Source organism: Pempheris klunzingeri, chromosome 7 (assembly GCF_042242105.1).
Source record: "Pempheris klunzingeri isolate RE-2024b chromosome 7, fPemKlu1.hap1, whole genome shotgun sequence".
Lineage (NCBI taxonomy): Eukaryota > Metazoa > Chordata > Actinopteri > Acropomatiformes > Pempheridae > Pempheris > Pempheris klunzingeri.
Window position 1 is genome coordinate 10,907,294 of NC_092018.1, and position 52,527 is coordinate 10,959,820.

Here is a 52,527-nt window from a genome sequence, read left to right on the forward strand (position 1 = left end):
TTTTTGTTTGTTTGTTTCTCTGTTAGGATAATCTAACACAATAGATTTCAATAACATTCTGTGATAAGTTAGGTCACAGGCTAACGTAGAAGTGAATAGGTTTGTTTTATATAGTGCCAACATGTGGCCATTTACAAAGATCTTTATATTCGCTCATAAAGCCTGAGTTGAAGATTTCTGCAGAGTTTTGGAGGGGGGGGAGAGGGTTTGGGCTTTTGAATACTTTTGATTTTGCCTGTATATAGGGTTAGGGTGAGGGTTAGCATTACATCACATGATTTGATCGGGCCGGTGTAAATGGCAACACCAGAGGGTTAAAACTGTGTTCAAACTGAATGCCAAGTTAAGAATCAATGCAATGATGCAAGTCAATCAATCAATCAATCTTTATTTATATAGCGCCAGCGTTATAACAGCGTTATCTCAAGACGCTTTACATAAAGAGCAGGTCTAGACCAAACTCTTTAATTAGAGAGAGACCCAACGATTCAGGAATTCAAAATTAAGGATTCAAGAATTCCCACATGAGCAGCATCAGATATTATATTGAGCAACAGTGGCAGGAAAAACTCCCCTTTAACGGGAAGAAACCTCGAACAGACCCAGGCTCAATGTGGTCGGCTTCTGTAGGGGTCCGCGTTGGGTGGAGGTTGGACAGAGAGAGAGAGAGAGAGACAGAGAGAGAGAGAGAGACAACACAAACAGCAACCAACGTACTAGCAGTGACTATAGCACTAGCAATAGGAGAGTGACTAAAAGATTAGCAGTATGATATTATTGAAAAACATGACGAGTGGCCGACGATCCGCAGCAGTGATTCATGAAGCAGAGAACCACATCAGCAGGACCAGGACCAGGATCCACAGGAGCCTGAGAGATGAGAAAGCACAGAAAGGCTCCGGGGAAGATAGCAAGTTAGAGGCAGACATTTGGCTGACATGAGACATAATGATGGAGAGGAAGAGGAGGATAGAGAATAGAGGAGCCCAGTGCACCATAGGAGTCCCCCGGCAGTCTGAGCCTATAGCAGCATAACTAGGGGCTGGTCTAAGGCCTGATCCAGCCCTTAACTATATGCCTTGTCAAAAAGGAAGGTTTTTAGTCTACTCTTAAATGTAGAGAGGGTGTCTGCCCCCCGAACCCAAACTGTAAGGGGGTTCCACAGGAGAGGAGCCTGATAGCTGAAGGCTCTGCCTCCTGCACTACAAGTGGACGCAAGTTCACCCTGACGAACTGAGGCAAAGGCAAATCTGACTGGAGTGTGGTGAGCTGTGAGAGCAGCAATTGTCAGAGCCGATTCATAAACACACAAAGTCACTTTACACATGCTTGGTAAAGAAACATTGGCTGCTGAAAATGTGTTTGAATAATGCAAGGTGAAAAGTTACAGTCTGAACACAAATTAAAAGCGGGTAAGAAGAGTTAACGAACTTTGAAATGTTCTTTTAATGCTTAGTGGATTCTTTTATGTAATTATGAAATCCTAAAGAAAAATATAGTGTCGTGTAGGATGTGTGAAATACTTGAAAAATGAGGGGACGTTATGGCTACCACGGTTAGCTATCGTATCTATTTGAGCCGGATGTAATGTGTTGCTAACACTAATGAGAGGAGCAGCTACAGGATAAAACACAATACTTTTATGTACAGACCTGTACTGCACAGTACAGTGAATGTGTGTGTGAGTGTGTGTGGAGCAGTGCCAAGTCAGATATCTTGTAGACCTGCTCTCAGTCGTGTGTGTATCCAATACCTGTTATGGTCATGATAATGACTGTTTGCCAAGGACATGCACACACACAATCCCTCGTTCTCTTTCTGCAGGGTGTCTTGGCTAGCAGCAATGATGTGTTTATGTACCATATCCACCATGCTGGTTCCCATTACGGACATGGGGCTCCCTTAACTCCCTCCTCCGCTCGCCACGATTAACAGCACTCTCCTGTCAGACTAATGAACATGTCAGAAAGCAGAGAAAGAGAAAAGAGCGGGAGGAACAAGAGAGAGGGTGATTATGAAAGAGTCGGAATGAGAGGGAGATTGCGAGGTGCGAGGAAGGATATTAATAAGGGGATGAAGTGAGAGGGGACAGCGAAAAGAGACAGGAGGCTGCAGAAAAAAGGGTGATCAGTGAGGATGTCGTTTTATACAGTCTGCCATTAGATCTTGTAGCAATCAGGCTTTATTATGACAGCTGGGAAAAGAGATCCTCACACTTTATGGAGAGGGCCTGACCTGCATATCAGGGGGTGAAAAAGGAAATCATTTAAACAAATAATGACCCCCCAAAAACTGTAAATCTGTATTATGGGAGTGGAGCAGTTGTTTCTGCAAGAACAGACCAGTTTGCAATCATGATTACACAGTAGAGGAGGAATTCAACAGATTCTAAACTGTTTCAGGTTTGACGGGTGAAAGCACATGTCTTTATTCTTGCCTACTTTCAAATCAATCATTTCTACAAGTCACATAAGAGAGCATCCATGATGAGGTGGTTTGTCAATAATGTATAGCCTGTTTCACTATTACAATATTATGAAATATCATATATATATATGAATTCATGCATTATAAAAACAGCCTGGAACATGCAAAAGTCTGCCTCTACATGCTGATGTGCTGGTTTGTGTTACTGTTTCTGTTTGTTCTGTGTTGGTGGACCACAGTGGAAATAAAGCATTAGGTTTTATTGTGTTTCTACCCGAAATAAATTTAACTACTGCAGAGCAGAGAATTGTGGGGTGTTTTTCAGCATCAAATAAAATAGATAAATTAATGATGAGCTATTCTGTCATTTCCTGCATACACACTTGCTATCTAGACCTGTAGATAACCGAAATCCCCTGAAATCCATTTTCCTCTAACAGATGAAGTGTATAGTCCTTTGTGCACTCCTGTGATTTCTGAGTTCTATTAAAAAGCTGCAGAAATGTCATAATTTGGTGGTAAATGTAGGATGTGAAAGGGTTCATTCCATCTTTAAGATAGCCTTGGACCACACAGACTGTACAATGCAGCTGCAGCCTTGAGTGAAACAGTGATGACAAGATTATTAAATCTGATGGTGCTGCAGATGCTGTGCTCCTGTATTCTGTGTTAAATGAAAGAGAACCAAGGTAGGATGATAATGATGACCCTGCTGAATGCCCAACCAATAAATGCCTATTTGTACAGCAAATTAATGCATGTACAATGTCACATTTAAGCACTTTCAGAATTAATGTCCATGAATGATGATCAGGAATGTTTCCATCAGCTTGTTAATAAATCACTTACTGCTGCTTCCCTGTATCTGGGCTAGATTAGTGGGGGAAATTCATAAAATGGGGAGGGGTTGCTGTAGCAACGCTAATGATACCCCCCCCCCCCCCCCCCCCCCCCCCCCTCTCTGTCTATGTGTGCAGGCCCTTTCTTCAAGGTACTGTGTAATTGCGGCTGCTGCAGAGGTTGGTTGTGCAAACCCTTATGGAAAGATCTTTGATTGAACATGCTGTATATGTGATCTCTTAAGAAGAAAATTCAACAGTTAGATGCTTTTTTTCTTCTGTAAGTTAAGATTGATGATCTTGAACGAGTCAGTGCCAAACACTTAAAATGAAAGTGCCAAGCTTGCAATATATTTGATTTAATCAAGCTGTAGTGAAACTACAACATCAACAAATGGAAAGCAAAACACCAAAGGCATTTTCGTGGGAACATGTTCTTATTATCTGATCGAAGACTGCGAGCAACTATAAAAGAAATTCATTTGGGTGCAAACATTAAAACAGACATTAGTCTGCAAATCAGTGTGCAGATGCTTTCAATACTTTTTTGTGAAGAAATTACTTTTGTGCAAAGTGGATTATCAGTTGAAGAAATGTGGCATCAAGTGTCTAAGGACTCGTATAGAGTTTTGTAAGGTGAAATGAGTGTGAAAACCACCAGAGGAGGTTCAGTATTTACTCATGTTGTATTCTTTTTGCTGAATGTTTGTTTACATTTGCATAAATGCACAAATGTCTGGCTGTGTGTCTGTACATACCCGCCTTAGTGCCACTCTGCAAACACATTGCTATGAGCTTGTTTATCTGCAGGGTAAGAGTGCTAGACAACTTGACTCGCTATCATTCAAATTAGGTTTATCTTTCAACCGATGTGTTTCACCGCTTTACACATACAGATAATTCACAATCATTGTAGCCACAGTTGTTTCCGATTCATTCAAAAACATTAGTGTTTTCCTGTGTGAGCCAAAAGCAGGCACACATCCCTCTGACTGGGACGAGATGACTGAGGAGCCCAGGCTGTTGGTGAGGAGAGAGGCTTAGACCTATAGGCTGATTACTGATTACCTCAGTACTGCTGAGTATGCTAAAGCACATAGGCTCAAGGTGGGCTGGGTCACTATGATTAAGGTAAGGGGAGGGTGGGTGCTGTGGATTGGTGAGCCAAGGAGGTGAGAGGGCCACTGAGACCCCACCAAGAGAGAACTGCTGAGGTGGGCTGAGCAAAGCCACTCCAGGCTAAATCGTCTCCATCCTCTGTTCTCTGCATCCTGCCCGCCTGCATACCCATACAAGGAAACTCATTAAGTAACTGTCCACTTTTTTTAGAAGAAACACACCAGGAAATGTCATAAATTTTATTTAACTGCAATATTTGGAGCAGTGCTTGGGAGATTCAGCATGTTAACAGTTGCTGTTAAAAGCGTCAGTCACAGATATAGAGCTTGACCCCTTTTAAACAATGGAAGAAAAAGGCCACAGAGGAAGCCTGAAGCAAATCCTGTCAGTATGTTCTGGGTCGTGGAGTCTTGTCTTGAGGGGAAGAGATTCAACAAACTCATGAAGAAACACAAAAGGAAAATGTGCTTTGGTAGAGGAAACACCCAGAAAATGCTGAGTTAACCTTTAATCCAACGTGCATAGACCCAGAGTGAAAATTATTATATCCATTTGTGTGAATGTGCATTCATGTGTGCGTGTGTGTGTGTGTTCATGTGTCCCCTTGAGGTAGCTCATGATTTTATTGCCTGTCGACTTATTGCCACAGTGCAACTGTCCAATCGCTGGGGGTGAGACCATAATGAAGTTGCCTTTTATTGGTTTAACTGTGTAAGTCAAGAGGCCACTTCTCAGCAGCAGGACACAGCTTTTATGCATGTGTGTTTGCATGTGTCAGTGAGAGTAAGAGAGACACAAGGAGAGAGAGATACAGTGAGTATATACAGTATATTTGTGGGGAGAGAATAGGCTTGCAGACACACTTGTACTAACACATGCAATTAACCCTTTAGACTTTAAATCCTTAAAGGATGACAATGGTGTTTTTGCTTTTTTTAAACAACCTAACTATCATGTATACTCACAGCAGAGGATGCCTATCCCAGCAGTGGCATTGCCAGTTGGACAAGAGCATTTATTAGGGGAGACTGTGCACCACAGTTCAGACAGAGAACCTTTGGTCAATCTGCTTTCTCAGTTAAAGCAGTGGAGAAGTGAAATTCCATACCCACAAATAACAGGGAGTCTTTAGGGAGCTTTGCAGCGTTAAAACCAGCCTTGAGCTTTGGCTGAGATCAGCAGTGTGTGTCACCATCAAGAATTGCCTTGTATTTATTGCTTTTATCACACTAATTCTATTCATTATCTCACACTAATCCACATTTATATATTGTACTGTACTGTACTGCTTTGTGTAGTATATCTGCTGTGGTTGTTTTTTGTCTACATTCCCAGAGATATGAATTAACTGCTGGTTAACTGGTGCAGTTACTTTTAATTGTGCGGTGCCCCTGTAAAGATGAACAATGGTGTAATCATTCTACAGCCATTACACTGTGCAATAAACATTTACTTCATAATGATAAGTTCTAGGAAAAAAGTTGCCTTCTTCCAAATTAAAACAAAATTATCTGCTTGGCTAAATAGGACAAGAGGTAAGTAAAAATTTGAGCACAGATTTGACAAAAGTTGCACAGATGTTTCCTGTGATTGATTACACAGTTCAAGCAAATCTCAGTCTGCTCATTGATATTCATCTCACACAGGAATTAAAGAAAACCAGGAGCGGCTCAGAATATCAGAAATACATTCAATTTGTCATTCAAAAACACAGAAGCTCAGTTTACAAAGTAGATGTAATGAAAAGTATATATGATTTGTAGTAAATAGGCCAAACATGTAAAACAAGTGGTATGATTCTTTAAAAATCAATCAATCAATCTTTATAGATTTGTTCAGCAAAACTGCATTATCAGATCACAGAAACGTAATGAGCTGCAGAGAACGATGACAATAAGGCAGGGGTTTTGGAATGAGAGCCATAGAGGCTGTTCAAAGAGAACTGACGCATGACACGACATGAATAAATGCCACAGCAGCGGGTCTTATGACCAACAGCCTCACTGCCATACAAAATCAATAATCATTAACGCTGTAGCTCTGTAATGTTGATTACATACATAGCAGTTTCAAAGTATCACATAGAGCAACACAACAGAGAAGCTTAAATGTTTTCTCTAATTGATTGCACGGACCTTTGTTATGTCTCATTGTACGAATGCTCTAGTAGATGTACATCATTGACACACCGTTTGTGCTCATCTGGGGAAAATTGATATCGCTGCGGAAGCACATATTATCACTAAATAGATAAGCTCCTCGTCTTTCACTCATGTGAAATCTGGAATCCACTTGCAGGTTGCAAGCCACAGCATATTTACCCTCCTGCCTGCCTGTCTGCCTGTCATGCACACACACAAACACACAGAAAACACACAAGGAATATCGCTGCCAGGCAGGGTGGAATTACCAGAGATGTGCTTCAACTTGCCCAACGACATTCCCCAGAAACCATGGCAACCTAGAGTGAGAGTGTGTGTGGTGTATTTACTTGCCTTTAAGGATCTCCAGTGCCCATCAGCCTCACACAGTCTGACTGACTGCACTGGCCCTCTCTGGAGCCACTCCACATCTTTCAGGAGCTGAATAGGGTCAAGCCTGCATGGCAACAATCTCTACTTCCTTTGTGGCTCTCTGGGATCCTTAAAAGAAACCAGGAGGGCATAAAACTCATTCACTGAGTCACCCACTCACTCACACACACACACACACACACACACACACACGGACTTGTACAGCTGCAGAATGTGGTGGTCTCATGGGAGTGGAGGGGTAAGTGCAACGCAACCTCAAACTGACCCTTGGTTGAATGAAGGTGCTTGCATTTGTGCACACCGACACACAACACAACACACAAACACATACAAACACACACACATACACAGACATACTATACTAATAAATTCAATCATGTTTCCAAGGAGAATACACTATCACCATCCTACTCTCTATATCTTTAACCCGTTCCTGTAAGTTGCTGGTATATTTTGATACCTGGGTTGTGTGTAGCTGAATGTGGGTCCTGTGCAGGGCTAGCTATGGGTGAGGATAGCTAAGGGTCAGTTTACACATCTCTCTTTCTCTCCCTCTCCTCAATTATTCATACACTATAACATCCTCTCCTGCTCCCAGCCAATCACCATAAGCCGAGAATGAGGAGAGGAGGTTTGGGGGAGGGCATGGAGAAACTTGGGAGCAGAGAAAGAACTGATGAATCTGTGGGCTCCACAAGAAGCTGCCACTCACTCATTCACTGTAGGCTCCATTATCTCCTGGAAGATATCAGACACGGAAGTATCTGATTCCATGCACAGGCACAAACTGTAGCTGGTGCACACGCGCAAGTATACATGTACGCTCATTATATATAGTGCCGTTACCCCTCCCTCCCCTCTAATGCACACACATGGGCATGCTCAAGGAAGCCTTCACTGAACAATGCTGCCACAATTGCTGTGTAAGCATTAGCATAGTAATGGTGTCTTGAATACAGGGTCAAGCACTGCTCATAGGTTAGTTAGACCCACTCCAGGTACCCTAAATCTAAAAATGACCCTATTCAATCATGACTGCGGGCTCATTTTATGTGTCAATGCAACATTTTTCTAGGGGGTCACTGATATTCATTGAATATATGCAACTGTACTTAAAGCAGGCTAACACTGGCCGACCATGTTTGAAAGTGCAAAGGTTTTAGAGCAGGAACAGATTAGGACTCTTGCCTAGATGATAAAGTAAAGTGAGAGAAGGATCCAGAGCACTAAAGCGCTGCACTTGGCTAATGGCTTAATATACGTTGGAGGATGGGAAAATGGTGGCTGGGTTTGTCAGTCAGTTTCCATCAGTGTATTAGGTTAGCATTAAGTGAACTAAATGAATTTCTATGTTGAAGGAAGCAGAGAAGTCTGCAATTGTCAAAAGAAAAGTTATTACGATCTCTAGTTCATGATTTGCAGTTTAGTATCACACTTAAAAAATGGTCCGAACTGATGCAGTAAAGGCCAAGAAGTCCAGATTTGTAGTCCCCAGTATTGATCAAGCACCAAAAACACTGGATCCTGTCTGTGACTTTCAAACCCCACACCTCCAGTTTGTTAAGCAAGCTTTCTGTTCACGGCAAGGCATGATAACCATAATGATATCACAATGATATTATTGGGGTTCGTCAGAACAACATTATACAACTGTTTTTACAGTCTGAGAAGTATCCCGCAGTTGAGTAAACTGAACGAATGAGACTTACTCTATCCAAGAAAAGGGGCTACATATTCATAGGTTTAATCAGTAATACAGTGCGCAATTAATTGAATTTAGCTAACATTTTGTGTCATTTTCCCCCAGTTACCAGCTGATTATTGTTACTCACAAAACAACTAAAGGCACTTTATGCATGACTGTGTACATTGCATGAATATTACATATTGTTGTGAGGAACTGAACAAACAGCCTTATCACTGTTCCTCCCTGGGGTGAGGCTGTCACTGACCTTTTTCCCACAATGCATGCTGGTGGCTTCAGGGCAAAGGGTGTAGCTCTGTGCCACAAGGGAGCATTCCCCTTGCACTGTAACACGCAGCCCTTACCTTTATTCTATTCCTCTCTTCTTCTATGTCCCTGCTCGTTCTCTGTCTTTGAACACAAAGTAAAGACACAAAAGAGAGTGGAGGAGCGAGAGAGATCATTGAAGAAAGATTGAAATCTACAGCATTCAGAAAAAATATAAAGATATACTGCGTTACAGAGCGAGACAGGGAAGTAACCAAAAACAGGAAAATAGGCAAAAGGACGACAGAAGATAGAAAAAGAAGGGGAAGCAGATCAAATTCTGTCCAATTACAGCAGGAGCTGAGGCGTGAAGTGAAATGGTTAGGAGAGGGAGGAGGTATTCTCACTAACCTAATGTCACCGAGGAGAGGAGAGGAAAGGAGAGGAGAGGAAAGGAAAGGGGACTGATGTTAAGCAGGAGGGTGAATACAGGATTGCATAATCAACAGTTAAAATGTTTAGTCATTGTTACAGTCTGTGACAGCAAACAAATGAAAACCTACAAAGATAAAAAAAAAACATGTCTTAGATGCCAAAAGAAAAGCAGGTTAATTCATGAAAGACAAGAGAAAGGAGATGAAAAAAGGCAAATGTTATTATTTGCTTATCTGCTCCGTTGAACTTGTGAGAAAAAGAATAAAAGGTAAATATAAAAAATGTATTCACATCCATAATGCATATGTGAATACCTTTGTGAACAGATGTAGATGTGTTATGCAATGTCAAGATAATATTTCATTTACTATTTCTACAAATGGGAAGTATAAAATCCAAAACGGTAGAAAGGCAAACCACTTGGTCACAATAAATAAATAAATAAATATCAAAAGAGGCAAAAATGAAGAAAAAATAAGTTTACGAATTCTGTAACGCACAGGAAGTGTGCCATTTATTCAATATGCATGCATATTATTTTAACATGCAAAGCCCATATAACAGCTTTGTATAGAGGATCCCTTTGCTCCACGTCCTGTGAGCCTTTAATGAGGAAGGAAAAGGAAAGAAGAGGAATTTCTCTGTGAAACAGTGTCTCTTCACAGAGTCACTGCTTGATCTTCTAACAGTGCCAGATCTTCCAAGGCTCTTTCATGCCGTCATCGTTACTCCTTTAAAAATATCCAACCATGAAATTAGATGTTTTTTATCCGTCTTTCACATGTACTGCTTTGATTTTTATGTAGGGTCAAAAACAAGTGGTAATTGGAGCATAAGGGAGAAATTTGGATATAGACATAGCGTTTCCATGCGAAATCTTATTTCAAATGCACATATCTGTTTTTCAGCTGTCCTGTGAAATGATTTTGCGACGCTGTAAAAGATGGAGGCATGTAATAAATGTGTCAGACTCCTGCTATTAAATGAACATTTATTAAAACTGTATGGAAGCAGCGGCCAGTAATTTAATTGCAATGTTTTCCACACAAGATTGTCTGTGGGATTGTGCTCGTGCATGTGTGAGATGAGTGTTTCACTGTGTTAATCTGCACACTCTGATTAACACTCAAAGTCAGCCAATGAATGATAAATTAGGTGCAGGTTTTAATTCACTCACCAGCAAAGGGATGAAATCAAAATATATCCACACACACACACACACACACACACAGAGGGAGAGACATAAACAAATTAGTACAAAGGGGAGGAGATTAGAGAGCAAATGAGTTTACCCATTCGCCATGACGCTGATTACTCTGAGACAAATACCTTTCCCCTCATGATATCCTTCCACTGTTTATGACTTGATTGTGCTGCACGTCTCCTTGTAGAGGGCGAGTGAATGAGAAACAGTAGCAAACAGTGGATGATCTTGTATTTAGAGGACACTTTGTACTTCAAGGGGGTTTGACGTTTGCCCCAAACGTAGTTTTAATATAAGACTCAGGTTAACTGAATGAAATACTGCTGCAATTAACAGTTGTTTTTATTATCAATTAATCTGTTGATTTTTTTTTTTACTCTTTATGAATAGCCTAGTTGATTAAATGTCATAAAAATGCCCCTCACTATATCCCTGAACCCAGGACGATGCCTTCAGTTTAATGGTTTTGCCTGACCAACAGTCTAAAACCTAGACATAGTCTATGTATTCATATTACACCATATAAAACAGAGCAAATCCTCATATTTGACAAGCAACATACATGATAAATGACTTAAATGAATATTCGATGAACAAAATTGATTCATTTCCCTGTTGATTCACCAATTAACTGAGTTTCAAAATCCATTCTCGTCTTTAGGAATGACAAAACAATTTCACCTCAAGGTCTATTTAAGCTCTGCTGGAGCTTTTGATCATATTTACATGATCTTCAGCAGCAGATAATGACGATTGAGCCCATTATTCTTTTTTTCCTTGGGACTTTAAAATTGTTTTGTCAATAAGCCAATGTGAATGAGAAAAATTAATCAATAAAATTTGAACATCTGTTCAGGCCAACTGAGCAAAATCAGCTGCTGAGGAAGACTGTACCCAAAATCACTCATTTACAGTTTAGTACACTATATTTACTGTCCGCCATTTTATGTGAGTGTCTGAATTTTGAGTGTGTGTATCTATGCTCTATAAAGTGCCCTCAATGACTGAAAAAGTAGTGTCTATGGCATGTTCACTTCTTTCTGCTAACAATCCCACACAGCAAGTGTCTAAAATCTCAATGTTTACTGCTCACTACAGAGTACACAATTTAGCGTCTATTCTACAAGGTAGCCTTTCAGTGAATGATTCAACAGGGACGTGATTAGGACACCACATGTTTGACACAGCTACTAAATGAAGCTTGATTGTCGTTTAACCAGCTCCATTTTCAGACGAAAACTCTTTCGATGTATGTAGGAGAACTGTTGCTAGTATTCAAAATGGTCAAAAGACTACATAGACAGAAGTTAGTAGTCAAGAATAGACCGTAGACATATTTCAAACTTGGTGTTGAGAGTATCTAGCCCCCGCACATGTCCTTGAAGCATGTCATACGGACTACAAAACTTTTTACAGATGACAGGAAAAGTTTACTGAAAGCCACTCTGATTTCTCTTCAAGGAAAAAAAAATCCACCGCCATTCTGGCTGAACAAAAACCAAAAACAGAGACTGTGCCACGAAGCAGGTCAGCCAGTCTCTAATTCTTATTTAGCTCTGAAAATGGGATAATGATGATAATGAGTGTGATTACCGAAATGGACGTCTTGGAGCACAATAATCTAAACTGTCCATCACAAAGAGGAAAAAAGAATCTTTGCATTTTTGTGTGTGCCTGTGTGTTACAGCTTACAGTACTACTTTGTAAATGAACTGGCATTAGCATGCTCTGAAAGGAGTAGAGCCGGGGTTGAAGGGAGCAGGTGAAAATCTCACTTTGAATCATTTCCCCTCCCGGTCCCTGCCATTGTTCCTGTCCTCACACATGGCAGAGGCAGAAAGAAAGGATCCTATTATTCCAGCCCAAGCCTGTTCTCCTCGTTTATCGTTTAAAGAGGGGGAAGAGAGGGGGAATATTCTGATGGAAAGCAGGGCCTCTGTGGCAGACTAGCAGTTGTGTGCCAGCTGAAAAGACTCCGCGAGCTGAAGCTGCGGCGGTGCCCACCACCTGCCGAGTTCTTTCTCCTTCATCTCTCCCTTCTCTCTCTGCTCTCTTTCTCTGCTTTTCACCGTCAAGCGCTCGGTGACTCAGCAGTCCAGGTTCAATTCAGGCTGAGGCCTCATGAAATAAAGAAAAAAAAAAAGGGTACAAAAAGAGAGAGAAAAGATTAATTTCTTGAGTGCGAGAGTAAAAAGGGGTGAAAGAAGCGGGCAGATACATAGGTACTGTATTTTGCTTTGCATGAAAGAGAGGTCTAAGCTGCACCTGGCTCTGGATATTGGAGTGATTTTCATGGGTGTTGAAGAAGTACAGGGTTTATCTAACTCCCTTCCGGAAATCCACACAATTTCTGGAGTTTAAGAATCACAAACATACCACTTGTAGTTTGTATATTAACTCGTTTATTCTTTGCCTATTTTGGCTTTATCTTACTGCCGTACTTGGAAACAGGCCTTGGACATCCTCCCCATGCTCCATGAACAGAGCCACTGAATTTAAGATCAGGTATTGATGCTCTGACTGTACTCAGTCCCCATCAATACTGATGGGTTATTGATGGAGTGAGTGAATCCTTGTACTGCACCACCATGAGACCAGTACTGTCAGGGAAACATCTGTGTGTATGTGTGTGTGTGAGTGTGATGAAATAATGAGGTAGGGCGAAAGCAAGGTGTTATATATACGTCTGCACACTCACACGGCAAAAATCAATGAAATCCTACACAAATGGAGATATATACATTGCCTGCAGCATTGCACTTTTGTGCAGGGGCACGTGTCTTCCCAGTGGAATGGGATCCAGAGTCGTTGTTAGGATTTTGAAACTCTAGGGGCCCAGACCATTTCAGAAATCTTTAGATTTTCACAAGATCAAGTTATTTCAGAGTAAAATGAATATAAGATATGAGACACTGTGCTCCCGTCAGGTGTGCAGGCTGTCTTTCACAACGTGAAATCAAAATAAACAATTTGAGTGCAGTCTGAGTCCTCATTCGACTATACCATTATTTTTATTTTCAGCAGGAAGAGTAAAACCGTGCATGTTGCCAATGCTTTGTTGAATTTTGAAAACTGACCAACCCTGGTCTCATAGGTTCTGCTTCTATTGTGTGACAAGGGCTCCTTGTGTACTGTGACAAATTTAAACTGTGACAAACAGTGTTAGCTCTGCGTCTTATCTGTCTGTCTGATACTATCCTCTTCTTCAGCTCTCCAGGAGCTCTTTTGGTGTCATCTGTCTGTCGCGCTCCACATCCCCACTGCTCTTGCCTGCCCTGGCCATAAAAAAAGATGGTATCGGCATATGCCAAACAAAATCTAACCACATCTCTTGCATTTTGATGTGGTGCTTAGATCTATTACACAGGTTGTTTATCAATATATCTGATACATAGACTTAACAAATTATTTGAACACACCAACCAATATCAGATAATACAAAAGCAAAGCATTAATGCACCACTCCATCCAGTAGGATGGTCAGCAGTGCCGATTAATCCATATGGGCTGACAGTCACACAACACAGCGACCCTACTGGATGCCAGTGACAGGATAATATTCAGTGCAGCAACAGATGTACATCAATCAGCATTCTTCTGCTATCTATTACTTACTGCGGTGTAATTAGTGGATTGTGTGTTCTCTCCTGCTGATAACATCTATCCTCATGGCCTCATCCCTTCCTCTGTTGTGCTTTTTTGCTCTTTCAAGTTGTTTCTCTCTGGCATTGTATTAGTTATCATCTGCACTGCAGGAGAAGGAAGAGGGCATATGATGGATAGAAGGAATGGCCCCACAGGAAGAGGCAAGGAGATGAAAAGATGCAACTATGAAGAAGAGACATTGGAACCAGCGATGAACAAGACAGAGCTTTGTACCAGAAAGGAAAGCAGTTAATTTCCCCAGATCTCTCCCCATGCTCTGCCAGGAGCAGCATCTTCGAACGGCTGTACAGACAACCTGGGGCTCAGAGGCATTAATTCAACACATGATTAATAATTGATGTGCATCAAAACATTGAACACATATGCACACATGATCTGAATGCAAAAATTCTACTTGTGGATAACTCACTCTCTCTCTAGGGTTTTTTTTTTTATCAATCTAGTCTGTGGGCAGCTGGTATATCTTTCCTCATTCTTTGCAACAACTTTGGACCAATAAAACACTGTGTTCCGCTCTGCAGAGTCCTCGCTGCCAGTAATGTTTATTTTTTCTTTAAAGCATATTGATAACACTACAGGCCAAGAATTGCATTATATAGCAGTGACATTTTAGATGTTAAGCATAATAATGTCAATACGAGTAGAAAATTAGATTTTTGACCAATTTAGAGAAATTTAAGAAAAACAATGAGTTTGTCCTTTTTGGAAGACTTATTCACTTTGTTGGAAACAGTTAGATGAAAAGATTGATACCATTTTTACATCTGTGTGGTAAATATGAAGCTGAAGCCAGTAGCCAGTTAGCTAAGTTTATCATAAAGAATAGAAATATGGGGAAACAGCTTGCCTGGCTCAGTCAAAAGTTAACAGAACCCACCTATGAGCACCTCTAATGCTCACCAATTAAAATAGTTCATCTCTTTTGTTGAATCCACATAAAAACATGCATAATTCAGCAGTGTAAAAATGACATGTTGTGCTAACAGGCTGCTATTTGTAGTCTTGCATTCACTGTCCAGAAATGAGAATGATTTCAGTCTTCTCATATAACTTTACGCAAGAAAGCAAAATAAGTGTGTTTGTAAATGAGGTTGAAACCGAGCCAGTGATCAAAACAAGACTAGAGTCCCTCTGCTTAATATCAGCATAGAGACAAGAAGGTCATCTGGCAGTGGAGATAAAGGTGGGTGTGGGTCATGTGTGTGTGTGTGTGTACCACTTATAACGCTGTCCATCTCCCTCGCCCACCATGGGCAGGCCAGGCATCTCTCATCCACATTCCTCAGATTATAGAGGGCCATCCCAGACGAGCAGAGGCAAGCCTGGACCCACCTGGGCAGACCCTGGTAAATTCCACTCATGCTCGCAGACCCAGTGGGATAAGAAAAGCTGGGAAGAAGTGGAGGCATTTTCAGGATTTTCCCACCAGATCAAAATTGAAAGCAACATTTGAATCTGCTGAGCTTCGTGCTCATTTTCAAGGGGCCAAAACAGCACTCAACAAGAGTGACCCCTTGCTAGCAAGCAGGCACTCCAGGTCTTTGCTGTGGGTAATGTCCACTCTGTACTGAGCCACCCACCCCCCTATGGTCTCACTATTGTGTTTGCTTGGCGCTGATGTTAGGGGGGAGAGAGGGGCTCGGGTGGGGGAGGGCAGGGTAGGGCTATCGTCACCAGGGCCATTGTTTCGCAGCGACCCCCATTCAGGGTCATTTAGCATGTGACACCTCTAGGGGCACAGTGCATTACTAATGGCACAGAAGAGCAATAAACGTGCCAGCTCCCCACACTTTGACCTGAACCAACGTGATGAGAAATAAGGGATAATGGGGGTGGCAAAGGGAGAGTTCAATTTTAGACTCAAAATTAGGGACAAGAAAGCAACAGAGCTAACATAATGGAAGGGTGGCGGTGGAAAACGCCAACATAAACCAGACGAGAGGGTTGAGGGAGCTCATCTACATACCTGAGGAGGGTGTGTGCACAACTATGTGTGATCTATGCAAGTGTGTGTTTACTGTAAGTGATGGGCATTCCTGCCTGGGCATCAAAAGGAGACAGAGAGGGAGAGAGAGACACTGGGGGAGGGGGCTGTAGACTGTAAGAGGCCCAGTGTTTACCACAGCTGGGTCTGACCTAACTACAGGAGGTGGAGACAACAGTAGAAACCCCCAACAATACAGTTAGGTGAAGCCCATCATGTTCAGTGTTATTGACAGTTATTGTTGACATTTTATTGAATGAAGCTACAGCCGGAAGATGATTAGCTTGTCTAAGCATAAGAACTGGAAGCTGGGTGAGTGCTGGGGTGACAAGCGCAATGACTTAGAGCAGTCACTCAAGCAGTCTAGCATTGTTTAGTGAAGTATTATTTTGTCTACTCCATAAAAAGTCTGTATTTCCCCATTGAGTGTATTTCAGTCAGAGACATGAAAGATTTCAGCATTTATCGCAAATGGTTACACGGTTAAGAGTTGTCGGAAAAAGACTGCTTTTAAGGGAACGAGTCCACCTAGAGAGCTAATCCCCAGACACTTAAGATACAGCATCAGATACAGAAATATTCATCAACATGAGCCTAACGAGGTAACACTAAAACTTAAATGACACGAAGAAGAAGTTGGGATGGTGGAGGGAGGCACTGGCATAAAATAATCAACAGAACAATAGAGACTGATCATAAAGGTTGCTTAAAATACTTGTATGACTATGACTGGACACTACTGGTCCCCTGGTAGCAAACGTATGATGCATCAATAATCCAATGATAACTGACAGTTGATGCAAGCAGGACTGCCAAAACTAAGGCTCCCTTTAGTGCATCTTTTTTAGTTTGTGCTGTCATATATTACTTTATGTGCATCTGACGAAATGTCACTGAGGGTTTTCTTGTGACAGTGCAATACATTAATTTTAAGACGGTTCCCTCTGAAAATCTGCAGCCTATAAAAAAGGTCCAAAGAGGCAGTAAGCAGTAAAATTGCGCAATGCAGCAAAAAGATACGCCAACATGTCAACAACAGGAAAATGACATTTGCAAGTAGGACTATTGGCCACAAGTTGACCCATATCAACTGCTACTAAAAGACTGTTGGCAGAACTTGTTTACAATACTACAAGCTATGAATCAAAAAATAACCTAACACTTAAGTTAATACCCCAGTCAAATACCAAGTGTCATGAACTGATAATTACTGCAGGGCTCTTGTCAAGTGTTATTTCGTCCCCACCCTGCACCTCACGTCACAGATCCCTTTGCACGTCAGCCTTACACTACTCACAAAAAGTTAGGGATATTCGGCTTTCAGGTGAAATTTCAGGATGAACCTAAAATGCATTCTAACCTTTCCAGGTGAACTTAATGTGACCTTCTCTAAACTTTTGAATGCACATGTCCAACTGTTCAGTGTTTCAGTACTTTTTGCACAAGTTGCTGTTCTCTAACAAGAATTCACAACAGGTTTGATCCATGAACCGACCAATACATTTCCTGCTTCAGTTAGAATTGGTATTTAAACAGTCCTCCTCATCATGCTGTTCACATTCTGACATCATGAGTCCAAGACGACACCTAACAATTGATCAGCAGCACCTCGCCATTGCGAGGCTTCAAACAGGAAGTCCTCAGACGGAGGTGTTCACTGAGCTTAGAGGGTCACAGAGTGTCATCAGGAGGTTGTAACAGTGATACAGAGACTGGAAGAGTCACCGAGAGAAGAGGAGTGGACGTCCTTTGGCCACATCCCAATTTATTGAGACCCACCACTGTTGTTAGATTTTCTTTCAATAAATTGTTTAAGATGAATAAAATTACCATTGCATGCTTCTACTTAAATGCCCTACTTTCATGATATAATATCACTGTAGCATTTTCCATATATTTCACCTGAAAGTCGAATAGCCCTAACTTTTTGTGAGTTGTGTATTTCTACGGTCTGTGCCAACAGGTTTTCAGATCACAGGAATGAAATACACAGGTACACCATCGCATAGAACGTCACTTTGGCATGTTCATAGAATGAACATAAATTAACCCTGAGGCAAACTGCACAGGGTAGCGATACCTGAAAAGAGACAAGAAACGTGACCTGTGACTTGGGAGACATTACCCATTAGATATCATCTATGAACAGGATCACATACACAAAGGCAACAGCAGAATCAGGCTTGTTCTCAGAACAGGAACATAGAACTAAGAAAAGTCAAACACAGTCTTGGTTTTCGATCAAGCTTTTAATGAAAAGATCATAAAATAACAGTTTATTTTTCCTCACTGCTGTACATTAAGACTGCAAGGTTGTGAGTGCTGAGGTCAGCTGTATTACACTTTTGACACTTTGAGTTTGCGAGCCCCACCGCTATGCACGGCGGTGGCTCTGACCTGAATACGAGCTCTCTGAGGAGTGGAGATAAAGAGAGAGCCCAGCCTGGGTGCTGCCAGAAGCCACAAAAAGGGTCACAGAATTTTTAAGGTGAGAACCTTAAATACTGGTGAGTGCGTGTTAGGTCTAGACTGTGGCATTTGTGTTTGCATGAGTGTATATGCGCACATGCCAGCAAAAGTGCACCTGGGTGTGTACACCTTTACATATGAAGTGTGTTTGCCAAGGGAGCGGGGTTCTCTGCCTTAAATTATTCATCATCAGCAAAGACCCTACATGTCCATTCCAGAGCCTCTCAGCCCACAGATCCAGATACATTATTGAGAGGCTCTTCCTGAAGAAAACAGACCAGAGAGAAAGCTAGATACACCCACTTCATGGGCAACTCCACTAATTCTCTACTCTTCAAGTACTATTTTTTTTAGCAGCTAACCATGTCTTTCCATTAATGCAGTGCACATGAAGGTGACACCGTGCCTTTGTAAATTCATAAAGAAATGAAGAGTATGATAATATGTTGCTACAAACTATTCCAAAAAACATATTTTGGTTGCAGATGGACGGCAAAAAAAAAAAAAAAAAAAAAAAGTAGAAATGCTCACATGCAATGGCAAGGTAGCACATTTCTGTAAACACTGAAAGTTTTGAGGTAATTTGGTGTTTTCTGTATTTTAGTCACTACTGAACAACTTCATTGGATATACAGTAACTACTAATTTGAGGTGTAAAATGCAGCAGATCGGAGGGTACCGTTGCCTGCACAGTAACAGAGATTGCAGAGGGTCAAAGGGCTAAAGCAGGGTGTCAGGTGTATGAGATAAAGCAAGGGACAATAAAGCTTTGACATGCTTTAATGGCACTGGACGCCATTTTGAAACTGGCTTTGGTTTAGTCTGCCGAGGTAAGAAGGAGCATCTCCATGATAACTGGACAGACCAGCCCCTCTACTATACAAAATGCCTGAAGAGGATGGTAACAGTAACTACTGTACAAGGTGTAACAACAATAATACCAAGAAATGAGATGGAAACTCGAATGCTTAACGCCAAGTACAGTCTCTCAGTTGCATTTCCTGCTTTGTATATTCATTTTTAAAGCTTTTGTAACACTGCATAATGATATGACATTTCAACAAACGCACAGGAACAATGATGAGGTAAGAAGACAAAGACAAAGACTAAATCGTCAGTTAAATGGGAACTGATATGAGAGTGCCCGGATCTCCCATAGGCTTTGAAAAAACATACAAAGTGCACTTATTAAAGCTATCTCACCCAACGTTTCTAAAATCCTCCGCTGTAGAGCTAACAGACACTAAAAACATGACGTCATGTAAAAGAGATTGAGGAAGTGGCAAGTGGTTTAAGACAAGAAATGTAACAATAGTCACAAGACCACTACTGCTCAGCAGAGAGAAATGTCGATTATGAGCATGTTTCGGCTATGTGAATGTTTTGTTTCTAATGGCAGCAACGTGGCAACACCCAGGGAGAGCCATCTTGAAAAGATACAGTATCCTCCTTTCTGCACAGGCAGGTCAGTGTCCTGCCTGTGTCCACAGACACATACAAAGGGTTAAAGTTCAACTCCCCTGGTGTGCAGTCATTCAGTGAGAACTCAAGAACACATGGGCAAAGAAAAAACGCCCATAGTGAATTACATGAAATAAAAACCCTACAGACTGTCAGGTGTAACTGAGAAAAAAGATATTAAATGCCATAGACCATTTTCTTTGAGTTGGAAAAAATCAGTTCTCCCACAAAAAAGTCAACTTCACAGATTGTGGTTAATGGCTATGTTTTGTCTCATTTTTGATTCTCAGCTTGAAATCCTCAAAACAAAAACAAAAAAAGGGGGTCCTGCCACCACCTCAGTCTCACACACTGAGCATATTCTTTGCAGAGGTGAGGGCAGGACCAGAAATAAATACATTCATCACTGACAATAGACATTTGATAAAAAAAAGAACACTGTCAATAAGTGTTTGCACCAACTTTGTATGAGGCCCGGCCAGCCAGAGGTTTGTGCTGCTTTTACCCACAGAACACAGGCAGCAAAAAAAAAAAAAGAAGAAGTTTCAAAACATCATAAAAGCAGAAATATGACAATAACATTCACAGTTAAGACTACCAAATAAGCCTGTTTACATGCAGTGAACAAATAAAACTACATTCTCCAGATAAGTTTCAAGAACTGCCAGCATAAGAGATGTACCATGTTACTAAACCAACCCAAACCATTCAAGCATCACACACCCACTCCTACATATTAAGAGACCCAATCAGCAAAGGTAGTCCTCAAGTGCATTTGGGTAAACACAGAGACAACATTGAGCTAAAGACCCTGACTAACAATGCCTTTTGATTAATATGTCAAGGATGCACTGCCCACCCCCACTGCTGTGGTCCCATCTGAAGACAGGCCAGAGGGCAGGGGGACTGGGGCGCAGGGTCACCCCAAAGCCAGCTGGCAGAGGGGAGGGGTGCATCTAAACCAAACACCCCTCCCCTTAATTGAATATGCAGCAGTTCACCCCATGTTTGACGCTATGCTTTTGTTTTGGCAGCAACCTCTGTGGAAAAGCATCTTTGAAAAAAATAAAATAAAATACACACAAAACTACCTCTCTGTCTGGCCGAGCCTCAACTGAGGTCTGTAAAACTGTTAAAGTTTATGTAAACAATGAGATAAATACATATGTTTCTTTTTTTAGAGCCACACATGGTTCCATAATCATTCAAATGTGCTTTGGTTTAAAAAATAGTTTGTGGATTTGGGTATGAGCTTTTTTTTTTTTTCTTCTTAGTTCTTTGTACAACTTTGCAACTATTTCTGAACATACTGTGTTACTAACTAAAATGTAGACTTGTTTTGAGCTGCCTCGCCTTTGTCAAGGCTCTTTGCGTTAGTTGAAAAAGTACCCCCCGTTTGTCTTAAATATGAAACTAGTGTTTTGCTTTTCCCATGATTAAAATACAGAGAAATCGATACAATACTATGTCTTACAAATGTAGCTGAGAGTCCGCATTCACAGATGCAGAACAATCCCTGAAGTATTTGAATAGTAGTAGTACTAGTAGTAATAGTAGTAGTAGTAGTAGTATGGTCACAGTTTGGAGTTTGTAGTTTCTTTTCTTCTTCGTTATGTCAAACAAGCAAGCATTCAAATGCAGCTGCAAAGTCTTTTGCAGAGATGGCTAAAGATCTTGTACAAAAACACCTTTTGCATGACATGACATTATGCTGTACTGCAGTAAGTGCTGACAAGTACAATAACGTTTGAAGGCAATGCATTGTGGACTCCCTCTTAAGCTAGAAGAGGTCACAAGCAACAATGGATCAGGCGATAAATAACATGTTTGTGGTCGGGGGGGTTGGGGAGTGTGAAAAATTCGTAGATGTACCATGCAATCACTAAACAGTAACTGCTTAACAACAAGACACCAACATCCAACATAACCAAGTAACAACTCTGGGAGTCCAGGACGCAGGTACCTTAAAACGGTAGTGATGTTTGTGTAACTGTAGCTGCATCCCTATGATAAAACATTTCACAGACCATAACATGAGGACGAAAGAGGAATTTAAAAAAAGAAAAAAAATCAAGAAGACAGTTAAACCAACATAATAGAGGAATGCCTATACCAAAAACTTGTAGTGAGGGTTCATGCTCCACAGTGTAACTGTTAAGAGTAGATACACTGGACAGATTTCAGTGAAACCCACCGACAACAGAGGGGCCATTCCCAACTTATGGTTACTTATGGTGAGGTAAAGCTTTAGAGATTTAAAATAATTTAAAATCATTCTGTGGTATAATGAAATACAATCAGAAACAAAAGGATGCTGCAGGAGACCAATGGGTTGTCCAACTGTCCAGTGCATCTCTGCTTCTCCCTTCTTATTACAAGTTTTCACAAGTCTGGCTCAAAAAACTAACAAGCAACTTGAACTTCACATTAAAATTCTGATTATAATTCTATCTTTTTTTTCTTTTTCTTTTTTTGGTCTGAACAGAACACATACAATGTCATCAAGTCCTGTTTTTAAAGTCAGGGAATATAAAGTGATAAGGACTCTGGATACAAACAAAAAGAAACTGAAAAACATGTTCAGGGAACATGTTTTTAAAACTTTACCATTTTCTTTAGGTGGTAAAGTTAACATTATACCGGCCCACCAATCAGCACAAGCTTTCCTTGCAAACCACAAGAACCATCCTCAGTGTCAGAGTCATTGGCCAAAACGCCATCAAAAGAGTGGATCTCTTTGTCTGGACTTAGAATATAATTCATAATTTGTTTTATACAGCAAAAAGAAATCAAAAGTGAAATAATTTAGTATGCTATATATCTTAAGTACATCTTTTTAAAAACTTTGGTTATGAACTTGTCTAGCAATGTTTGTTAGTTAGCTCTGTTCTCCTCAACATTCATAAGATCTTTGGAACACTATACATCTACACTAACTAACCACTATTTGCTCCAGGCAGGAAGCTACAGTACACTTTGAGGTGGGGCCACACTGAGCAGGGCACCCAAAAAGCTATATTTGACAAGTAAAAACAACAGCTAAAAACAATATAAATGTGTAAAATCTATGAGCATTAAAAACCTGTGTTGAGAGATGGGCAGGTTAAAGCATTAGGTGAAAAGTTACCATAATCTACACACTTTTTACAATTAATTACATAGGAACTTTCAACTAAACATAGAGTTCGTAAGAGTAATCAGAGGTAGCGAGGTCACAAGCCTATATAAATAGACTTTTCTTTTTTCTGAGGGGAGGAAAGCTATACAGACAAAAAAAATAAACGTACCCACTGAACATAGTGTTCAGGCTAAAAACACCCTCTTTTTACCCCATCAAACTACCCCCCTCCCACCCCACCCCAACCCAACCCAACCCAAATCCCTCCCCTCCACAAGAAAAATCCCAAGACCTTCCAGTTTAAACATTCACTGAAACATTACAAGTTCTTTAAGTAAAACAAGTACCTCGAGGGGTTCATCTTTCCAAACAGGATTCATTCCTGGGAGCGCTAGCAGGCAAAACTGAAAAAACAATGAAAATGCTCTCTATCCTACTGTGAACAGTCGTAGAGAGGACTTTGAGTATTTGTTGTCTGTAAAACTAAAACTTAATCCAATGTCATCCCACCATGAACCTTCTTTCAGGACTTTCAGTTAAAGCATAGAGATGGTCCCAAACCCAGTTACCCCTCCTCTTACACACAGATCCCCATCACCAACATAACAAAGCATATAAAGCTGTCAGGGTAGAAATATTCTTTTTGCTGAATTATTGCCAGTATTGTTTGCATGGGTTTTTGGTCAAAATAGCACTGGAGTACAGAGGGGACTCTTGAGTTAATCAGTTGGAACAATCTGAAAAACTCAAAGACTCAATGCTCAAAGGTAGACGAGAGAAAGGCTGCTGAAGGGTATGAGGTGAGGGGAGCTTGACATTATCAGTGCCCACATTCACATTTGACAGACTTGCAGCGCAGACCAGAAGTCATGCCACTCCACCATGGCTTTGTGACTTTGGAGAGAGACAGGAGCTAATTGTCCCTCTAGAACTCCTGAGAGGTGATCAGACGTCACTTGATATAAATGATGACAGGATCCATGCATCAACAAGATCCCACCGTCACCAAGAGCCCACTGTGGCTAACAGCTACATCATACACTTAGCCAGGGCGTCGTAAACTGGAATTAATATGTTGAACCATGTGTGTCTGCATGTGAATGTGTACATGTGCGTTTCTTTGCTGTTGAGATGGAAAAAGGTAGAGAAATGTTTCTTTTTTTTCTATTCCCAGAGTTCTTTGGCTTGATGCATTCTAAGAGGGTGAGGTGTGCATTCTCAGGTGACTTATGAGGTTGCGCTGCTGGGTAAACTTCCCCCCGCATAGCTGGCATTCGTACGGCTTCTCCCCAGAGTGGACACGCATGTGCTCTGTCAGACGGTACTGGCGTGTGAAGCGCATGCCACACTCTTCACATGCAAACGGCTTGAGGCCAAGGTGGCTGCGCATGTGGCGTGTCATGGTGCCTCTCTGGGTGAACATTTTGCCACAGATGTTGCAGGGGAACGGTCTGGTCAGCCAGTGGCTCTTTTCATGTTGTCTCAGCGTCGCCGGGTCTTTGTAGCTCTTACTGCAGACTGTACACTTGAACGGACGTGCTTCAGAGCCAAAGCTGGAAGGTCCCACAGGGGCAGACAGGTCCTCTGCCTCCTCATCATCTTCCTCTTTCACGAAGGTCCCTCCCTCCTCTTTGATGTAGAGCTCATCCTCAGTGTGTGTCTCCACATGAGCATTGAGCTGCTCAGAACTAGGGAAGCCCTTACCACAGGGAATGCACACATAGAGGTTGTCTCCAAATGCTGGCTCAAAACCTTCCTGCCGGTACACGTAGTTGGCGCCGTGTACCCCTCCTGCTCCTCCTCCACCTCCTGCACTCTCTCCATCACTTTGCCCACTCTCATCACTGTGGTCCTGGCCATTTTCTCCTCCGTCTTCATCATCTTTACACTGGAAGGACTGATCAGAGGTGAAACTGCTACCATTACCCCCTCCAACTCCAGAAGAGCGGCCATCTTTAGGACCCACAATCACCCCATTAACCAAGGGCCTGTCATGATCTTCAGACTTCAACCCTGAGGCCTCTCTTTTAGGCCATTCGTTCTTGCGAGCACCCTGCCGGGATTTCTTCTGGGGTGGGGGTCCATCGGGCTGGTTTTGGGTTTCCTCCGTGGTTTTAGAGGAGGAGTTGAGCTCCATGGTCTCTGAGCCACAGGTGTCTACACCTGGTAGGGTGGTAGATGAGTCATCCAGTGAGGCACTGTTGGTTGTGGATACTGAGGCAGATTGAGGGGATTCTTGGGAGTTACTGTGTGGACTGAGGGCATCAGTGGCTGTGCCCGCAGAGGGAGGGCTCTTCTTGGACAGGTCTAGTCCAAGGTCTGGCTCCCCAGCACTTGCTCCACTGCTGAGGTTACCATTACTGCTGCCATTCCCCCCATTCCCATTCCTCCCAGAGCTGCCGACAAACATTTCGTCGTCTGAGAGTTTGTCCCGAAGGCCTTCATCTGGCTGTGGCTGGTCGGCATCGGAAGGGGTAGGAGGATAGTGGTTTTTGGGTCCAGCAGGGGTAGAAGAGGAAAGGCGCTGGTTGTTGAGGCGTAAGCGGCTATGGGGACCTGGAGTGGAAGGTTTACCTGGCAGGGGTTTCCCACCACTGCGCTTGAGCTTCTTTCTGCACAGAGCAGCGAGGTCATGGAGCTGGAGGTAGCTGGCTGCGGTTAAGAGGGCACTGAAGTTCTGCTCACTGCTCTGGTCCGATGAGGATAGGAGCTTTCCAGTGTAGATGAAGTCCAGAACTTGTCTGAATACAGAGGGGTTAACCATCTCTGTGTCGAGGTTAATGAGGTTATCGTGGAGGACCAAAGATTTGAAGTAGATGCTGCTTGCCGCGAGGATATTCTTGTGGGCACGGAAGAGCGCATTCTCCACCACAATGATAACATCACACAGGAAGCCCTTGGCTCTCTGCTGGTTGAGTTGCAGCAGCAGTTGTTTGGCATGATTTGGCAGTTCCATTTCCACCTTCCTTCTTTCCTTCTCTCTCTCTCTCTTCCTACACGAGCACCACCTGAAGCTGAAAGAAAGAAAAAAAAAAGAAAAGGTGGTTAGTTTCACATTGACATGAATGAGCATTATGCTGATACCATGAGAAATTCTAGGTAGATCAATACAATGCCAGAGTAAAGAAATGAAGTGAGCAGTGGTCTTCAATTGAGTGCACAAGTCAGCAATGTACAAAAAAAGTCAAACTAAACTAAAAGTTATAATGTTGCATGCCTGAGACATCTCAATTAAACTGCATGTGTTCTGACTATGAGTACATCAGTCTAAGCTTTTAGCTCTCGCAGGGAAATTAGCAAACTGTTAGCACAGTGTGCCATACAATCACACGGAAGCTTAGAAACTGGAACCCTTCCTTCCCTCTCATCTTCCTTTTTAAACAAATTGCAACCCCACATGGATCAAGTTCTGATTGTACCACTGTTCTGGCACAAAAGCCAAAGGGGTGGAGAAGAAGAAAAGGTAAAGTAACTACTTTTCTAAAAAGGTGCCTCCTCTAGCTTCTCTTCCCCATCTCTGTGGACTAACTCTAGTTTCGATGGGTGCCCTCTTTGGAAACGCATTTCACTCAGTCTTATTAGGTCATGGTAATGTCAGCCCTACCCTATTGTCTGGGGTGGGGGTCAGTGGCACAGCAGGGCCGGGGGGAGGGATTAGGTGACACCTGAGCAGGTAAAACTACACAGGTGCTAGGGCACAAGAAGGGGGAGAGGGTGTGGCTCAAACACAAGGGCAGTAACACCTGATCCTTCAGAGAAGCACTAATTTATGGAATTAGGACGGATGAATCTAATTCATGGTTATACTACATACTGATGACCTACCATACCATAGTGATCTACTGCTTGTCTGACAGTGAAAAATACACACACTTTGTCAAAAAATAACAAATTTGTTAGACAAAAAAGCCTATCCACTGCTCAAGTGTGATGGTAAGAGCAGTAGTGTGCTTTAGCTGAAGCAGTAGATTCTAACCTTGACGCATGTTTAACATGTTCTTAAAGCCATGGGCATTCTGGGAAAAATGCACACACATCTTTAATGCCCCTGATCGGAGCAGGGTATACCGTATTACAGGAGATTACACAGTAATGCAGAGAAATGCTTAAATCAAGCCATAAACACATGTGAAAATGTGCCATTTCAACTCAGTGCCAACCTAGAGATTTACTGAAAATCATGTTTCATAATACGCAGCAGGAATAAAGGGAGTGCTTCCTAAACTCAGCTAGAGTGCCGGAAGCACTAAAGCCTGAACGCAGAGACACAAGACTGAACTCTGTTTATCAAAACCCTCCTCTGAACTAAGGGTTCATCTGGAGGCCGAAATCCAAAAAAATGTATTAGACAATAGCTCATTCTACAAGCACAGAACCAGGGGCAACTGGCATAGCTTGTCTCCCGTTTCAAATAGTTTTGAATGTACAGTAACTGGGTAACATTATGGGTAAAGAATGTAGTTCAGCATCACCACAAATTTAGTTTCAGATTTTGTTAACATGCCAATTCAGTTTGAATAAATTAGGATTTAACAACCGTATGCTGCATCTGTATGCAGCATCAAGGAATCTTCCCACCACAATAATAACATGCTGCTTCACAACATCATTAAACAAAGCCTTGAATATACTGGCCACAGCCCTATAGTAAAAGTCTATCGTCTCCTCACAGACTTTGATGAGAGAATAACATGCTTAAAAAACACTACAACAGAAAACTGCTACAACAGAAGGTGACAATACAAGAAGGAAATTTGTTAGATCTGGATGGTAAAGAAATAACTGGGAGAAAACTGTTAACTGGAGATGGCTGGATGATGTATCAAAAAACCTGCTCTGTTAGAATAGTCAGGATAGCTGATACAATCAGCTGGAGCGATCATTACTCTCAGGTCCAGGCCTGGGCTTGCCTCCTCTGCTTTGACACTTCAAGTCATGGTCTTCTTCCCCCTCCCCCGTCTCTCCTCTGCTCCTTTCTCTCTATCCTCCCACCTTCACCAGCCTCTCACCGGGCATGCAGACACATCCCAGGAACCATTCGCTGTCCCCTACGTGAATTATAATGAGCTATTCTGGAATACATAACCCAGATCTGCAGTTAATCGCAGAATGTGCTACAGAGGTGTACGGCACTCAACCCTACAGGCAGTAATGGAGAAGAGGGCTGCTAGAGAAAGAAGGGCCTCTGCTATGATGCCAGCCAGGAAGCCATATATCAGTCAAGTCTCTCTCTTAACATACACGCACACCTCTGCAGGCTTTATGGGGGGATTCAAGAGGCTTTTCCAGCAGACCGACATAAAAAGGGGGCTGGGCTCAGAGTAGAGAAGCCAGCTCAGGAAGGAAAAAAAAAAAAAAAAAAAAAACTCCCCCCCCCCCTCCTCCTCTTCTCATCCCTCGCTCCCTCGCTCTCTCTCTCTCCTCCCCCCATCACCCACACAGCTACCCTCTCCCCCTGGCCCCTCCAGTGCTGTGCTGTGCCGGCTGGATTCCAGGGAGCTGCTAATGGATTACGGCTGATCTATATGCAGCTAGGGTGGGACACGTGTAGGCCCAGCTCCGCTTCCAATGGTGCTGCCCAGGAAATCAAGCTTAATACCACAAGGGACATATAGGCCTGCACCATCATGGAAGCTCCATCTGTGAGTCCACGGTGCTCTTACCATCTTGTGTAAAAACATTTCCAAGACAAGACCTCATCTGTTACAGCATCACAGCTATAGTGCAATAACAGGGATGGATGAATGATTAGAAAGATGATCCTACTAGAACAACTACCATGATGTTTGCAGTATGCAGGATGACTAGTTCATATGTATAATGTTACGCAGTTGGTGAGCAGCGTTTCCTGCAGGTCCTCCAGTGTCCCTGTTTTATAAGCCCTCTGCAAAGGCTGGCAGGGAGGTTGAGAGATGGTGAGATAGCTAGTCAGGAGGGCCACTAGAAACAATACTTGCTCTGACCAAATATGGCACGACATACCAACCAAAGACAGCTCTGGGCTTGGACTGCAGACCAGGGTGGATGTTGCCCTTCGAGCACAGGCACAGGATCAGCTTACCTTGTCTGCAGTGTTAACCTTTTCAAAAAATGACTGCAGCTTAATGATAGAGGGGGAAACCTACTTTTAAAAACACAGCACCCTACTGCTTAGCCTCAACCTTGACTTGTTTCAGGAGCCTGCTGATGAGCACATAGGGGTGTTTGCACAGACTTGACAGACATGGTCAGGATAACATCCGTGTGTTGATTTGGGACTGAAAAGTACTGAGCGCCAAAGTGCCCCCAGCAGTGAATTAATGTCAGTCTCCTCTCAATTAAACTGGTTACGCTAGAGATCTGGATGATCTGGTTTGACTTCATTTATTGCTGCCTGTCATTGCATCCTTTTTTCCCAAGGAGTTTATGGATTAAACCAGCAAGCTAGTAAACCTTTCAGAGTCGGTGTTCATGCAGCGAAGGTGACAGAGAGAGCAGTGGGCTGTGGCACTAATCTCCTGAACAGAGGGTAGCGAGCCAGGAGAGAGGGCAGAGGTGAGGCAAAGTCCTGTGGCGCAATAACAAAACACACCCTACTACTGTGAAAGGTCATTTGCTAAAGTACCAATAGAAAACAAGACGGGATAGGATCTTAAAACATATGCAACCTAGGCTTTATTGCAGGGTTATCTTTCACAGCAATTCAGAACAAAATACAGTGATGACTTTGTAAAATTGTGTAGACAGTTCACATTGTGCAGGGGAAAGTGGCCAGAGGAGACACATGAGCAGGTAAAGAACTGTTTGAAGCACAGACAGAGAGCCAATCATGTACATGAGCAAAAGGCCTCCCAGAGTGCAAGCACTCAGAGACAGTGCACTTAAACACATGCACACAGCACACACTTAAATACACATACCCAGAGAGTATGCTGGTGGGCAGAGGGAGTGGGGGAGGGGTTGGGGGGGATGGTACAAAGCCAGTTTGAAATACAAACACCGAGCAACCACCTCTGAGCCATTCCAACATGGATGACGCCGCTGCATGGGTAAGGTTGATCCATGCAGGACTCATGGGTACTGCAATTACCTGAGTTTCAGTTCTCTCATGAATGAGAGAAGGACGGCTCACAATACAATGAAGAGATTCAACAGAACAGCGATGCTTTTCAGCTGACCCACTCTATACGTTCCTTTTCACCTGTGTAATAGGTGGAAACACCATTAAGTCATCTCTAATGACTCGATCATGATTTCAGAAAATTGGGTCAACAGTCCCTGTGTTGAAATGCACAGAAATGCATAAAAACAAACAAACAGGTAACTGGCACAAATAAGGTAAAGACAGGAAATTGATGAATGCGTTGATATGAACTGCAGTATTGCAGTCTGGAAGCTGTACAACCTACAGCTATAAGGATGTTGTAAGTAAGTAATTTCTCCACAATGTAATTTTTTTAATGCCGTCTTACTGGAATTGTATTCGTTTCTTCCCCTTCCTTTCAGAGCATTTGGCTTGAACAGGCAGTGCTGTGGATGTTTTACAAATGGTTCAACATTTAAAAACAGCTCGCTTATTTCAGATTTAAGATTGGACTGGCTACACATCTTCTAAAAGTAATGTTTACTTTTCTCCTGTCACACTGCTGTCACGCCAATATCTTTTCTGTCTGAAGTCTTTGTCACGTACGCAGGTACAAACCCCTTTAGAAGCCCTATTAGGCAACATGCAGTTAATAAGCAGGGTTAAGTGGGCTTTCTTTAATCTCTTACCTCATTTAAGGAAACACTGTGTCTTTTTTCCATTACATTTAATAAATCAAGTAAATTATGTGTATGCAAACTCAGAAAGAGAAAGAAAGAGAAATGAAGTCATCTTAACAAAGAAAATAACTTAACCAAATTCCAAAAAACAGAGAAATGACCTGCTGTGGTCTTTCCTTGAAATAAAAACCTGCCTTAACATGCATCTCCATGGAAAATGGTTGAATAGCTCTGATGCAGAGCATCCACAGGGATTCTAGATAGTGATCCAACTCTGGTTGTAATCTCTTCAGAAAAGCTGCTGGGGAGACGTCCTGCTGTACAAAAGCTCAAAACATTAAGACAAGAGGTAAGGGCTGATCTGTCTTGTCAGAGACATGAATTTCTGCAGAACTGGTGGGTACAAATGCTTGAGACCTGGTGCATGACCTTAGTGCTGCATGGCTGAAGGGGGACATACATGAATTACAGTGTCCCTACCGCAGTCTGGATAGAACCCTTCCAATTAAGACTCATTTTCTGTCAGGCAGTTCAGCCATGTTGCAGACAAACAAGTCCTGCCCAGGGTGCAGCGGAATGAAAAGAGCCCCGTCCACTTCACCACAGGAGGAGGCCAATGATTGCTGCGTACCCCAGATGTGCCAGTGCTATGCAGCAAGGGAAGAAAATATTCTCTCTTACATACACACAAGCACATTAATCCTACATGTGAACCACTCATCCTATAGTCAAATCCATGGATCCATTTCTCACTTTACTAAAAAAACACACAAGTCCAAATACCATCTTATGCATTTTAAGATTTTCCTGCAGCTGAGCATTAACACAATTGAAAACAAGAAGACTTTTTTTCTTAAGATTTCTGCCATATAATAAAGTGGTAGCATGAGTCTAAACTTTTTTCCCTACATCACAACTTATCAACACGTTGTGAATGAATTTGCTCTGTGGTGTGCGTGTCATCCTCAGGTAATATTAGACTCCAATGCCACAGCCAATTCCAGAGGGAGTAACAGGTATACAAGTATACTCTCTCAGGCGTGCAAAAATAGCACACACCCCAAAACTTTCTCAGCCCCTCCCTCCCCCTTCACATTTATTGTTGTGGTGGATGCAGTGGGCCTGGGCACAGTTCCCTTCCTTTTACATTTAAGACTGTCGCAGACTCCTATTTGAAAATAAACCCAAATTTATTCATCAGCAATGAAATGGGTAAAATAAGCAAGATGTCCAATTACAAAGCGAGGCAGGACACAGCAGAATGCCAGATTTAAGTATGGCTACACATATATGAGTATCTGCAAGCAGATGCCAGCAGTCATGTGCATGAAGCTGAAAATATAATGCTAGAAGACAAAAGTTCAGTACACTTAATGTTTTCTTAAAATATTTATACTCTGCTTCTCTGGTACAATTTTGTTGGCTGTATAGTGGCTTAGAAAATTGTATTTTTTTAAATTGTTAATAAATTCTCAAAAATGCTGAAAAGGACGTTTCCTCTTTGTCATTGTGGATTACTGTGTCGAGATTGATGAGAAAAAGTTAATATAATCAATTTAAATTCAATTTTAACACTAAAGTGTGCAAAAAGTGGGTCTGAAGACTTTCCTAGGAACCAGACAGCACTATTGTAATAGGAGCAAGGTGAGAGTTGTTTGACTGACATTAATATAAGCAGGTTTTTAGGCAAAGAGTAACTACTACCGTCCTCTTTCTCTCTCTGCCATGGATTTATGCTTGCGTGCATCTATGTTCTGTGTACATGCAGTATTGTATTTTGTGGCTCGATTGCTGCATCCAAGACATCCAAGATGCCCCCTGGAGAAATTAAATAAGGACTGAGATGAACACTGAGACTCACGGAGGCTACCAGCAATACTGGCAAACAACTAGTACCCACACATGTCGTATCCAACTGTGTACCTTCAACAAAAGTAATGAAGTAATCAACCACTTCACTTAGAAGAGCATGTATGATTGGTATGATAACGATGACCTCTGTCTTGAGAGAATGAACTCTGTTGATGAGATAACCCCCCTCCTGTAAAAAGCAGCAGATCCACATGACCTGGAGCCTAATGCTTGTGCTAAGGACAGAGGGCATGTTGGGTAAGGAGAGATCCTGTATGGTCCAAGGTTTTACAGACCCCCCCACACACACACCCCGTCCCCCTCCTCCTCCTCCAGCCTTTAAACACTGCATAACCTTCTGGCTATCAGCACTACATTCCACAGACTGTTTCTTCTTCTAAAAGAACAACAACAACCTTGCCCCAAGGCTCTTTTGCCACTCAACGAGCCAAACTGCCCTGGAACAGGCAGAACAGAACTGAACAGGAGGATCCATATAGATACGACAGCCTAGCACAATCTATAAGTCCTCTCCTAACATGTCAGCAGAACATATAGCCTAAGTAGCCTTACTGCATTGTGCTGCCCACACACACGCCACTATAAGCCACGAGCACAACGTACACAGGGTACTGAGCGTGTGCTGAGAAAGGGAAGAGACAAGTAGGGTGAGGCAAGACCAACCGGGCCGGTCATGAGGATCATGAGGCACACACACAGGCCTCAAATTACCCTCCAGGCCCCACTTTGTAGTCCATAGTAATCAATGAAACTAGTCACACTGATCAGTTGACTTGTCTTGTTCATTTTAATGGCCTAAATCAACTTGCTTGACACTTATTACTAAATGTACCCATGTGTAATGTGTATTTGACAACAATATCCAAATAGTCAGGCTTGGCAATAAAATGAGAAGTAAATGAATACAACGGTTGGTTTGCTACACTTTTTCCCCTCTTACTTCTGTTAAGCATTTTGGTTCAGATGCCGGCTGCACGTCCTAAATAAAACATTTTTAGTGTGATATTTAAGCTTCTATCTGAAAGAGGAGTGGTCAATTAAAATGCAACACAGTATTCTCACTTACACAGGTTCATACTTTCTACATACCTATATCATTTTATAGAAGACACTGTCCTGAATATAACAGGATCACATGAACTTAACACTTAGTCAGCGTCAGTCTTCAAAGCTAATTTCTGCTACAGATGCCACGTCATCATCGAACGCTAAGCTCAGTACGGCCAGGAGCCGTATTCCTGCTTTTGAGCCTCACCAAATTTGATCATGTATGCAAAATGTAAAATGTACCTGAATGCACCATGTCAAATACTGTAAATGTTATGCTTTTCAAATGCATTGTTGAAAAGCACAATTCAGCTAAACACTTCAACTACACCTCTGGGTGCAACCAGCCAAATGTATTCCTATAATCATTATATCATATGCTACAGAACCCTGCAAACCTGGACAGAATAAAAAAAAAATAGATTGATTTCTCCATATTGCCCAAAGTTTTGACAACCTTCCCAAAGACAAGAGTCTTGAAATGTCTGCACATCTACAGAAAACAGTGAGACATTTTTCCAAAACTCTCAACAAAATGCCTGCCTAAAAAAAAAAAAAAAAAAAGGTTTTCGCCAACAACTGCCTTGGGTCTATTCAAATATAAAGAATAAAACCAGTTAATGTGGTGTGATCTAACAACAAACAAGATAACGCTAAACCGTTTTGTCATGCAAAACGAGAACAAATACAATGAAATCATTCCGTGGAACCAACTTCGCACCCACAGGCAGACCTAAAGCTGGTACGGGACGAGTGAGGGCCACCGGCTTCTGCAGGGACAACACTTTTTACTGAAGCATCAAGAGTGACACACTGAACACACAAACTGGCCACATTACTTTGAGAGATTCTTATGATGCCACACGTATTGTTTAGCCCTAAATTACACAAATCTCTTATTAGAAGTACATCTTCTACACCGTGTATTTTCTCTTAGTTGAAACCAGTCAATGTAAAACAGACCTGCAGTGGAAATGCTTTTGAAGAACAAAAAAAATTTTTTTTAAATTTGGTTACACAAATACACCAGTCAGTCAATGGGGACCCACATTACTGACATTCCTGTGCCTTATTATCTCCATGCCCCTTGGTACTTTAACAACACTAATCACCTGAGAAGCCGAGCTGCCTTCACACCTGATACATTGTTTTATTAACTACCGACAGATGGGACGTTGCCCTGAATTTGAGTTTAATAATCAAACATTCAACAACACCGATGTGGCACCTGGGAATCAATATCATGCAAACCTGTTTCCATAACGCAGTTGGCTCACAGTGTAACGCTACACCCACACAGTAGCCGATCACAAAGATGGTCGATGTATAGCAGTAGCCCACCTATAGGCTGGAAAGACATACAATCCGCTGCATCGATGGCATTCACATTTACAATACAACGTTTTCAAACCAGAAAGTGGCTGAGTCTGCACTGCACTGGGTATATTTGAGAGTAAATCCTGTTAAATATATTTTTAATCAGCCCTACCTAAGACCAAGTGGCTTAACCTACATATAAACAATGCAGGTTACACTACTGGCAGCGACTGTAACATCTCTTTGATTATTAGGACGATTGCGCAAGATACCGTGCGTAAAATCCACACAATCAGCCTCGTTTCATTTATCATTTATCACTTTAAGTGCAATTTCACTGCTATTTGGGGAAAAGCCAGTGTGGTGATTACACGAGAGCGATTGATTCAATGAAACCTTCAGCTCACCAGGCTGCATTTTGGTAAACAATTCCTGAAACGCGTTGGATAATAAAATAGAGAAAACGAGGTAAACTGTGGAAACATGTCAGTGACGCGCTGCGACGAGCCGTTTGTGGATCCTTTCTGTCGCCTAATGTGCTTTGCCAGCCTGGTAATTATTTGGTACACACTCGTCCTGTGGGGCATCTCTTCTAAACCCACGAAGCCAAAATAAACGCCGCAACATTTGCAAACAATTTATCTCGCGGTTTCGAGCAGGATTAGCTCGAACAAACGAAGTGGGATTTCTCGGCTTGCCAAGCAGGCTGGTAGAGCCAGAATAAGCACCAGCGGAGCCCCTTTTTGTTGGCACGCCGTGGAAAAAAACACCACCGTAACGCCGAAAACCCTTACGATCCTTGCAGCAGCTGGGAGAAAAACCACCCGATCCAAACAGGCATTAAGCGGCGCCGTTACGCATAAACAATCCACCTTAAAGAGAAATATTTCATTTTAAATACCTTATCACATCGGTAGGATCGTTCTCAAGCGTTCTTTACCATCCTCTTGCTCATCTCACAGGCTTCGGGACGCCATGTTGCAAGCTTATGACGTTAGGCTTCCTCACCCCTGACCCACATTTGAATAGAAACCAGCCCAGAGTGCAGCAGAGAAAACATCCCACTGTGGGAGGGTTTGGCCACTTTCTCAGCCCAGGACCCCTGGCAACTTTACCTGCAAGATGGCAGAGAGAGAGAGGGAGAGGGAGGGAGAGAGAGGAAGACAGATGGAGGGTTATGCTGTTGTTTCAGACTGAGCTTTAGGCCGCCTTCTTCCAGCAGCACGGCTCAGCCATGGTCCTATACTGCTGAATGCAGGTCTACGCTGCAAAAAAATGTCTACGTTGACAAGTTATTTTGTGTAATGTGTAGGCCTGATTGTCTATTTAGGACTAAAAATTCAACAAATCAGCTGTTTTATGAGAGGGCGTGACACAACCCCGCAGGTTTCGAGTGCAGTTTTACTTAAATGCAATAAAAAGATATGCCATGTATTGAAATGAAGTGGTAACGTTTCTATTTTATGACATAAAAAGGTATACATCAATTAATGTTTATAACCCACGCAAACGAAATTATGTTGCAGGCTCTGAGACCACCACGGTTTAAATGTAAAAGGCTCGTTGCAGGGATGCAGATGGATTAACATGACTTTTTTTTTTTTTGCAGTGTAGCCCTCACTATGTTTCTCTGCAAGCTCAAGAGTCCTCAATAGCTCACTACAAGACTCAGCAATTTCTAAATGAATGTATTTGATACCTTAAAATAACTGTAGCATTTATTATGAAATTAGTTAATCAGTTGGATTTAAGGTAATAATTGCAGTTTGAGACTTTAAATTTGAGCCCAAAGCCGTGAAAGATCCAAAAATGATTGATGGCCTGGTTATTTAGAGATACCAGCAAAGTAAGAGAAAGAGAGGTGGTTGTGGTGGTTCACAAATTGGGCACCAGATGTGCGGAAGTGTGGTGATCTGCTGGCTCCTCCTCTTAGCACAGAGGACCCAGACCAGCCCTCAGCCAATAGAAAACGGGACGCAGCCCACTGGTGGCGCTCACCTACATGCCATCCATCGGACCCCAATCAAAGAGATCACTTTGATGATGCCATCTGGCTGCTGCTAACAGTCTTGCCCATCTCCATCCAGATAGTGCAGCACGTTAATCTGCCAATGCTTTGTGCTCGTGGGTCACATTCCGTGGGTATCCAAGTTATGGCACCGTGCCAAAGTGCTCTTCTGACACTGTGCGGCTGCCGAGAAAACTGCATCCTCTGCTGGGATGCTCCACACACCGAGTCGCATAATCGAGGTGCTTAGACGCACTGTATGAGTTTCTGTATTTTTAGCTCGGCAAACATGTGACAATCTTCATAAGGACACAATGTAAATCAATGGGAGATTATGCAAGAGTCCAGTGATTACAGCCGGTCAGTCTGGACTCTATTGGAGTCATGTCCTCTTTTGCGAAGTTTCAAAAGACAAACAGTTGCCATTTCATATTGCTAAATCAATTTAATTAAGGCGGCAGGAAAACTGCCAAACTCTGGAAAGGTGTTGGAGGCTCACCAGAACAAATAAAGCACTAAAAGCCTGATAAATGTGTCAGCACACGTTGTCGTTTGCATATTTCTCATTTGTTTCCAATGAAGACCTTTTATATGAGAATCGAAAGCTGTTGGCAATTAAAATAAAAAATCTAAATAATTACAAAAAGTTGGCACGGTTAAGGTTCAGTTATTTATTCTTTACTTATTGAGATACATACATACTGTATGTATAAAAATGACAGAATCAGAATCATTGGTCATTTGCATCAGCAGTTATCACGGCAAGACATTCAGACTCATTGAGAACAGTGGAAATATTAAAGAGAGTACATAATGAAACATTTCCAACATCTCCCAAAGCCTTGTCCTCGGCGTTTGACGGCTGCGTGCATTCATAATGAAAAAGCCTCGTCTGTCTTTGATTACTTTGGTTGCGTTGGTATTAAAACAATGTTTACTTTGACACCCATCCAACTTTTAAATTGCGCCCCGGGGACTGGACATCTATTGAGCCAAGTCGTGCGGGATGTCGCCTTAAGGAGAGAGGGAGAAAAAGCACATTTGGATCAGCTGGCTTAACACAAAACGACTGTGAGAGAAAAGATTTTCGAGCAAGAACCATCAAAAAAAGAACACGTTAAAACATATGAAATGATAAATAGGCCACGTAACCATTGTGAAAGTGGCAGATATGTGTAGGGACATTCAGGATATTGTCCTAAATACATGATATTTAATGGTTATAATATTTGTTGTTGTGGGATCAAACAAACATAGAATAAAACGACCTTTTCTGCAGCATCCAGAGCTTTTCTGGGCTCTGGTGCGATCAAGTAATTGCATAAAACGTTTGAAAACTCTGACTATCACCATGAGCATCTTTGGGAGGAGTTGGCAGCATTTGGACTGGTCAAACATTATCGCCCTCTTACCTCCTCCTGCAGCAGGGTCTCCACACTTTGGTGAGCAGCGTGGCTCTGAGCGCAGCGCACCCTCTGATGTACAGGGTGGGGGTCAGGGCAGCGTTAACTCGGGGCAAAATGCGCATGGGGTCAGTGCCCTCATTCTTAAACATATAACAGGTCGCGTCAGTGAAATGACAGATTATAATATGACAAAATATAGGGAGCCACGTCCCTAAGAAAAACGCAGCCACCACTAAAACGAGATACACCGACGCGCGCTTGCTGTCTCTCTCCTCGGAGGGTGGCTCCTTCTCCAGCTGGAACCTGGCTATGATGAACAGTTTAATATTCAGCCCTATCATTATAATCACTGTGAATATGTTCGCCAAAAACGAACCGATGCTCGTGATCTTTTTGGCGACCCCGATTGTGACCAGGTTTTGCAGAGCCACGATCAGGAACGCATAGAGCCAGTAGACAAAGATGATCAGCAGGGTCCTGTTTCGGGTCATGCGCTGGGAGTATCTGAAAGGTGACGCCACAGCGTGGTACCTGTCTGCCTGCGCGGCCAGGATGGCCATGTAAGACAGCCCTAGAAATGTGGGAGCGATGTAAAAGGTTCTCAAAGGGGAGTCGAAGTTATCCTTTACATCGAGCACGCCAACATAATAATATGACACGCCGGAGCAGATGTCACTGAGGCAGGTGCTTAGCATGTACATGAAGCGGTTCTCGCTGCGCATCGCCTTGTTCAGCAGTATGGACAGAGACACGGACACGTTGAGGAAAATGATTGCCGCAGCTAGGAAAATGTTGAAAAGAACCATCAACACATTGCCAAAGCTCGTGGGGGGCAGAACAAGAGACCAAACGTGGCTGCTGTTACTCATCGGAGCGGAGAAAACGGAGTGTGTGGCTGCAGGTGTTGAGCTCTTCATCACACGGAAAAGAGAGGCAGCGGTGCAGCTGAGCGAGGATTGGATCTTCTCTGATCTATAGGACGCACAGTCGGGCTCACAGGATGACGTCGTAACTTCAATTCCCACGAACCACAAGTCAACAAGCTCCTGTTCAAAAACAAAGGAAAGGTCAACAGCTTCATAAAGTAACTGCAGTAATAGGCCTAAACACGACTGTTCTTTCATCATTATCTCAGGGCATGGATAGGTTTCAGCTTTTCATCACATCTTACAGTCCTGCACTTATAATAAAAGTCTGAGTTGATGAATGTAGTTGTGCAGGTTCTGCAAAACTTAAGCAAAAGTTTGGAGCAGCCTCCCTCTGGGTCTGAGTAGCACCAAGACATACAATAAACCAACCCTTTAGCAAAAAATATAACTTATTTTAATTATGAATCATCTGACAATTTGTTTTTAGACTCTGCTGCTGCTTGTTTTAAAAAGCAGAATAGTTGTCTGTCCTGTAACACATATATACAATACATACATATATACCTACAATATGTAATGTAATGTTCAGTTTTTGCTGAAACTTTTAGAGAGGTGTAGATTCAACTGTATGGTCATGCAGGAGGATGCGATTTGTGGTGTTGTTGAACTCTCTCTAAAATGGTCCTAACAAAAACTCATTATAACCTTCATGAAGATATGATTTATTGTGAGACTGTTGTATTAGAACAGTTTTAGCTAGATCTACCTTTATAAACTAGCCGCTGACCAAGTTGGGGCTCCCAAAGCAAAGTTTAGAATAATATGTTGCTTTAGGGCAAAAAAACAAAACTAAACAGTCAGTTTTAAGGACAGGAATGTAACTCATCTGTACCGATCTCCAACAGTGGCCTCAGAGAGCCTGAGAAATTATTATTTCATTGCCAACATTTCAATTATATTGCATATGACTATAGAGTAGTCTAGCCAAAAAGGTCAAGGACGGTGGTAGGCAGGGAGACTCAGCAGACTTCTTGTATGCAAAAGTGGTGATATTTTACAGTCCTTCTCCATTAAGTGCAACTTAAATTACAAAACTATTTACAAAGAAACATGATTTCAAAATTAAATTGGCTCTTCTCAGGAAAAAAAACAATAATAAAGCACAGCCCTCACCCCTCTCTCTCCCTCTCACCAGACAGCCAAATCTCTGCTCATTATATAGGGCGTTCAATTCACACCTTGCTCACTTTGATTGAGTGACCAGAATGGACAATAGAGTAAGCCAAGTCTATTGAATATGGCTGTCTCGCTCTAACCCAAATCATCTAATCTGAATTGGCCTCCCTAAGCAGTGGCCTTGGCCAAGGTCACTGTCTGAACAATCTCCCCTCTGAGTGCACTGCAGCTGGGACGCTCTTCCCCATCACTCCCCCATCCACCTGGTGTTTGTTGGCTTATCTGGAACCGGACCAGGGACGTCTCCATGGCAACCGCCATGTTATCGCCGACGACCGCGAATGCACCGCACCGCACATTTGGATCAACTGGCTCAACACAAAACGACTGCGAGAGAAAAGATTTTCGAACAAGAACCATCAAAAAAAGAACACGTTAAAACATATGAAATGATAAATAGGCCACTTAACCATTGTGAAAGTGGCAGATATGTGTAGGGACATTCAGGATATTGTCCTAAATACATGATATTTAATGGTTATAATATTTGTTGTTGTGGGATCAAACAAACATAGAATAAAACGACCTTTTCTGCAGCATCCAGAGCTTTTCTGGGCTCTGGTGCGATCAAGTAATTGCATAAAACGTTTGAAAACTCTGACTATCACCATGAGCATCTTTGGGAGGAGTTGGCAGCATTTGGACTGGTCAAACATTATCGCCCTCTTACCTCCTCCTGCAGCAGGGTCTCCACACTTTGGTGAGCAGCGTGGCTCTGAGCGCAGCGCACCCTCTGATGTACAGGGTGGGGGTCAGGGCAGCGTTAACTCGGGGCAAAATGCGCATGGGGTCAGTGCCCTCATTCTTAAACATATAACAGGTCGCGTCAGTGAAATGACAGATTATAATATGACAAAATATAGGGAGCCACGTCCCTAAGAAAAACGCAGCCACCACTAAAACGAGATACACCGACGCGCGCTTGCTGTCTCTCTCCTCGGAGGGTGGCTCCTTCTCCAGCTGGAACCTGGCTATGATGAACAGTTTAATATTCAGCCCTATCATTATAATCACTGTGAATATGTTCGCCAAAAACGAACCGATGCTCGTGATCTTTTTGGCGACCCCGATTGTGACCAGGTTTTGCAGAGCCACGATCAGGAACGCATAGAGCCAGTAGACAAAGATGATCAGCAGGGTCCTGTTTCGGGTCATGCGCTGGGAGTATCTGAAAGGTGACGCCACAGCGTGGTACCTGTCTGCCTGCTGTCGTATCTTCTCTGATGATGATGATGTGCAGCTGATGAAAGGAAACTTCCGCTGACAACGACTTAATGAATAAAAATAGGTTTATTGCAAAAAGGTCAGTTGTCTAACAGGCACCATGGAGGCCTGGGAAAACGTTCAGCCAATTGTAGGAACAGACAGTGTAACCCCCGGCCGAATCTGCTGTCTCTCTGTCCTCATCTTCCTCGAGCCACCTCTCTGGTCACTTCTTATACCCCCTTTGACCATACATCCCAACATCTGGTTTTCATCCATATAACAGTTCTATTCTTTGTTTTAGGGGTACAAGGATATATTAGAAGGACACCATCCCCCAGTATCTAGTAAGGGGGAGCAAAGGTCAGATCTCCCCTGGCCAGGTCAAGCAATTCCCAGTCTCTCCGTGTCCAGATAATCGATCACAGATCCAAAACAGAGAAACACTGACCACTACCAACATCATATGCCCTAAAGGCACATACCAAACACTACATTCATATTTATACTCACTAAAGGCACATATCAGACACTACATATTTCCCCCCTTCGGGACTCAACAAGAGTCTCGAAAAAGAAAAGTAAGGTAACACAGTCATATCTGTAAATTATTGTATATGAGTCACCTGATGTCACTCACAGATTGCTTAAACATTCCCTTCCGTATGCACTTATTACAGCATAACCTTAGCAATATAATAATTTTGTTGGAGTGTGAGAGCGAAAAACCCATCAGGCAGCCATCTTACTGATAACATCCTTCAAACACTTTAGACAGGAAAACTCTCTCCACAGTCCCTCTGCCCTAGGCGACTACATAAGGTACTCCAAGCCAATTGAAAAATGAAAAAAGAAGGGTTTTGATGATAGTGCAGGAACAAATGAAAGCAAATACACATGGAAACTCAGAAATAAAATCAAAAAAGTATCCAAAGTCCGGCTGGTCGACCCATCGCACCATTCAATGGACCTTTCCCTACCTAACCAATACTTTCCCTGGACGTTAAAACAAAAAAACATCTGAGGTCCCACTGTATTCACATCATAACAGAACATCCTACACAAAGTAGTTCCCACAACAACGAAACATTCAAGTATTTACTTATATAGTTAGACGAACTCCAGACATTATATACGATCATTCAAACGTCATTTCTAATCTCATAATAACATACAAAGTAGCTATTGACATCACAGATCATAATACAATAAAACAAAATCCTACTGTTAATCGTATAAGAAACCACATATCAAACTGTTAAACATCCTCTCCATGATATGCTAATCCAAATGTATTACAATGTTCTTGTTCAGGGTCCCCATCCATGGTCCATTTGTGATTGTTTGAGTCCATTTTATGCAGTAGGGATCCCTGGACAAGCAGTCACCCTCATAGTGTTCTCTCAGCTATTATCCTGAGAAGAAAGAAAACAACAACCAGTATCTTTTGCACATACATCAAATACAACAATATGTTGTCACTTCATTCTCATGATTTCACCATATTCCAAGTTATGTTTCCAATTTCCAATTTTATGTTTCCACTTTATTCCCTTTCCAGTTTAAGCCTATATGTTGACAGATCTTAATACGATTTTTCAACAGTCCCTTCATTTTATCACAAAAAACCTTCCGTTGCAGATGATACACAACTGCTAAACACTAGTTAATTTCCAAATTTGCAAAATTATTCACACCATCTTATCGAAATTATCCTCCCAGATTTATCCAAATTATTCTTACACTTTTATTCACAAACTCTTTACCCTTGTCTGATGATACCTACTTATGACCTCATCTATCTGCTCAAGCAACTACAGTGTCCAAAATCCATACTCTTTTGTAATCCTCTCCTAACTACCCCCCTTGCAACATGAGCTATCTCATTTGCTTCCTGGATCATCAAACTTAGCAGATCTGTTGATGCTACCATCAGCCTTCATGCTTTCACCACAGACCAGTAGAATCTTCAATAGCACCTCATCCAGTCCATCTGCTCCTGTAACTGCTTTTGCAGCTTCATCAGCCACTTTATTGCCCTGTGTGACCTTTGACATGTCCTTTTTGTGAGCTACACGTAACTATAGCTGTTTCCTTCAGTTCCATCATTACATGCAACAATTTCATTATCTGAGCATAATACTACATAGAAGAACCCTCTGTTTTCTGAAATGCTCAATTTTTTCACAACATATGCAACTCCTATATATACTATTACCCTCTTTCCTTCTGCCAACATACATACTTCTGTCTTACTTACTTATTCCTTCCTTCCACTTTCTCAAAAACAAACTTACTTCCCTGAACTTCCACTACTGAAACTAAATCTATCCCTGCTGCGGTTGTCATAATCTTTACTCTGGTTGAGACTGCTCCTTCTTTTTGTTGTCTTCCAGTTGCAGTTGACTAAGCTTCCTAAGAGTTTCCTGGTCCTGTTTTTTCTGATCATATTCCTTTTTCCTACATAGCTCAACTTGATGTGCTATATGATCTGTGTAGACGCCTTTCGTCATACTCCCAAGACCAACCACTTCAGCAAGCTTACTCCTCACAGGCAGAGGCAGCCCTTGTTGCAACTTCACTCGCAAAATTGACTGCTCCATTTGGTTTGCATCTGGATCTCGCCCTGTGACATTCCTCCACACCTGATGAGCTCTTGACACATAGGCCCTCGGGTTCTCCTGTGGCCCCAGTGGCTCAATAAGAATATTATCAGGGTGTACATTTGTCGGAAATGTATCTTTCAATGCTCTCCACACTCGGCCTCTGCTTGCAGCAAACAACTCTGGATCGTTCACAGCAGTCCTCACATAACGATTAAGTCCTGCCCTCTGCAAGATCTCTTCCATAGCTGAGACTCCAAGAAGATTAGCCAAAAGTCTCTTGATGTCTCCCATAGCAGGCTGCGTTCCTATCAAAACTTCCTCCAACTTCGAAATCCAAGGATGTGCTCCATCTTGAAGAATGGGCAATTTTTCAAGAATGTCTGACATATCTGTATTCTTCCAAGGCCTATACTCCAGATTCTGACCTTGAACAATCACTGGACACATCTTATCGGATTCCTGTCCCTTTCTTGGACGTAAGGCATACCCCAAAACACCTGATTTTGGAGACTTTTTCTTCCTTAATTTTTTCTCTATTGTCTGCAGCTCCTGTAGTTGATTCTCCAGGGCTCTTTGACTTTCCATACAGGTAGATTCTTCCAGGTCCACAAGACATCTATCCATAGTATCCTTAACCTCTCTTAAAGCCTGCTGTCTTTCATCATCTCTCCCAGTACTAGATGCTGCTGGAAAGGAACATATAGGGTCCTCTGTGTCCAGGTCCTCATCACTGTCTCCTTTATCGCTCTCATCAGTGTCATTCCTTCCTGTAGTCATCCTCCTCTGTAATCTACATCCTCTTTTCTCTGCTGTAACCAACAACCGCTTAATTGCTGGGACGTATCTACCAACAGCTCCATCTGAATCTTCCCTACTTTCTTCTCCCATTTCCATCCTTCTGAATCTCACTCCACTCAAACCTTCTAAATATGCCTTCTTCTGTTTGCTTTTAGAGCTTGGGTACGTTTTTATAGTTGTCTTAGCTCTTCCCATCTCTATCACTTGCTCATCCTCATTTTCAATGAAATAATTACACTCCTGGCTAATCACTGGAAGCTGAGGATAAACATTAGCAAACTTCACCTTCTCCTCATAAGGTGGAGGCCTCTTTACTGGGGCTGTATGTGAGAAGGGTGCATTAACCTTTGCCACTAACTTTTCTGTTTCCCTTGTATTCTTTTCTATTTCTTCTATACCTCTTTCCCTTCTTTCCTTTATAGCTTGCAACCATTTCTGTCCCTCATTGTAAAACAATTGCAGAATACCAAGCTCTCTCTTTCTCTTCTCCTTGCGTTTCTGTCCCTTCCTACCTTTCTTTTGCCCTGCCTTGTATGTAGATACAAGCACTTGCATTGTTTTAATGACATCCGGATTAAGAGTCCCTTCCACTGGCCAAGGTTGATCAATATCAGGCCAACGCTTACTCCATTTTTCTGACATCTTTGTGATACTCTTAATGAGTGGATTATTCTTCTGCACTACTTCAATTGGGGTTATTGCTTTAGAACGTTTACTATCCATAGTTGATTAAACTATTTTTACCTGACTCTTCTTAAATCAAATTAGATCATGCTCAGACAATGAAACCCACATCAACAACTCTCAGCTATTTGAGCACATTTGAGCAAACGCCAGCAATCTGATCAAAATATGCAGGTGGATACTTGCAATTACTTTAAAAGAGTTTGTGGATAAATTGCACCAAATCAATTCAGTATCATCTGCAACCCTTGATATCTGTAAATCACCGTCAGAAGTGTTCTCCCCTGTTGTACACACATTATCTGTCAACATTTAGGTTATTGTATGCTAATGTAACATATCTTCTCATAAAAGTTTCTGTTTGGACAGCAACTATTAACAGACACCATTCTATTAATGTATCAGTAACATAACACTTTAGAGAGTGTATACTCATTCTACTTAAGTGAATATGTAATCAATCTTCAATCTAATATGGCCTTAAGTTTCTTCTCCTATTTCTTCATCTCTCTATCTTCCACAGAGAGAAAAGAACAAACAAAGGGGAAGGCTCTCTTGCCACTCCTCCTTCTAAAAGAAGCAAACTAAATGGCCTTCAAAAATTAGGTAACACCCCTTGCTCCGCCTCTTAAACTTAACCACAACTTCCAGTCTACTCTGACCATCAGAGAGTGAACATCTAGCTCAAACTGCCTGAGGGCCAGACAGACCCAGTCTAATGAGACACAGAGTCAAAAGCAAAGTACACTCACAAAAACTAGAAAAAACCTCCTCTTCAACAACCAAGATACAAACTTTGTCCTCTAACAGTTAAACCCCTCTTTTTCTCCTATTTTGAGTAAACCCACATGCTCTTTCAAGCAGATAGATTCTCCTCAAAATGCAGTCTGCACTCAGACATATTCACACACATTAGCAGACCACAAGAAAAGACAAAGAAAAACTGCATTCCCTTTTTAAACCATCATCATCCTCTTTCTCTTTCTAACCTCCCTGTCAACCAAAATCTTCCACTACTCCTATCTGTAATATCAGAATATTTCCTCAGCATTGACACACTTTCTCAGTAATTCTTTCCTTTCCTTTATTTTACTTCTTATATTTATATTTTTTCATTTTTATATACCCAAACGTCCTCACTTGTCTCTCCAGACTCAGCATAGGCTCATGTGTTATTATTATATTAAGTCCTCTTATACATAAGGCTCATGTGTTTTACAAACATCCTCTTATGAGGCTCATAGGATTTACAAATGTCCTTTTATGAGGCTCATACTCATTTATCAATTATATAAAATGTCCCTTTATGAGAGGGCTCATAATTTTTATCATTAATGAAACAAAAATATATCTTTCTTATACATTACTAACCTCTCCTATAGTCATTCACACCATATCTATATCTATTTACTAACAATCCATTACACACATATCAATTACACAGCCAAAAACATTGCCAAACTTTTCACACACAGCTGCAGCACCACTCAACACCCACACACACACTCACAGGATATCCAACAGACAAAACTCCTCAACAGACCAACATCAATCCCCAAGAAATACCCAGAGCTCTCAATCCTACATTTTAAAGTCGACTAATTTTCCTCTATCTTCTTGATAATTTCTCACTTTGGCCAAACTTCTTCAAAACAATTTTCACTTTAACAAATGTCTTCACTATGCATGCTCCATGAGCACCATTCACTTCTGGGCTCTTTCAGCCCTTATTTCACTTTTCTCAACTTTATTTTCTATCTCTTCTCTTAGGCCTATATCTTCTCTTTTACCTCTTCTCTTTATTTCATCTATTCTCTTCTCTATTTCATCTCTTCTTTTCTCTTTATTTCTCTTATCTCTTTATTTCTCTTATCTTCCCTTTTTACCTCTTCTTATCTCTCTTTATATTTTGCCAATTCCTCTGGGCCCAGAGCTATTTATTTCCTCTTTTCCTTATACCAATTCGACTATCTCTCAAAGCCAACTTTCACTTCAGTATCTAATTTACACATGTCTTACCGTTAAGAAGATGTGGGCCCTGTCTTCATTAATCTTGCATGGTTATTTAGCTTACTTTATCGTTACTAGTTCTGCTATTCTACACTTTTACTTCAACTTTTACTTCTCTTTTCTCTTTAACTCTTTTCTCTTTAACTCTTTAACTTCTTCAACTCTTATTTCTCCTTTACTTCTTTAACTTCAACTTTTAACTTCTTTACTTCTTTATCTCTATCTTCGTAATCCTTGCTTCTTTATCTCTATCTTCTTTACTTCTGTAGCTTCAACTTCTATTTCTCTAACTCTATCTTAATTCCCCTTTTTACCCCAATTTAGACGGAATATCACTCTCAACATCAACACATCATCGTCCACACAGATAAGTAGACAGTGCAGCCACCAGCAGCATAACAGCCTCAAAGAACCAACCAGTACCCCACTTAGTGAGAAAACACTCACCCGACGTCGTATGGAGCAGGAGTTGGTCAACTGAATTCTGTCAGCAGTCAGAGCCACATCTGCGAATCCTGTTCGTGACGCCAAATTTGTCGTATCTTCTCTGATGATGATGATGTGCAGCTGATGAAAGGAAACTTCCGCTGACAACGACTTAATGAATAAAAATAGGTTTATTGCAAAAAGGTCAGTTGTCTAACAGGCACCATGGAGGCCTGGGAAAACGTTCAGCCAATTGTAGGAACAGACAGTGTAACCCCCGGCCGAATCTGCTGTCTCTCTGTCCTCATCTTCCTCGAGCCACCTCTCTGGTCACTTCTTATACCCCCTTTGACCATACATCCCAACATCTGGTTTTCATCCAAATAACAGTTCTATTCTTTGTTTTAGGGGTACAAGGATATATTAGAAGGACACCATCCCCCAGTATCTAGTAAGGGGGAGCAAAGGTCAGATCTCCCCTGGCCAGGTCAAGCAATTCCCAGTCTCTCCGTGTCCAGATAATCGATCACAGATCCAAAACAGAGAAACACTGACCACTACCAACATCATATGCCCTAAAGGCACATACCAAACACTACATTCATATTTATACTCACTAAAGGCACATATCAGACACTACACTGCGCGGCCAGGATGGCCATGTAAGACAGCCCTAGAAATGTGGGAGCGATGTAAAAGGTTCTCAAAGGGGAGTCGAAGTTATCCTTTACATCGAGCACGCCAACATAATAATATGACACGCCGGAGCAGATGTCACTGAGGCAGGTGCTTAGCATGTACATGAAGCGGTTCTCGCTGCGCATCGCCTTGTTCAGCAGTATGGACAGAGACACGGACACGTTGAGGAAAATGATTGCCGCAGCTAGGAAAATGTTGAAAAGAACCATCAACACATTGCCAAAGCTCGTGGGGGGCAGAACAAGAGACCAAACGTGGCTGCTGTTACTCATCGGAGCGGAGAAAACGGAGTGTGTGGCTGCAGGTGTTGAGCTCTTCATCACACGGAAAAGAGAGGCAGCGGTGCAGCTGAGCGAGGATTGGATCTTCTCTGATCTATAGGACGCACAGTCGGGCTCACAGGATGACGTCGTAACTTCAATTCCCACGAACCACAAGTCAACAAGCTCCTGTTCAAAAACAAAGGAAAGGTCAACAGCTTCATAAAGTAACTGCAGTAATAGGCCTAAACACGACTGTTCTTTCATCATTATCTCAGGGCATGGATAGGTTTCAGCTTTTCATCACATCTTACAGTCCTGCACTTATAATAAAAGTCTGAGTTGATGAATGTAGTTGTGCAGGTTCTGCAAAACTTAAGCAAAAGTTTGGAGCAGCCTCCCTCTGGGTCTGAGTAGCACCAAGACATACAATAAACCAACCCTTTAGCAAAAAATATAACTTGTTTTAATTATGAATCATCTGACAATTTGTTTTTAGACTCTGCTGCTGCTTGTTTTAAAAAGCAGAATAGTTGTCTGTCCTGTAACACATATATACAATACATACATATATACCTACAATATGTAATGTAATGTTCAGTTTTTGCTGAAACTTTTAGAGAGGTGTAGATTCAACTGTATGGTCATGCAGGAGGATGCGATTTGTGGTGTTGTTGAACTCTCTCTAAAATGGTCCTAACAAAAACTCATTATAACCTTCATGAAGATATGATTTATTGTAAGCCAAGTCTATTGAATATGGCTGTCTCGCTCTAACCCAAATCATCTAATCTGAATTGGCCTCCCTAAGCAGTGGCCTTGGCCAAGGTCACTGTCTGAACAATCTCCCCTCTGAGTGCACTGCAGCTGGGACGCTCTTCCCCATCACTCCCCCATCCACCTGGTGTTTGTTGGCTTATCTGGAACCGGACCAGGGACGTCTCCATGGCAACCGCCATGTTATCGCCGACGACCGCGAATGAACTGAGGCGGGTTTTGGGAACTGATGGGCAAACACATCGGGACTTACTCCTGCCCTATATCCAACGCCTTCGCCAGCTTCCACCCCTCCAGTACGAGGGGCGTGGTCCAAGGGCTCGCCTGCACGGGGCTGTAGCCAGCGACCTGCCTCCTGCGGTGCTGGAATTCTCTACTCCCCTTTTCCCATCCCCTGTTGCCATGTTGTTATTGTCATGTGATGTGCAAAAATATGTGCTGAGGTTTTTTTTACCGGTCCCACACTGCACTCCACATGAGTACAGTCTGGTGTCGCATGTTTTTTTCTCCTCCCCTCTCTCTCCTCTTGTTTTCTCCCCCCACTTTCCCCACCACTGTAAAAATGGAATTTCCCCCCTTGGGGGATCAATAAAGGTGAATTGATTGATTCAGATCTACCATTCTGCAGCACGGTGACCTATTCTGTACCCTGAACGCAAACAAATCTGCAAATATCATCCTTGTACACACTACAAACTTCTAGGCGTTTCTAAATGTTTCCCTGCAAGCTAAACAAGTGAAATCAATACCAGTTTGCTAGATTCTCCCGGTTCTTTTATTGACAGTCCGAGGATTTCAGCCGGAGAGTTCTGCAGTTCCCAATAGCAGTTTTATTCAAGTCACAGAAGTCACAGGTAAAGTACATACAGCGCTGGGCTCGGAGTGACAGAGGCCTCATGGACCTCTGGCAGTGAGCCCCGACTCTTTCATGCATATGCTTTTTAAAGGGTTGGCTGGACCGAGTACTATACGTGACTGTCTCTAACTGGCCATTTCATTGTGTGCGTCACAGATAGTGCAACCCTGGTGTGATCATATAATATTCAAACACTTGTGGATGTTGTTTGCGTAGGCGTGTATCTCTAATCACAACTTTAGAATATGATTAGCACAACAAATTTATTACAATCAAGGTCCGTCTGGTACATTCTGTCTATCTTCTTCACAAAACAATACAGGAGAAGCCACGTCTGTGGAGGTCAGATTGACATATTCTGTTCACTCTCATGAGGAGAGAGTAACTTTATTTGAGAAGGCCTGAAACATTCTATGGTCATATTAAATTCTAATTCAACAATTCCCCTTTTGACATGATTTTATCATGTCAATCCAATAAGAAGTAGGAATGTTGTGTGTATTGTGCTGTATTCTTCAGCAGCGAGTTGTCTAGCAGGGCCCCAATCTGCAAACAACCAACCACATCAGAAAGCAGCACAATTACATGGGAGACTTGTCGGCGTCCCTTTTTGGTATACCTTTACTACATCAATATACAATATGTAGGAGAGGCAGTGCAGATTAATGTGACCTATATGTGGGCAAATATGTGTAAGCTGGTCTTCAATTGCAGTTAATAGCAGCAAGCAGTCTTCCTTGCACAATGCATGTGGAAATTTCTAAACAAAGTGATTAAACCATATGATTAAAAGCACAATAAGCAGTAACATCTATAAGTATCACGCCTCTAAGTGTGTGGATAGCTGTATATGGGTATGTATTAAACGTTAGCAGTTTATGGTGTGTGCAGCCAAGGGCGGGATCCTCTTCATCCTGAGAGAGAAATCTGTGGAAGAGCTTCATTAGAATAGTGGAGTAATTAATAAAGAGGTGGTGGAAATTTATCATTGATGGAAGCTGTAATACATTTTAGACAGAGGTGCCTGATGCAAGGAGTACAGCAACAACCACAGAGTTACTGAAAGAGTTACTGCAACCACGGACTAGACTAGATAAAGATAGAGCTAATCAGTGTTTTTCATGTGCCAAATGTTTTATCAAAATAAAGTACAAACACCACCTCTTTCTGCTAAAAGAAAATCCAGGGTCATTTTTGTAGTATATCAGAGTGGACTTAGTTAATCATATCCACATTTTTGTTTATAGTGACCCATCAGTAGAGAAATTATTCAAAACCAGCGGCTAACATGTCGGCTAATTTATATTCATCAGGCACACCTCTGAGAATGTCAATTGCATCTATGTGGGTGTGTGAGTTACAGTAAAGGTTAAATGTACTTCTTTGGGTGTGATAGTGGTGGTGGGAGGTCGTCCCCAGGATCAGGGTCAGTAGTAGAGTCTTAGGTCAGGTGTAGAGGTTCTTAAGTCAGTCTGAACCTCAGTCAACGTCCTGTCTTTTTAG

General features: G+C 42.1%; 3 protein-coding genes across 3 annotated transcripts; all 3 read right to left on the reverse strand.

The window, feature by feature from the left end:
- Positions 1–24,402: 24,402 nt before the first annotated feature.
- hic2 (hypermethylated in cancer 2) lies at positions 24,403–36,161 on the reverse strand. Its single transcript, XM_070834440.1, has 2 exons — positions 36,088–36,161; positions 24,403–26,221 (listed from the first exon to the last, which is right to left on the reverse strand). The coding sequence occupies exon 2, from the start codon at positions 26,161–26,163 to the stop codon at positions 24,403–24,405; it is 1,761 nt and encodes a 586-aa protein (XP_070690541.1). The 5' UTR covers positions 26,164–26,221; positions 36,088–36,161.
- A 1,967-nt stretch (positions 36,162–38,128) lies between these two features.
- Positions 38,129–39,469, reverse strand: LOC139203420 (adenosine receptor A3-like). The gene is made up of 2 exons (XM_070833145.1): positions 38,607–39,469; positions 38,129–38,207 (listed from the first exon to the last, which is right to left on the reverse strand). Exons 1-2 carry the CDS (start codon positions 39,467–39,469, stop codon positions 38,129–38,131), a joined length of 942 nt encoding a protein of 313 aa, XP_070689246.1.
- A 1,902-nt stretch (positions 39,470–41,371) lies between these two features.
- On the reverse strand, positions 41,372–49,403 carry LOC139203595 (adenosine receptor A3-like). Its single transcript, XM_070833410.1, has 2 exons — positions 49,070–49,403; positions 41,372–41,904 (listed from the first exon to the last, which is right to left on the reverse strand). Exons 1-2 carry the CDS (start codon positions 49,401–49,403, stop codon positions 41,372–41,374), a joined length of 867 nt encoding a protein of 288 aa, XP_070689511.1.
- Between the last annotated feature and the right edge of the window lie 3,124 nt (positions 49,404–52,527).

Excerpts from the sequence above, each read along its gene's own strand:
- LOC139203420 (XM_070833145.1), bottom strand. The coding sequence starts at position 39,469 with ATGAGTAACAGCAGCCACGTTTGGTCTCTTGTTCTGCCCCCCACGAGC. Across the intron at positions 38,208-38,606 it reads AGACCCTGCTGCAGGAGGAG|GCGACATCCCGCACGACTTG; the intron begins GTAAGAGGGCGA and ends TCTCTCCTTAAG.
- hic2 (XM_070834440.1), bottom strand. The coding sequence starts at position 26,163 with ATGGAACTGCCAAATCATGCCAAACAACTGCTGCTGCAACTCAACCAG.
- LOC139203595 (XM_070833410.1), bottom strand. The coding sequence starts at position 49,403 with ATGAGTAACAGCAGCCACGTTTGGTCTCTTGTTCTGCCCCCCACGAGC. Across the intron at positions 41,905-49,069 it reads CATCCTGGCCGCGCAGTGTA|ACAGGTACCACGCTGTGGCG; the intron begins GTGTCTGATATG and ends GACAGCAGGCAG.